Here is a 60948-nt window from a genome sequence, read left to right on the forward strand (position 1 = left end):
TAACTTAGATACTTCCAATTCAGCAGTTAAGTCAACAATTTTTTATTTGGAATCTAAATGGTGACAACATTTTATGCTAAAATTCTATTGAAGTTTAGAAAAATCCCTTTTCTGTGTTTCAATTTTATCTTTGAAAGCTTACTCAGTTTTCTTAAGAGTGAAGTTTTTAGATTTTATTCCTTCCATTTCTCTAAGCAAGTTACTATTGTGGGATTTGTATAAATCTAATTTATTAATACAAGTTTGTGAACATAATTCGGAACTTACCTCGGATGGACTGGAAGGGGTGAAGGCTATGAAAGCGAATTAAAGTTCCTTCACTTTTTCCTCAGCAACATTCTCTTATTCGTCAACTTCAATTTGGGCAAAGTTTGCAATCTGATTGTTGATGCTAAGAGTTGCATATGATCATTCCAAGAGAATTGTTGAGCAACTAAACCTCGCTGACCTTCACATGCACTTGCTGCATTCTCTTCTCTTGCATTTCCCACTGGAACCAGTGCCTTTTCCCCGTTTCCTTCCTTAGCTGGGTTAGTGCATTCATGAGCAAAATGGCCCGGCTTGTGACAATTGTAGCACCTCAGAGTGTCTTTGTTGAATCCCACCTTCTGATTAGCTGGCACATTCCAGTTGTTTCTGCCCGTTCTCTTTGTAAATTTCTTTGCGCGAAACACTGTCATGGCGATTTTCCAAGAGATATCCATTTCCTCCACATCATCAGGATGGATTTTATCCAACTCAGCAGCTACGACTGGTTGAACCAGATCTCCAGCAAGAAAGACGTTGTAGCAATTCACGAATCCTGCCATTAAAGCGATGCTTTCTTGAGTCTCCTTTGAGATAGAGGGAATTTGATTGGGAGACTGACTGGAAGGTGTAGCAGATGGTTGGGGCTTAGCAGCAGTAGCAGATTGTTGAACAGGTTGAGGAAAGAACACGGGAGTTGGTTGTGGGGTGCCTGAGTGAATTGACCCTGAGCAGACTTAAACATTTTAAAGTTATTCTAAGACTGATGCGGCAGAGTGTACTGCCCCGGAGAAGACTTAAACATTGAGAAGTTGTCTTGCGAGATAAGAGCATAGTTAGAGGCAACATTGTAGCCGGCTGCACCGTAGGAGTTTGCATGATTTATGGCACACTACTTTTCATCCATGTCACAAGCTTTGATGATAGACATTACTTCTGACAGAGTTAACCTGTTGAGATCCTTCGTGTTTTTAATCACAGCAACATTCATATCCCAACTCTGTGGCAGGGAGTTAAGCAGTTTATTATTTGTCTCAGCAGCGGTCAAGTTCATGTTTGCAGATCTCATCTCAGTCACTAGAGAAATAAATCTCTGCAGTTGTGTTTCCAACGACTCTCCCATAACATGATTGAACTTATTGAACTTTTGTCGTAAGAGATCTTGTCGGCTTCTTCTCATGTCCTTATTACCCTCATACACATCAATAAGGGCTTCCCACAATGTCTTTGCAGACTATAATTCTCTAAATCCCAAGGCAATTTCGGGTGAAAGTGCCATGGTCAAAGTAGCAAGAGCCTTGTCGTCCTCTTCAATCTTATCAAAATCTGCATCGTCATACAATTCAACAGGCTTCACAGCCACTTCTTTAGAGTTTTCACGTTGATTAGTGATAGCTTGAGGACCTCGAACATTGATTCTCCAAATCTTGGCATCTTTCATGTTCACATACTTTTCAAATCTATACTTCCACTCGGCAAACCCCTCATGAGATAGCAAACGGGGTACACGAGTAGCAGTTCCCATGATGAAGTCCAGTTCTTGATGCAGTGCAACATTTGATGGATTATTAGTTACTTGGTCCATCTTGGATAACTAGTTAGTGATTTGGTCCTATATATAAGTCCAAATAATATTTCAGCTTTCCTAAGGCCTAATAATGCCCAGATGCACAGTCACAGCCGAGAACTTGGAAAGTCAACAGAGAACACTCTTAGTTGACCAAGAACTCCTAAAAGTCAATAGAGAACACTAGTAATTGATCGAAATCTCCCAAAAGTCAACAGAGAACACTCGTAATTGACCGAAAACAATCAAAATCCACCGAGAACACTTGGGTTTTGGCCGAGAACTAACAGATTTGGCCAAGAACTAACATAATTCACCGAGAACGACCGAGTGATGGTCGAAAAAGGTGTAAATTGCCCGAGAACTTCTAAGAAACCCAAGGAAGCTTTGACCAGATAATTTTGGTAACACATTAAATCCCGAAATCTCTGGGATTTGAATTTTAACCAAAATTAAATCAATCTTCAACCCAAAAGAACCTCTTTCCTTCTCCGATGAAAAAGTCACCAAAAATTCAAATACCCCGGCCACCAAACCGATAAAAAAATCACAATACTTGAATATGTGATATCACAACCGAGCCTAGAATATGTCGATAGGCTTTGATATCAATTGTAAGTCCGGTGAACGGATCTTTCAATGTGATATCACCTAATCTCGTGATTATGCGAAAACTAACACGAGATGATTCAATATAATGCAAACAAACACAATGAGAACACGATGAATATGCTTCAAAACACACATATATTAAAAGTCTAGTGCTTAAGCACAACGAGTTACACAAAACCACCGATATCTCTCTCGTCTCTCTCTATCACGTCTCACACGTCTAACCCAATAGTAAACCTAGTTTCATGGTTTATATAGAGACTACATACAAACACAATACTTACCCAAAAGCCCACAGAGATCCATGTGATCTTGGTTTACAATATAAGCCCAATATAAGTATAAACTACATTAATACTAACCCAACAATAAACATAGAGAAAACAACTAAAACACCACTACCTTGTAATCCGTATAATAAAGAAAAAATGACATAATTACATATATGGTCCTTTATGTTTGTATCCGATTTCACTCGTTGTCCTTTATCTTCAAAATTAACTTGTTTTGTACTTTACGTTTCCAAATGTTGCAATGTTTTTCCTTCTGTGTTAGCATATGACAAGAAGCACAACATTTGTGCGTTTGTGTAGGATAATTTTGATGATTAAGATGTCTTTGGAAACATTATTACATTCTTACGCCGATCCCGGATCTACTACGCTATAACCGCTAATGTCACTATGTCGCAAATGACACTGTGAGTCTTTATGCGGCTTAATCATATGGGTATTCATAAGCATGAATATTTCCACTCGCTTTTAGAGCAAACACAAAGTCATTAAACTTGATCACCGCTGTACTTCGTACAATCTAAATTACTGACTTGATAAAAATCCGTTGTTATTCATACATCTGTTCCTCCCTTGCGCGCCTCTCAATACCACTAAGAAACGGACCCCAGGGGATACATTGTATGTAAGCCGACAGATAGACTCGTGCATACTCACTCACAGTAAAGGAAACTTGACGCATTGCTCAAAAGTTCTAAAATTTTCAAAATTTTGATCAACACTATAATGGTTTAAGTCAAGTTGGGGTGATTTGGCAAAAATCAAATTAAGCTTGAACCGAAATTAGAGGCTGATAGTTTCTGATATTCTGTGCGCTAATTGAACCATTAATCATATCAAAAAAATGCTCGAAAGTTTGTTATAAGATTTAGGTGGACAACAATATCAATGACCGACTTAACGCCAGTCATAATGTCGCTGAAATATAAAACTGAGATGGAAGGGCAATTCAGTCAATATGATTCTCCGCTCAAACTGAACAAAAATCTAAAAATATGTACTACTTTTGAAAAACCATACAAAAACACAAAAATATTTTCTATTCTATATTTTTCTTTTTCGGATATTTCATTTGTAAATATTTTACGTAAATAGTTCAAAATATCAAAAAGATTTTCCTTACTTTTTACATATTATTTAAAAATTTTTTAAGTTATGTGGTTCAAAAACGTGAAACACTTTAAGGTATATAATCATCGAGATATGGGTTCTCGGTGATTCATTTAAGTTAAATTGGTTTAAATATTTATTTTTTTTTATTTATTCAATTTATTTATTTGAATTAATTCATTTATTTAATTTTACATTACATAAAAGTAATTCGTTAATTATGAATAATGAATTAGGTCATTTTTTAACGAATTACATTCTAATTCGTTACTCTAATTCGCTTCCGCCACTCTGTAATTAATTTTTATTTAATTCGTTATACATTTTTAACAAACCAGACACGAATTAAGGCTAATTCGTTAATGTGTTAAATTAAGTTAATGAATCGGGTCTAATTCGTTATGCCATATGTTAAATTAAGGTAACGAATCATCTGATTCGCTATAACAAATTTTTAACGAATCAGGTGATTCGTTACATTGGAATTCGTACTGTGTCAGTCTATATAGGGACGCGTGAAATGATTCGTATTCACTATTCACTATCTTCTTCTCCATATTGTATTGTTACTCTGCTCAAATTTTTAAGAATTTTTGACCTTTGAATTTTAGTGTTTTGTTTATATATTTGTGATTCTAAGGTATAGACGATTATACCTTTGTATTTTTTGTCAAATTTGATCATGATTTGATGGGTTAATTATGCGATTTCGTCACCGGGTTTTTGAGGTTTTTATAAACCTTAGGTTACTTGCTTTATACCATGTTTGTAAACCTTCATACTGATGTCATTGTAATCGCAATACGATTCCGAGATCCTTAGTGATCATTGATTTGGCTTGTATTGTTGATTATATGTGTATTGATGTCCGATTCCACGTTTGAATTTTTCGGTTCTTGGTAATTTTGACCTTGACCAATTGATTCAAATACTAAGTTTAATTGACTATTCGTTATGCTTAACGAATTGGAACTAATTCGTGTTCAATTCATTATGCAACTCAAACAAATCAGGACAGCGAAGCAATATTTATAACGAATCAGATTTGTATTCGTTAATTATAACGAACTAGATGGTAGTTCGTTAGTTTTTCATAGTAATTCGCTAGTCCTCATTCGTTATCTATTTACTTGATAGTGAAGCAGATGATTCGTTATAACAACTCAACATCCAATGTAACGAATCAGTTTGCTTAACGAATGACATCTAAATTAAATAATTTTTAATTTTCAAATTTATTTATGATTTACAAATTTATATATATAAATATTGATTATCACTGATTTTCGATGTTGTTTATTTAGAACTATGGCCGATAACATGGAACAAGATCCCCCGGTTGCTAATCAACAACAACATCAACAACAACATCAACAACAACAACAACAATAGCAACAACAACAAGAGTTACCAATGCTTCCGTACGACACAAAGCATAATGTTTGTGCTTTTGTCAGTACAAATTTTGCCGATGAAGTTGTATTTGGGGATTTACTAACGTTCAGTTCGGCTATACATTTTTCTGTGACTGCTCGGCTAAAAGTTTATCTAAGCATTATTAATCAATTTTGGAATACGGCCAAGTATGTTGAAGTTGATAACCATATTGAAGCTACAATCAACCAAACGCCAATTATTGCTGATACTGATGCGATCCGACGAGTACTTCGATTTGGAGATAACAATGACAATTCTTGTGAATTTGATAAGCGTTTGATCAAGGGTTTATTTCGTCGTGTATTCTATGGTGGTAACCATGATGATTCTATGTACAACAAGAATGGATTGTGCCCAACCTACAAGTATTTATTGCATGTGTTGATCCATTGCTTGGGAGGCCGTAGAGGTGGTTTTGATGAATGCCGGATTATGTTACAGTCAGCATTTGTCGCATTGACACTAAACAAGTCGTTTAACTTTTCAGAGATGATCTTCTATCATCTTAAGGAACTGTGTCTTCAAACAGTTCAATGAAAGAAATTTCTAATGTATCCTCGGTTCCTCCAATTAATTATTCAAAATTCGATCCCTAATCTAGTGATTGATCAAACATTGGTGGACGATGTGTTACCACTAGATTACATGACTGCTGATACTGTACGACGTATGAAAATTTATAGGAAGGATCCTCCTCAAACCAAAAGTTTGACTGGTAATCTGGTGAATTCAGCCTATGTATGTCCTGACAATGATCGTTGGATACACGATGATTCAGATTTCGAGTGTGAGGAAGGAGCAGGTGGAAACGACGGAAATGTTGATGATAATAATGATGGTAATGGTGGTAATGGTGGTGCTGGCAATGTTCCTGTGTTACAACCCGCTGAGGTTGAAGCTGCTTTAGCTGGTGCTATCGCAGCTCATCATAAACATAAATGGAAAGGATTAGCTCGTGAAGGATTGTCTAAGCGACGAGTGTCGGCTGGTGCTGGCATCTCAATTGGAGTTCCACCTCCAAGGCCATCTATTTCTCAACGTCCGGTGGTGCCGCTTACTACTAGCAACCCAGAATTCACTTTGACGACCATGCTTACTTCAGATCCTAGGCTTGGTATGATTCCACAATCAGTCTTATCTATAATACCAAGGCCTTCTACTGCAACCTCGGTGGTTTCTCCAACACCGATGACGATGCCTCAGCCGCCAATGGATGTATCATTCCTAAGGTTGAGTCAACCACAGGGTCCTGTACAGCCAGTGCCTACCTCGTTTTTATCAATGCCTCATGATAATCAAATGAATATGCTCTTGTGTCTGCTCCATCTGAATGACAATCAAATGTCAGCTGATCGCTTGAATCAAGAAAGGTTGATGGAGAATCAGAAGAAACTTTTAAGTTGTGTCTCTTATTGTCAGAAAGAAACAAAAGATCTTCGTGAGATTGTTAAGTCTCAGGGGGTGAAGATCAAAGAGCAAGAGGATCTCATATTGAAGTTAACGTGCAAGGATGATGCACTTAAGAAGCTCAAGAACGATGACGAAGATCCAGATGCTTTGGCTGCTGGAGTTAGTGAGCCTAAACAAACTCATGGCTCATCCTCCGGTGTAGGTACAAGTGCTGCTGATGATTCTGGCAAGAAGATTATTGAGTATCATGACTATACAGCCGCCAAACCCATCGAAATGATTGAAACTGACACCGTCATATTTGTTGATGGATCGGGGGTGGTTAGAAGTGTTGTGAATAGGGATGAGATTGAGGAGGGACAGTTTGTAGAAAGGTCTCTAACACGAGAGCAGATTTCATTACTGCTTGGCCTAAATGATGATGAATTGACCGTATTAAAAGCTGAGCCTGATGTGGAAGTCGAGAATGATGAAGAGATCTTAAATGATCCGACTATTCAGATGAATACGACTTTTATTTATGAAGACGAGGAGATAGAGATTGAAGATATGACAGCTGAGGAATACCCTGATCTGTTTCAACACACCAATGTTGATCAGGGTGCTCCGATATTTACTGAGGAAACATTCAAAGCAGCTGAGGATCATTTGGATAATGTATCAAAGGGTAAACGTGTGGTTGATACGAGATTTGATTCGATTGAAAACCCGACTGATGCTGATATTCATAGATGGTTTGGGTATCGAAGTAAGAAAGCTCGAAAGATCATTGAAGCGTATCGTTACGTGGATGAAGAGCAGAAGACTGAAGCTGTCGCTCGTGCTCAAGTCAATCAGATGACGTCCTTCAAGAACGTATCTAAAGTGCGAGGTGACATTATTTCATGGCTTTATGATTTTGAGTTGAAAGTATGTATTGTCAAATGGGAGAACGATATCCAATATTATGAAAGGATCAGTGATGTTCTCTCATTACTGCGTTTGGATGTTCGGACCCTCGCATGTCGGCAGTTTATAAACCGTCGGGGTGATCGAATAGCAGATTGGTTTCATCAACATCTGCTATTCGAGGTCAACCAAGGGTTTAAATTTCTTAAGCCACAGGTTCCTACTCGTAAGCATATCAATGAGATTGATCCATGGACGGGTTGGAGAAAGTTGGCTCTTAAAGTAAAACCGCCAAAGACCATGAAGCGTGTGCCGGTGAAGACGTTGAACCAACACATGTTTTTATCCTTCAACTGTTGGTAATATGACAACCGAACTGGCGAGGCCGTCATTGTCTTGGTAAAAGGATTAAAGACCGAGCTGATAAAGATCATCGATCTGATGTGGCTCGTGAATTAGACAGAGACCGACAACGACGTACTTTTCAAGAATAAGATTTTATTTGAGCGCCGTGTAGACTATGACCGAGGAATGCAGTTTCAGCGTGTTGTTCTTGTGTGTCATGAGCATGGTATTCATAGCCGCAGAGACTGGCAGACCAAGCACTTCAATTAAATTAAAGACAAAGAGCTCAAGACGAGGGGGTGTCTGTTAGTACATGGTTTTGCGTCTCGAGTCTTTGTATTTATCGTTAATGTATTTATCGTTTTATTTATGTAATAATTATTAAAGACATTAACGTAGTTCGTTATAATTAACATCTAGTTCGTTAAGGAAGTTTAACGAACTAGACTTAAGTTATGTTCCCTCCTGATTCGTTAAGGATGTTTAACGAATCAGGGGGTGATTCATTAAGTTTATTATGTTTATTGTATGTGACGAAGTGAGTGGCTAGTTCGTTACGGAATGTGTAATGAACCAGACTCATCTTCTATATATAGTGGACTTATTCCACTGTTTATTTAAGTTTTGAGTTAAGATTATCGAACCCCTGCCGAAGTGTTCACTCAATCTTCATCTAATAATTATACATACACATATATACAATCCATACTAATACATATAACATGAATACATAATCGTATAAGCGCATCATGAACTAGATCCGTTTTAGTTATAATAATCTATCAGATCTGAGATCTGATTAAGGTATTCACATCACCGTACATTTTAGCGTAATCCGTCCTCTCTGGAATTCAGCTAAGTATGTGGAGTCCGAGAACCACATCGTTGCTTAGATCAACAAGACGACTATCATGATTGCTCCCTGGTGTGATACGTTGGGTGTCGAGGTTTGCTGATTACATGGATCTTCCATGTGAATTTGATAAGGCGCTGATACGTGGATTATTTTAGAGGTTGTTATATACTAGAGACCTTGATCGTCCTCAATATAACAAGGCGTATTTGTGTGATCCATACAAGTACTTATTACACGTCTTGATTCATTGTCTTGGGGGACGAGAAGGTGGGTAAGACGAATGTCGGATAATGCTCCAATCCGCTTTCGTTGCTCTAATATTGAACAAACCGTTCAATTTCTCCGAGCTTATCTTCTGCCATCTAAAGGAGAATTGTTTGGTTAAGAATCGTCAGAACAAGTTTCTTATATATCCATGATTCCTGCAGTTATTTATTCAGGACTTGATTTCTGATTTGGTGATTGATCAGTCGTTATAGAATGATGTGTTGAAATTAGAACACATGACAGCTGATACAATGAAGAGAATGAAGACATATCGCAATCAAGCACCTGAAGATCGTCTAAGGACCAAACGACTAATTGGTCATTTGGCGAATCCGGATTATGTATGTCCTTACGATGATTATTGAATCCATGAAGACTCAGATTTTGAACGTGAAGAGGGACCAGGTGGGAACGATGGTGGTAATGATGAGGGTGGAGAAGACGGAAATGGGGGTGATGGACAACGAGCCGAAGTTGAGGCGGCCAGTTCATATGCTGTTCAACGTAAACGCAAGGGCAAGAAAATGCTTTAAGATCAACTGCCCAAACGTCGGATTAGGCACAGTTCGGGTGTAGAGATAGGTCCATAAGTGCCTAGGTCGTTTGTGCAACAAAGGCCAGTGGTGTTGCATAGTGTTAGCACCACGGCAATTATTCTTACGATGACTGCATCATCCGACCCGAGGTTTGGCTCGATTCCTCAATCTATACTGTCTTCTATGCCTACACCTCCTGTGACATCAACAGTGTCTTCTCCTACTACTACAATGATGTCGTCCACAAGGTTCAGTGCAGCCTGTACCATCTTTATTTCATACCTTGCCATCTACACAGCAGATGGATATGCTCCTTAGTCTGATTCATTTATACGGGAATAGAATCAGATGGCAGCTGATCGTCAACAACAGGACCAGATGTTGATGAATCAACGAAAACCGATGAGTTATATTTCTTACTGCCAGAAGGAGACAAAGGAACTCCATGAGATTGTTACGTCTCATGGGGAGAAATAAAGGAACACTAGGATATCGTTATTCAGTTTACAGGTAAAGACGACGCATTGAAGAAGATGAAGAATGATTATACTAATAAGGATCCTAATGTTGTTGGTGCAGGTGGTAGTGAGCCGAAACAAGCTCATGGCTCATCCGCTGAAGGTACTAATGGTGGAGGTGGTGAAGGCAATGATCAACATATAGTAGTTTATCAAGACACTACTATTGTCAAGCCTATCGAGTCGATCAAAGCCAACACCATATTATTTAAGGATTATAAAAAAGGTGTGGTGATGAGTACTACGAATGCGGGTGAGATCGTGGAGGGTGAGTTCGTTGACCATGCCCTGACTCGTGATCAAATATCTTTGTTGTTGGGTTTAAATGATGAAGAGTTGGATGCATTGGAGGCTGAGGAAGATATTGAGTTGGTTAATGACGAGGAAGTCCTGCTTGATGCGAGTGTTTATTTATGAGGACGAGGAGATCAATATTAAAGATATGACGGCAGAGGAGTAACATGATCTGTATACATGGTCAAATGTTGATCAGGGTGTTCCATCATTTACTGAAGAACCCCTCAAAGCTGTCGAAGATCATCTCGAGAAAACAACCAAGAAAAAGGCTAAAGTATCAGCTAAGGGGTCAAGTTCGTTGGATCCTGACACTAAGGGTTGGTTCGGGAATCACAAAAAATCCCTGACTTCGAAGATTATTGAAGCTTATCAATATGTTGATCAAGAACACAAGCTGGATGTCAGTGCACGCGCTAAAGCAAATTAGAAGACTACATTCAAAGCCGAGCAAACTGTCAAAGGTGACATCGTATCTTGGTTATATGATTCAGAGTTAAGGGTATGTATTATTAAGTGGGAGAACAACGTTCAGTACTTTCAATATATTACTGACGTCCTCTCATTGCCGAGGTGGGACGTGCGGACGCAAGCCAATCAGCCATTCATTAACCATGGTAGAAATCAATTAGCATGATGGTTTCATCAACATCTGCTCATTGAGGTCAACCACGGGTTTAAATTCTTTAAAACGTAGGTACCAACCAGGAAATACATTAATGAGATTGATCCTTGTACTGGTAGGAGGAAACTCGTACTTAAAGTAAACCCACCAAAGACTATGAAGCAAGTGCCGGTGAAGACCTTTCCGCAAGATCTTCATCTATCATTTAATCGGTGGTACTATGATGACAAAATGGGCGAGGCGGTCATTGTGTTGGGCAAAGGGCTGAAGACTAAGGTGCTTTTTGTTTTTTCAGATGTAAAATGTCTGCAGTCTGGGGACCACATCTGCAGGCATTTGAAGCAGAAGAGGTGGACCAAACCTCTGCAGTCTGCAAGAAGAAGACTGTTTGTTTTTTAACGCCTGTAGACTGCTAAAGTAAACTGGAATTTTTTAATAAGCTGAAATTTAATTAAAAAAGTCTTTCAAAGCACAAATCAAACCTACACATAAACAATTTTACAAGACACAAATCAAACCGATCTTTGCCAATATCATCCTAATCATTAACTCTGTTTATTTTTAACGTTAAATCAGGGTTATTTAGGTCTTTTTCATTCACTTGTTTATCATTATTATTATTATTATTATTATTATTATTATTATTATTATTATATTATTATTATTACTATTATTATTAAAACCCTCTTATTTTTATTCATCTTTTACAATAAAACTGGGATTTTGCAAAGAACTTGAACCACCACCATCACACCATGGAACCACCACCGTGATTAGCACCCCACCACCATCACACCATGGAATCACCATCGTGACTCTCACACTACCAGCTCCGGCCACCATCGGCACAAATCTACTTACATCGCTACCGTCGCCGGGCAAGATCTGGCTGGAAATACGATTGTGACCAACGTTCTTGTAACAATTTTACTCTATCTCTCTCTCTCCTCTTCTTGTTTCTGGCTGCCGCCCCTTGTTCTATAAAACGACATCAAGACTGGACATCGGAGATGGTGGTTCGGGTCAATGACCATTAAACTTACATTTCGCTACAAACATTAGTTAGATTTGTTTAATTTCTACTCCATCTATTTCCGTGTTGGATTTGCAAATCTCTGATCAGAATCCTTGAAAATCAATCGACTGAGTGTGATTGGATCAAGGGTGACAGGAAGAGGGTAGGAGATACAGGGGCTAGGGTTTGTGGAGATGAATGTTTGATGTCGTTGTGAATAGGTGAAAGAGTTTAAAAGAGGTGAGAAGTGAGTGGTCCAAGTCTGCGCCAAGATGAGGGCACGCAGACCTTTTCTAATGAATTGTTTTCCAGAAAACAAACAGTCTGCAAGCCTCAATGTCTGCGCGTGGTCTGCATAGCGCAGACAAAAGAGGCCATGAAGCTCTTTTGGGAAAAAACAAACACCCCCTAATTTTATACGAATCATAGACCCAATGTGGCTTGTTAATTTATTAGCGACCGACAAAGATTTTTTGTTCGAGAACAAGATTTTGTTTGCAAGACGTGAAGACTATGATCGAGCTATGCAATTCCAACATGTTGTTCATGTATTTCAAGCATTCGGGATTCATAGTTGTCGTGATTTGAAGACTAAGAGGTTCAAGTAATTTAAAGACAAAGAGCATGAGACGAGGGGGTAGTAATTTAAAGACAAAGATCATGAGATGAGGGGGTATTTGTTAGTGCACGGTTTTGGTCGTCTTGAGTCTTTGTAATGTCTTTAATTTATTATTATTTTAATGTATGGGTAATTTAGTAATTATAAGCCCATTCATTAAGATTTATGTAGTTATTCGTTAATCATGTTTAACGATAGGTAGTTACTATATTATTCGTGTCAATTCGTTAAGGATGTTTAACGAATGAACTTAATCGTTATTGATATGTACCATTCGTCATGAAATGTTGACGAATGGGGTATAGAAAATGAGTCATTCCCTATACCATTTTGTTACTTAATGTAATGAAAACGAATGGAGGCCATTCGTTACGGAATGTGTAATGAATGGCATTCGTCTTCTATATATAGGCTGATCCAGCCTGCATAATTTAAGTGTTGTTCAAGTATTCTCTCTCTAAGGCGTTACTCTGTCTGCCTACTAACTCACACACTTCATTCATTAACGTATTAATCATATACACATATCAGATAACTAGATCCGTAAGTTAATTGATATGAATTGATCAATTGACTGTAGCTCAAGTTTTATCTAATAGTGTTACGAGGTTATGAGTAATCTGTGCGTTACACCCAAGCGTATTCTACTTAAATACGGGGTGTTATAAAATATTTAGACTTGTGTATTGCATGCGCACGAGATTAGGCACGGGCTCATGCTATAGACGCAATGTGGCGCACTTTGCACTTCGCACACTCACATCAATAAGAACCGTTTAAGAGCCGCCTTAGTATTTTTGAAAGTAGAGGGACTAAAATTGTAACTCTTATATTTTGTGTCTATTGCTCTAAGAGGTGGACAAGGGTCAAGCTCGTCGCGCTACGTAACGGAACTTGGAGAAAACTGAGAAAAAAAGGACGGTGTCGTGATATGCGACGAACCACCCCTCTATTCGCCGCCCTACTCGACGTGGCCATTACGGCCAAATTAAACGTGGCTCCATGTGTCAGGCCATGTGGAAAACTTAGGGTTGACGATGCAACCCTAACGGGCGGTGTCGCACTACGCAACGACTAGCACCCACATCCATCGTGCTATGCAACGGATTAATATAATTAGAAGTGGTTAAGACCCTCTTCGTGCTATGCGATGACCAAACTTAGTTTCTATTGTGCTACGCGAAGGAGCAGAATTTCAGCCCTAATCACACCAAAACACCCTCACTCATATACTTACCTTGGGAAGCGTGCCGAGTCTCGTAGTGCTTACTAGGCTATGAGGTTGCGCGGTTTAAGCCCTAGTACATGATTTAGAATAAAAGTGTTGCCCGATCAGTCTTAGTAGTCTAACACCAAATACTCATGTAAGGTAGTGTCACACCCCAACTTAGGACCTATGAGTGTGACCAGTAGTCGGTACCTGTTTTGTAAATATATCAAAGTTGTGGGGATTGTAGTTATTATAAAATATTAATATATTTGAAAACTTCTCAGATAGTAAATATCCAAGTGTTCAATTTACAAACCTTGTTTGAAATATTTTAGTAATTAAAAACTAAGCCATCTCCATATAGCGAACATCTAACTCCGTGAGTGACTCTAATTCCTAGCTACCTGTGCTAATCTGTTTCCCTAAAATGTGGGGGGAAATACGTCAGCGATATGCTGGTGAATCGTTCACTCTAAAAACATTTAATAAATATTTATTTGGCAGGATAGTTTTCTTGAACAAACTTAGCAGAAACGCCTTTTATTTCTGGAATTTGTATCACTTTCCATACACACACAATTATGGTTCTCCAGAAATTGATGCCCATTGGAAAACTTGGTTATGACTGGTAGCCTGCGGCCACGTAGCCTTGCATGATAGGCTAGACATATATTTTTGGATCTAGACACATAACTCGGTCTAAGTTGCATTTATTTTCTACCTTGTAATTTAGGAATCATGTAATCCCTTAAATATTTATAAGTTAGAGATCACGTAATTATATATAAACATTTAACTAACTTTTTAAGATAAACAACCCGTTTATCTTAATGACTGATTTCAAAAGGTTTAATATATTCACATGTGATTATCTGTTCTGAATGATTTGGTGATCTCGTTGAAAACCTTTGTGATTGAATGGTGCTTATCTTATAATAAAATAGGTTTACATAAATAATTGAATCGTATCTTGATCCGGCTACAGACCTTTATTCTGGTTTTGATAGCTTTAAACCTTGATCGATCATTGTTTGAATAAAATATTTATACATGTAATCTTTTTACTTAGTTGCCAATCATGTACTGAGTTTTTTTATCTTGAAGAAACATCTATGATAGGTTTCTTCATCAAGAGAAATGTAAATTGACTATACCTTGTGTATGTAAAAATCTTAGGTTTCTTAATCATGAATGTAACATCCCGAAATTTCAAGATAATATTAATTATATTACTTAATAATAGAAGGAAAGTTTACTCGGGTTATCAGAAAATAAATAAAAGAATAGGAGTTGGTATGGGTCGGGCTAGTGTCGGGTAATGGATGTGGGTTATGGACTTGGATTAATAGAGATGGGTTAAATGAGAATGGGCCTTAGGTCCATGGGATTTCAGGGATATAAATATCCCCTAAACCCAAAATATCTTTCATTTTTCACCAAACTCCCTAACACACACACCACACACTAACTTCGCCGGAACCGGGCCGAGCCAAGGGAAGAATCGGGCAGGTCCAAGAGAAAGAGATTAGAGTGCTAGCAGGTTAACGAGATCCAACAAGCTCAAAGGTATGATTCTTGATCTTTGAAGTTTAAAGATCCAAGCTTTTTAGTGTATAAGCGACCGAAAATGGTCGGGAAGCGTAGTGGGTGAGATTGAACCATAGCAAGGGTGTTAAAATCGCTCAAAATGCTGGAAAGAAACCGAACAGCGGCTGTCTGGGCAACTTCGCCTTCATCTGGGCAACTTCGCCTTCAACGCGACGAACTTCGCCTGCAAGCTAATTTCGCCTGATGAACTTCGCCTGCAAGCTAAGTTCGCCTGATGGCAACTTCGCTGTAAAGTTAAGTTCGCCTGATGATAACTTCGCCTGAATCCAAGTTCGCCTAAGGTTTAACTTCGCCTGAAGCCAAGTTCGCCTAAGGTTTAACTTCGCCTGAAGCCAAGTTTGCCTAAGGTTTAACTTCGCCTGAAGCTAAGTTCGCCTGAGGTTTAACTTCGCCTAAAGCCAAGTTCGCCTGAGGTTTAACTTCGCCTAAAGCTAAGTTCGCCTAAGGTTTAACTTCGCCTAAAGTTAAGTTCGCTTAGAAAATAAATTAAAAACCTAATGGAAAATGTGTTAAGACAGTTAATGTAAATAAAATTTTTCCAAGCTGACCTGGCAGCTCGACCCCAGCCAGGGGCTCTGCCCCTTGGACCCTGCTAGGGGCTGCCGCCCCTAGACCCCGCTGCCAGGGGCGCTGCCTCCGGACCCCCGTTCGTAGTGGGTAGTAGTTAAGACCGGAAGGATGATATGAGTAGTGATAGTTGTTTGATACGTGTATTTGTTATACAGTCAGCCGTGCACAGCTGAAGAAAGGGATTACGATTAACGGTGAACGTAACCGTGTTCAGGTGAGTTTCTAGCCCCATTCCTTGTTATGTTTTCGGGGCTGTGTGCATACTCGATGTGTTGTTAATACATTTATCCTAAGTGATAAGTGTATGTCATATGTGATATGTGTGATAGATATGAATGATTGTTTGTCGGTACGCGAACGATCTTCGGATATTGCGCGTACTGTCAGGTTAAAAATAAAGGTACGAATATTATATATCGAAGATGTATGAATATTTCAAATGAATACTTTTCGGGGCGTGAACGATCTTCGGATATTGCATGTAACGACAAGGGGTATGGTTGTTAAATGAATGAGGTAAGGAATGCCTAGAGTGTTCTTATGTTATAATGTAAGTATGTGTATATAGGTACACGAATGGCATGTGAGTTCTACGTTCGACATAGTAAGTTAGGATGGCAAATCCCTCTAGCTTCTGTCGGACATAGACTCGGCTGGTGATGGCGTAGTTAAGGACTGCGAGCCTTATACGTGAAGTAGATGATATATGTAAACGTAGATAAGGACCGCGAACCTTATACGTAATGTAGATAGGCGTCAGCATAGGAAAGGACTGTGAACCTTATACGTGCTGTATTTGTAGCATAGGGGAGGACTGCGAACCTCGTACGTGCTATGAATTAGGTTGCAGCATAGGAAAGGACTGTGAACCTTATACGTGCTGTATTTGTAGCATAGGGGAGGACTGCGAACCTCGTACGTGCTATGAATTAGGTTGCAGCATAGGAAAGGAATGTGAACCTTATACGTGCTGTATTTGTAGCATAGGGGAGGACTGCGAACCTCGTACGTGCTATGAACTAGGTTGCAACATAGGGAAGGACTGCGAACCTTGTACGTGTTGTGGATGTATTTCAGCATAGGAAAGGACTGTGAACCTTATACGTGCTGATTTTGTAGCATAGGGGAGGACTGCGAACCTCGTACGTGCTATGAATTAGGTTGCAACATAGGGAAGGACTGCGAACCTTGTACGTGTTGTGGATGTATTTCAGCATAGGAAAGGACTGTGAACCTTATACGTGCTGATTTTGTAGCATAGGGGAGGACTGCGAACCTCGTACGTGCTATGAATTAGGTTGCAACATAGGGAAGGACTGCGAACCTTGTACGTGTTGTGGATGTACTATGGTATAGGGAAGAACCGCGATCCTTATACGTACCATAAATGGTGAACATAGGTAAGGACTGCGAACCTTGTACGTGTTCACGACCTTGAGTACAGGTATAGACGGTGAACTATGAACGTACTCTCGGTAGACGGAGGTTAGTGATTGTAGATATGTATGTATGTATGGTAGCAAGTATGTATGTAGAACAGAAGGGTAACTAGTGAAGTATGGATATGTATCTACGGATATGTGTGTATGTGTATGCATTGTATGGCGTTCGATTAACTAGAACTCACTCAGCGTAGCTGACTTTTAGTATGCACGCAGGTGAGCTGATTATAAAGTTAGCATGAGGATGACACAAGGCATGGATTGAACGGCTGGCATCTGAAGAAAGAAGTAAAGATGTTTTAAGTATAAAGTTTTGTGTTATGGTATCAAAGAAAAGATTTAATGTTTTGTAACAAATGATTGATGTTTTATATTCCGCGAAAAGTTTTGATAAACTCTGATTTGAAGAACTGTGTTTATGAGTAAATCCGACGCTAAAGTAGGGTCACCGGGTTCGGGGCCTTACAATGAAGAAAACATATTTTGACTTTACCCTTTGCATATATAACTTTATGCTTCTTAATCGTGCAGAACCTATATTTTGGACTATATCCCACTGTATAAAAATTTCTATGAAGAAACATTATTTTTACTATAACTTTTGTATGCAAAACTTTAGGTCTCTTAATAATAAAGAAACGTCTATTTTTGTAAACCTTTATATATAAAAACCTTAAATATATTTATAAACTTTCCAAGGTTTAGACTATACCCTTTACTAGGATCTAAGCCATGAGTTGAAATATCTTAAACATAACTCTTACCTTAAAATTGATATAACGCTTAAGGACGAGCGAACAATACTTCGACTACACGCAAGGTTTCGGGGTATGAAACGTCAAAACTACGGAGTGGCGACGGGACTCCCACTCCGAGGTACGAACTTGGAGAAAGCGAAAGATATTTGGTGTTTTTGAATGCCCCAATGAGGAGCTCATGTTCACTATTTATAGCCAATATTGGTCAGTCCGTCACTCATCACCATGCAGCATGTGTCATTCTTGATAATGAGTCGTGCCATAAGGTGTTGACATATGCCATTCATATTAATTAGTCATTAGCCACATGTCACTTTGTAATGGTATAAGTTGTTATGTGTTGACATGTGTCCTTTTGTGTTGCCACCATGCGACATGTGTCTTCTCATAGTGATGAGTCATAGGACACGTGTCGCTTCCATATATCTTTAGCTACATGACTAACTAGTCACTTAACTTCCTAAATTGATAAAATTGGTATGGATATTTTTGGAATGTTAAAGGTAGGGGTGCCACTTAAGTATTGTTTTATTATTATTATAATGGATTAGATCATAGTCGGGGGTGTAGTCCGAACCTTGAATACACTTAAGCATAATATAACTTTTTGTAAAGAGAGGTTATTGTCAAAATAATATTTCTTTATAATTAAGAAACCTTGAATTTTATATACAAATGGTATAGTTAAATTAATATTTCGTCTTGAAGAAGAAACCCAACATAGATGTTTCTTCGTGAAGAAGAAATGTAGCATATAACTGGTAAATAAACAAAGGGACTAAACGTCCAAAATGTTTTATATAAAAAAATGATTTATCTCGGTCTAAAGCTATACAAACAAACTAAAGGTCTTAAGCTAGATTTTTATGCAAGGATTGTTCTCGTACTATAGGTCCAAGGTAACAATGTCACACCCCAATCTAAGACGGAAATAACGGGGCGCAAACTGATTGTTCACAGATCTCAAGGTACTATCATGCAATAAATTAAAGTGAAAATATCTATTATTTTAAATTAAATATCCAGATAAATCGAAACAACAAAGTACATAAATTAAAAATAAAGGCAACAAGATAATTCAAAATTCCAAATTTAAAACTAAGACTTGATTTATTCTTCTAATAGTATTCTTCACCATTCTTGATATCAATTTAAATGATAACCAGCATATGTGTATAAAATAAAATAGTTTCGTCAACACAAGGTTAAGTGAGTAAAACACCATATAATATAATATAATATATAATATAATATAATATAATATAATATAATATAATATAATATAATATAATATAATATAATATAATATAATATAATATAATATAATATAATATAATATAATATAATATAATATAATATAATGCCCTTAATGCAGTATACAATTAAGCCATAGCATGTAAACAATTTTAACAGATAATAAAGTGTGGGCTAAACCGTTGCCATGCGAATCGGGTGTTGGTTACCATGAGTTAGTTGTCTGTGAAATCATTATCATTCAATCGGACGTTGGCCACTATGATAGTCATATGATCATACTAAATGCGAATATTATGGACCTCTCCAAATGCGATAAAATAAACAAATAAACATGTAACAAGTTATGAACATAATTGATAGTACACAAGGTTAATAGTTGCTAGTGCGAATATTAATAACAAGTAAATAATGTAAGTACGCATATGTCCCCAAAAGTTTGGAAAACAGTAAAAGAGGGGAGTGATTACTCACCTATCAATAAGCGAATGTGGTATAAACGTCACACTCGTCGAGATGTAACAACGGAAAGTCATTTGTAATAATAATAATCAGAGAATACTACAAGTTAATAAATGGACTAATAAAGATTTGAGATATGACCGAGTATTTGAGAGTTTAATATAAATTATTAGATTTTTATCATTATTAATAAAGATTACTTTTAAAATAAGAAATAATAATATTTATAAAAATATCATCGTTTATAAAATACTTGACCAATATTTATTTTTTAACTTGTAAAATAATAAGATATAATTTAATCATGTATTTTAATTTAAAACCTTGTTAAAACTTTTATTGTTTAAAACCTATAAAAAAATTTAATATAAAATATATTCATATACATATTTATACATATCAATAAATATATGGTTTTAACAAAGTTCGGAAAATGGCTAGTTGATATGTCGGTTATGACAAAATATTTACTAATTATTGTATTTATAATATATATATAATATAATTAAATTGATTAAAAGAATCTAGGATAATACAATAATAGGTTTACCAAAAATAACAGCCAAGAACAGGTATGGAGGGGCTCGAACCCGCGCCCTCCAGCCTAAACCTTTGAAACAGACACTCGAGCCATGCGCGCTGGTGTGTCCTTTGATTTAAACTTAAAACTGACTAAATATATACTCGCAGCTAAACACCGAGTTCATACATTAACCCTAACAAAATCAATCGGCCAAAACGTTAATCGTTTGGCCGATCAATCTTAGGGATTTTGTAATTTACATTAAGACGAACTTAAGCACATAATCAATTACCTTAAAGATGATAAATTGATAATTAAAATGGATGAATAGCCGACGACTGTAACTAGATAATGAATTGGTATGAGCAACCAACCATAATGAAATTAACTATAGATGTTTTGTAGGCGACGTATATATGAATGAATCTGCGAGTTTAATTAGATTAACATGATCTCTATATGTATAATACCATTTATGCCTAATGAAGGTTTAGGTTAAAAAGCTAATATGAATAAAAACGGTCTTATTCTACAATTAAGGTACTGGTAAGGCTGAATATGGCAAGGGGCACAATAAACATAGATCAATTCCAAATTTGCAACGAGAATTAAGTCTCGAGACAACTAAACGGGTCATGGGTTGTGAATTGGATACGGGTCTAAGGGTTTGGGTAAATGGGTTACGGGGTAATTTGATATAATATAATATCTTTTGCAGAAATTGCATAGTGGTCCCTCATGTATAGAGATGGAAACAAAAATGGGTTAAAGTATTGTTTAGGGTTAGAATTGTATATATGAACGTTATTTAAATATATTAAATGAATATAATAACAAATAATAATAAAATAGTAATTACTCGATAAACGCGATATTTTATTGATAAATATCCCGAACATCGAAACGGGTCGGTAACGGATATATGAAAAGTCCGAGTTGGTACTGTATCCCCTACTTTTTGGAATTTTGTCCCGAAATTAAAGAATACCATAACAAAACCATTAAATTTGAGGAAAGGAAAATTTTACAAAATAATTTAAAACTAATCATAATGCAGAACTTTGAATAGTCGAAACAACGCTCCAAATGAAAATCTGATAAGGTCACCTATATATAGGATGTACCAGCGACATATCCACCATGTCCTTATCATCTTTACATTTGTACCGTCATCCCAACTACTTTTGATTCTATATTATGACACACAACTGTTCGTATTATGATTCCCGTGCAAGGACTTGGGTAATTACGTGTAGACCAGTAATTACTTAGATCGTCGGATGGTCCACATAACTTGTCCCATCGTATGAGTTACAAAACATTTGAAAGACATGATTTTAAGAGAACAAAAAGTTTTAACTATAAAATTAGAAAATCACTAATGTATAAAATATTTCAAAAATTGTAGTAGACTTAATCTAAAACATCGTTTAACGTAAAAGTATAAGTCATGATAATCTTAAAGGAATAACTCACTAAAAGATTGCATTATAAAAATGGATTTATGAAGAATTAGAATAAGAAAATAAGATAGGGGTATGCTATAATAGCAATTCAGTTAATAAAATAAGCTTTATTCATAAGATAAGATATGCATAGGATAAATAATTCAAACTGAAAATAATTCAATGTCCTAAAGAGTCGTTACAATCTATAATTGAGAAAAGACAATAAATTAAGATAGGATGAGGAAATCAGCAAAAGTCTCCAAAGTCCTTGGGTCGCTTAGTTGGTGTGACTTGTGTTGAACACAGATTAGAGCATCAATTAATATGAATTCGCCATATTAATTAGATCTAGGATCTAGTTATGTGATATACGTTATGTGATAGGTAATGATCGATAAAGTTAATTGAAGTATTGAGAGGATAAATTGGCAGCGTAACAGTATACGTTACTCAACAACTTAAATTAAGTAAGGCATGAACAACCTTATATAGAAGATGAGATGTTATTCGTTACACCTCCTGTAACAAATTACCTACATTTGTCTTCCTTTACATACGTTATTTTATGGTATAGAGAATGACTCATTCGCTATACCCCATTCGTCAAAATTCCATGATGAATGGATCTAATACTTAATGACTAAGGTCCATTCGTTAAACATCCTTAATGAGTGGACATCTACATATAACGATTAAGGTTCATTCGTTAAAAATCCTTAACGAATGAACTATAATTAGCAACGAATGAGCTCATTCGTTAAACATCCTTAACGAATGAGCCTTACATAGCGAATGGGTCATAATTACTTAAATGCCCTTTAATATTAAATAATAATAAATTACAAACGATTATTACAAAGACTTAAGACGACAAAACTGTGCACTAACAAACACCCCCTCGTCTTGAATTCTTTGTCTTTAAATTACTTGAATCTCTTTGTCTTCCAATCTCGAAAACTATGAATTCCGAACGCATGACACACGCACAACGCATTGGAATTCCATAGCTCGATCATAGTCTTCTTGCCGTTCAAATAAAATCTTGTTCTCGAATAATACGTCGTTGTCGGTCTCTGATAAAATTAACGAGCCACATCGGATCGATGACTCGTATGAAGCTGGTCTTCAAGCCATTTTCCAGCACAATGACCGCCTCGCCCGTCCGATTATCCTAGTACCATCGATTGAACGATAGGTGAAGACTCTACGGAAAAGTCTTCACCGGTACATGTTTCATGGTCTTAGGCGGTTTAACTTTAAGGACAAGTTTCCTCCAACCCGTACGAGGATCAATTTCATCAATATACTTATGGGTTGAGACTTGTGTCTTAAAGAATTTAAATCCATGGTTGACCTCGAAAAGCATATGTTGGTGAAACCATTCTGCTAGTCGATCTCCACCACGATTAATAAATGGCCGATTGGCGAGTGTCCATACATCCCACCTCGGCAGTGAGAGAACATCAGTGATATATTCAAAATACTGAACCGTTCTCCCACTTAATTATACACACCTTCAACTCAGACTCGTACAACCAAGAGACAATATCACCTTAAACTGTTTGCACGACTTTAAATTTAGTTTCTGATTTGCTTTAGCTCGTGCAGCAGCATCCAGTTGTTGTTCTCGATCGACGTACCTGTAGGCTTCAATAATCTTTCGAGCTCATGTGTTGCGTTTCTTGAACCAGCCTAAGATGTTAGATTCAGATGGATCAAACTCCCGTTCAGGCATCTTTTCTTTCTTCTTAGTAGTCTTCTCTAGATGATCTTCAACAGCTTTAACATAATCTTTAGTAAATGTGGGAACACCATGATCAACGTTTGAGCGATGATACAGATCAGGGTATACCTCTGTTGTGACATCTTCCATTTCGATCTCCTCGTCTTCATAGATAAACGACGTATTCTCGTGTGGAATACTCGCATCAAGCAACACTTCATCATCATTAATAACTTCCACATCTTCCTCAGCCTCCAACGCGTCTAACTTTTCATCATTCAACCCTAATAAAAAGGAGATTTGTTCGCGAGTTAGGCATGATCAATGAATTGACCTTCTTCGATCTCATCCGTATTGGTAGTGCTCATCACCACCCCCCTTTACATAATCCATAAAAATACGGTGTTGGCTTTGATTGTCTCCATAGGTTGAACATTTCTCGAGTCTTGATAAACAACTAACTTTCAATCATTGCCTTCACCACTACCACTCGTACCAGTAGTAGACGAGCCCTGAGCTTGTTTTGGCTCACTTCCACCAGCACCCGGAGCATCAGGATCTTTGTCATCGTCATCATTCTTCAGCTTCTTTAAAGCATCATCCTTACATGTTAACTGAAGAATAAGATCTTCCTGCTCCTTGATCTTCACCCCCTGAGCCAACACAATCTCACGCAGCTCGTTAGTCACTTTTTGACAATGCGAGATGTACCCCATCAGACGATGTTGGTTTGTCATCATCTGCTCCTGAACTTGACGATCAGCCACCATTTGATTCTAGTATAAGTGAATCAAGCTCAAGAGCATATCCATCTGATGGGTAGGGGCAAAGCATGAAAAGATGCTGGAACAGGATGCACTAGGCCCTGTCAAGTTGATTCTCATAAATGAGACATCTAAGGGTTGTGTAGTCATCATCGTCGGTGTAGGAGGAACCATCGTTGAAGTAGCAGCAGGCCTTGGCATTTGAGATAAAACAGAATGCGGATTTAAGACAAGCCTTGGATATGAAGTAATGGTTGTCGTCAATGTAAGTGTCGGGGTGCTAGTAGTAAGCGACACCACCGGCGTTTGTAGTGCAGACGGCCTCGGAACTTGTGGACCAATTTCCACACCAGAACCATGCACCACATGACGTTTGGGCGGTTGATCATGAGCTATCGCCTTGCTCTTTCGCTTTCGTTTAACTTGCTGCCTCAACGTTAGCATGTTGTCCATCACCGTCGGCATCACCATCATCATGACCACCATCGTTCCCACCCAGTCCTACTTCACGTTCAGAATTTGAATCGTCGTGAATCCAACTATCATCAGAAGGACATTCATATGTTGGATTCACCAAGTAACCAATTAGACGTTTGGTTCATGGACGATCATTTGGTTCTTTACTCTTGTAGTTCTTCATCCTCTTCATTGTATCAGAATTCATGTGTTCCAACTTCAACACGTCATCCTTTAATGTCTGATCAATCACCAAGCCATGAATTAAATCCTGAATAATCAGCTGGATAAAGCGTGGATACATCAAAAGTTTACTGTGACGATTCTTGATCAAGCAGTTCTCCTAGAGATGATAGAATATAAGCTCTGAGAAATTGAGCGGCTTGTTCAAAATAAGAGCTACCAATGCATATTGTAGCATAATCCGGCACTCGTCGTATCAACCTGTGCGTCCCCCAAGGCAATGTATAAGAACGTGTAATTAGTACTTGTACGACACGCACAAGTACGCCTTGTTGTACTGGGAACGATCAAGGTCTCCTGAGTAAAATAATCTCTGAAATAATCCACGGATCAACGTCTTCTCAAACTCACATGGACAGTCCATGTTGTCATTAAATATTAACACACGACGAATCACCCCGGGAGTAATCATGACCGTCTGCTTGTTGATTTCAGAAACTATACGATTCTCCAATTCCACATATCTTATCGAGTTTCCGAAAGGACGAACAATGCTGAAGTGGATCGATACGTTAGCAGTAATGGCATAGCGTATCCTGGAACGACGTAGAAATGTGATAGCATCTCCAAAAATGTATTGATCCACAAAATTATCTTGCACAAAGGCACAAATATTATGCTTCTTGTCAAACGGTAATAAAGGAGCAGCAGGATCTTTTTGTTGCTGGACTTGCTGTGGATCAGCAACTGGAACCTCTTGTACTATATCATCTGCCATTTCTAAAAATACATAAACCCGAGAATTAACAAAAAAGAACATTACTGATTAAATTATTTAAGAATTAGAAGTTTAATTTTGAAAATAACTTATAAGTGTCATTCATTATTCATCATGTGCCAGTTCATTCGTTATGACGAATGATGTCATTTGTTATAACGAATGGCACGATTCGTTATGGCCATGTTACCATAACGAATGAGTGGCTGACGAATAAGACAAGTTGAATGGTCATTCGTTATCAAATCATATGAATGGACTGATTCGTTAATAATTCACACGAATTGATTGATTCGTTAACTTTCAGTCAAGAATGAGCAAACGAATTGATTGTCCATTCGTTATCTGTAACTAATGGCATCAATAATTATCAACTTTGACCCCTATTTGTCAAAGTCAAAATTCAATATGAACAATGACGGTCAAAATGCAATCAAAGAATCAATTGGACCATGTACGACAATGAATCCATGTAATCTTAATCGCATGATACTAGGATTATCAATGATATACATAATCAATCAAAACTGAGGGTTGAAATACATCCTTAATTTAATTTTCATTCAATACCAAAACCTGACTACAAAATTGACTAATTATCTTATCCATCCTTCATGATTTTTGACGAAATTCATAGCATTTTGATCATCTTACCTTATAAATCCGTAAAACTGATCAAAAATGGATTTGGTTAAGGTCGAGAATCTGAAAAAATTTTGCAACAGGTTGCCTGTGTTTTGTGAATATCAAGATGAACGAATGAGTGCTTCGTCCATCTCATGTTCATTAAATAATAGACTTGCACACTTCCCAAGATAACGAATAAGCCCATTCGTTAATTCAAAATTAACGAATGAACCATATTCGTTTATTTATCTGTTATTCCCGTTAGCGAATGAACAATAAATTAACCAAATATCGAATCAACTCAGATTCGTTCTTCATTCGTTATAAAAAAATGATGACGAATGGGGTGATACATTATTAGTGTGGCGGAAGTGAATGAGGATAACGAATGGACTTATTCGTTATTCAAATTTAAAAATAATTGGCCCTCATTCGTTATCAGATGGGGTAACGAATGGACCTTATTCGTTATGATTGATCATAACGAATAGGTATTAAACATGAAAAATGTCATTTTAAATCACACGAAATAAATAATGCATCGAAACCCGTGTCCCAATGAACTTTACCTTAAAACTCTTACCCGTCGGAATAAGATGCATCACTTTAACGTGCTTTGCGTTCAAAACACTTAAGTTAAAAGAATTAACTTAAAACAAATAATTTAAATCATTTAAATAAAAGAATTAAATAAAAATGAGAAAAAAAAATTTGGTATTTTCTTTTCAAATATTTACCCTTTTAGCTCGTAAATCGAAAATAAAGCAGAAAACTAAAATCAATAAATCAATCATACCCAGTGGAGTCCCACCAACAGCAAGCTATAAGTAGGGTCTGGGGAGGGTGGGATGTAGGCACACCGTACCTCTATCCAAAGGAATAAAGAGGTGGCTTTCGGAGAGACCCTCAGCTCTAGAATACATACGTATGTGGCAATATAAGGAAATCAAAGTTTAACAGTAAAAAATAAAATAATAATAATAATAGTAATAATAATAATAATAATAATAATAATAATAATACTATAAGTATGGAAAGAAAGTACCATTATTGTTTGTGACCAAAATAAGGTAAATAAACGCCCTAAAGTATTCATTTATCCCTAAAAATCCTTAACTTTAATTCTACTTCTCCAAGAATTCCTATCATCAACCATGTCCTCTGAGAGGTTTAGGTTTATCAGATCATGCCTAATCCTCTCATCCCAAGTTAATTTAGGTCGTCCTCTACCCCTCCTCCCCTCTATAGTAATGTATGACTAAGAGCGGATTTTGATCAAGTCAGTAATTAGATTGTACAATGTACAGTAGTGATCAAGTTTAATGACTTTGGGTTTGATCTAAAAGCTTTTGAAGTATTCATGTTTATGAAGACCCAGATGATTAAGCCGCATAAAGACTCACAGTATCCGGAAACTGGATGCATTTTATTTTGAATTTTTATTTTTGGTGATCAGACAAACATAAGGCTTGAGTATGACAGGCTATTACATTTCTGCCATCATTACCAAGACTTTTGGAAGAGACTAACACCTCTTTCAATTTGGCAGTTCTTTATGTTTATATCACATACTATACCTTAACAGCTTGTTTAAGACCTATCAATTCACCAACGCAATTAAGCACACCTCCTTTTAAACTTATTTCTTCATGGATATGGGACCAGATGATCAATGTACTATCATTTTCTCTTTTACTTCAAAACTCATTTTTGAGGAGCATATAAATTCAGTCGCCCAGTCACTTTCAGTTTATAAGTAAATGGCTATCTTATAAATCTATAAGTAGATAACAGGACCAAACATGCAAGCATGTTCCACAAACCTTAAATAACCGACATAATTTTCAGCGAGAGAATTAAATAAAAACACACAAAAATCGCCCCAAGTACTTTCCGTTTCAGGTAAATGGCTATCCCGAATATCTACAAGTAAATTTCAGACCAAACATATACAAGTATATGTCCTTTAAATCTGAGTAATTGGCATGATTTTAAATGAGAGAGTGCAAAAATATTTTTGTCATTTTTGAAATATTTGAATGTTTTTGGGTTTTCTCTATGCATATAGAAATCCCAATATTTTTGACTTTTCAAATTTTAAATATTTTTGGATTTTCTCTAAACATACAAAAATCACAATATTTTTGACTTTTCAAATTTTTAAATGTTTTTGGATTTTCTATAAACATACAAAAATCACAATATTTTTGACTTTTCAAATTTTTAAATGTTTTTGGATTTTCTCCATACATACGAAAATCACAATATTTTTTGTATTTTTTCCATTTTCTCCCCCAAAACCCAAAATCATAAAATACACAAATTAAAATAAACAAAACAAAAATAAAGATGATTATCCGAGCTTAAGGATATCATCAAGAGTTTTCAATCCGTTTAAATTAAGCAAAAAATGAAAAAGTGTTTTGTCAAAGGCTTTGGTAAACAGATCAACTTTCTGAAATCCGTGTGTACCTTTTCAAGATCAATCAATTTCTTTTCAGAGCAATCATGGATAAAATGATATCGAATTTCGATACGCTTTGTCTCAGAGTGGTGCACGGGGTTTTTGGTGATACTAATAGCAGCAGAGTTATCAATAAAAATGGGAGTAGTAAGAAACTTCAAGCCGTAATCCCGCAATTGTTGCTGGATACAAAGAACCTATGAGCAGCAACTCGAAACAAGCCGACTTCCAAAGAACCTACTTATGCGGTTGAAGTGGAGACCGTTGTCTGCTTCTTACAATGCAAGGAAACAAGCCAGCTTCCTAGAAATTGACAACCCGTTGTAGTAGATTTGAAATTGATCTTGCATCCTCCATAATCAGAATCGGAAAACGCAATGAGTTCAAAGATATCATCCTTGGAATACCATAACTCGGTGTCAGGATTACCCTCAGATAGTGAACTATACGTTTAACCGTTGCTAGATGAGTCACTCGAGGACTCGATTGATACCTGGCACACAAACAAACATCAAACATTATATCAGGACGAAAAGCAGTTAAATACATTAAAGAACCAATCATTGCTCGGTAAAGAGTTGGATCAACAGTATCTTTCAATTCGTCCGGTGACAAATTGTGACCCACGGTAACATTTCGGGTTTTCATTTTCATATTCTTGTATTTATACCCGACCCGTTTAAGGGCTCGGGTCACTCTTTTAATAAAACCGACACATTTATTGAGTATTTTTATTGTCTTAGTTTTATTATTTAATAGTTTAAGTATTCAAACTAACAAGAACTTGACAATTTCCACTCAAACTCTAACTTTAATTCATTCTCGTTTCCATCTATAAACCCCAGGGACCAAACCGCAAAATATTATTCAAAATTTCTTTCTCCTTCTTCCTCCATCTCTTCGACCGACGCCATACCCTTCCCCCTTTCTTGGACCTCAATTTTCGGAAAAATCGCGTAATTGGTGTTACCATATCATTTAGCCTACCTTAAACGCGTTTAACAGACACACTAAACATGGAAAACGCTAACCAATTGACAGCTAACTTACCAAAAAAACGAATCGCGGCTGGTCTTGTCCCTAAAACACTATATAAACGTCACCATATCTCAATTAATCGTACATACACGTTCCTCAAACCATCGCTAATCAAAACCCTAACCTAATTACAACACACCAGTTCGTTAATACCAGATTTGAGATCAACTTCGAGCCGCAAGCCCTAGTTCATTGTTATCCCTTAATCCATCATCATATACGGTAATAAAACATCCCTTAGTATTCGTTTTAATCTATAAACGAAACCCCTAACTCAATTTGAATCAACTTTGAACGAATCAAACGAACTCAGATTCTAGGGTTTGTATATGGATTTGGGGATTTTCTTTTGAGTGTATATTTAAATATAATGCAGATTGAATCTTTCACAACCAAAAGCACCAGCCTGATGGCTGGTGCGTGTCCGTTTAAAACTCTGAAACGGTCCAGGGCGCGGGTTCGAACCACTTGGACCCGTTTTTGTTTTTTTTTATATATTAACTTTTTCTTGATTTTTGTTTATTATTATTACTTAATAAATTTTATAAATATAACTTTGGCAAGACCGAACCTTCGAGTCCCCTAGAACCCGGTTTGTATTTCATTACTTATAAATATTAAGTAATAAATGTTATTTTTATTGACAAAACCAAATCTCTAAGCCTCATGAAACCCGGTTTTTATAGTGTTATCTTTTTTTAAAACCTTTTTAATCAAAATTCTACAAACCGAACCATTTTAGATCGTTCATGATAAAATTTTCTTTTCTAACTCTTTATAAAACATCTATTAACGCAAACATGGATAATACTAGTAATAATAAAAAAAATCATAATAATAATAGTAACAATATTAATGACCACAATAATAACCCTTATAATTATCAAAACTTTTACTATCAATATTTTTAACCACACCGAAACCCACCATAAACCTTAGTATTTTGTTACAACTATGTTTAACTCACTTTACCATTAACAACTAGGGTTATTTGTCGGTGAACCTCGAGGAGCTTGACCGCTTTCATTCTAGTTCCTTTATTATCTCATCCTCACTTAATCCACTCATTAAAGGTAAGTAAATTCACATCCCCTTTGTTTACCGTTTTAAGTTTTTGGGGCGTTATGCTTTCACAATCAAACGTATTATAGATTTTCACTATGGTTCCAATATATTCGATTATTGAAATTGCTCGATTAGTTTATACGTGTAAATGTGACTAAGTGTTTACTTTTGTTGTGGTGGTTGGTATCTCATCCTCATCCTCATCCTCATTAGTATGATCATACGCCGTCGAAGTAAACCGTTATCATTACGATTTGGTTGAAAATAACTTTTATTTTTAAGTTATTTATGTTTTGAATATTTAATTGTAACAGTATTTCATTTGAAACGATGTTTGTGCTTTTGAACTTGATATATGAATGAATAATTTAGATATTGACACGTGTATTTCACTTAGTGTCTTCTGAGCTATGATACAATCAATGTCGCGCCCCGGCATGTTCCGCCGTAGGTTGGGGTGTGACAGGGATTTTTCTGGTAGTTATCTTTAATCGGCTCAAGACAACGTTCACATATTTCGTCTGATGAATAAAAATTCCGGCGTCAGACTGATGAACCTGCAACCCTAAGAAGAAATTCATCTCCCCCATAGAGCTCATTTCAAACTTTTTCTGCATCGACTTCTCAAAATCATTACATAGCTTATCGTTTGTAGAACCAAATATGATGTTATCGACATATATTTGGACAAGGAGCAAATCATCACCAACATTTTTGTAAAAGAGAGTACAATACAGTTCCTCGTTTGAAGCCATTATCGGTAAGATGGTCAGCAAGTATTTGAATAATATGCATTTTTAACCCAAAAATTTAAACGTTTAACCCTAGTGCTTCCATCCCTAATCTTGAGGGACCAAAGTGCAACATTTGATTTTCTTATTATATTATTATCTTAATCCAAACCCTTAAACACGTATTCTATGATCAAACCCGGTAATCTGCATACCCGTTGGATTATCTTGGACCACAATTCTCGTCCTAATCAAGGAATTTATCTATAAAATATCTTTATCAACCAATCGCGACCACACCGACATTGTGAATTAGGAAACTATAATCGTTTTGGTTCGTATTACCAACTTGGACCTAGCCGACTATATTACGAATCTGTTACACAAGCAAACAATGATAATAATCAAATTCATCTTACAGCCACCTCCTCCTAGCCCTAGCGATCTTTAACCCTAAAGTTAATTTCATTGTATCAGTCCATGGGTGTCGTTATTCATCCACGTAGAGAAGGCAGTTCCTTCTCGTCGTCTGCCGTCAATCAGTCCTTGTTATATGTAATAACGGTATGCAATAAACTCATTTTTAATCCAGAAACATAAGCCCTAACGTTAATTAAACCTAAAATGAACGGATAAATTGATTTAGGAATTAGGGTTTATATTTGAATTGGGGGTTAATCTGGGAGTTTATATTTAATATTTTTTTCCTATACTTTAACCAACTGATCACTTGGATCAGCTGGTTGGTTGTGCGTCTGTTAAACACTTGTGAGCCGGCCAGGCGCGGGTTCGAGCCCTAGCCAACACATTTTGTTTTGTTTTTTTGTTAATTATTATTTAATTACCATATTAACTCATTAATTATTTTTATTATATAATTTATAAAATAATTAATCGTTATTTTGTCTAAACCGACACAAACTATTCGTTTTTCTTCTAGACGTTAGTTAAACCATATATATATATATATATATATATATATATATATATATATATATATATATATATATGTATGTATATATGCATAATAGATATTTTTAATTTGATAAAGGTTAAAGGATTAAAAGGTTTTATTTATTTAAAATACAATAATTAATATATATATATATATATATATACACACATATATAGTTATTAAGATTTTCATAAGTTTTTTTAATCTAAAATATGTATATTTAATATGGTCTTTTTAATTGACATATTTAAAATATAGTACAAGTTTTATAAAAGTTTATAATTTTATATAAATATTATTGTTATTATTTATATTTACGATTTTTATTTAAAAAGAAGTATTTATTAATAATAAGAATATACATAAATACATAAATTGTATTTTTGGATTTAAAATACTCACTAAACAATCTCTTTATATAATTTATCCAACAATTTTATAAATACTTATTCGGGTATTTTTTATGTATTTTATATAATTAAATCATGTTTATTACGGTAAAACTTAATAATGAAATTTATAATAAAATAATGAAACAAATAGCTTTTGTAAGATTTCCCTCGATCATCAAATCCCGAATCCTCTATCTATTTTTAGCCTCGTTATTCAATCTAAATTTAATTTCCGAAATTATTGTTAATTAGGATTTATCGTTGGTAATTCCCGAAGAGCATGGTTTACCACTTCCTTATCTAATCATTTCCCGCTTTGCTTATTTTACCAGGTGAGTAATCACTCCTCTTTTTACTTATTTTTAAACTTTTTGGGGACATGTGCGTATCTATATATTTAACTATTATCTAGTATTCAAAACCGCAACTGTTAATCCTTGTGTGTATATCGGTTTATGCTTAACTTGCTTTTTGCTTACTTGTTTTATTTGAATGCTATTTGCTTACTTCGGAAACCGATGTCCATTTTTATGGCAACGGTTTAGTCCTTGCTTGGTAACCAATGTCCATTTATATGGAATTGGTTGAGCCCTTTCTTTATGGCTTGATTGATTGTTTATGTGATATGACTTAACTGTTTATTCCCACAAGAACAGTTTGCATCTTTCTTTATTTATTATATATTATTATTGTTGTGTCTTAAGCTGGTGTTTTACTCACACAATATGTGTTGTTGACAAAATTCTATTTTATACGCATATGCAGGTTATCGTTGAAATTTAATGCAGGTTGGTGAAAGACTTAGTGAAGAATTTAAGTTAGAAAATTATTAATCAAGATCATTTGTGATATAAGTTGTATTGTTTTATGTATTATGTACTTGTTTGTATTTGATTTATTTGAAAACTTAATTTAATTAATAGATATTGTCATTTAAATATTGTATGATAGTACCTTGAGAGCTGTGGCAATCAGTTCATGCCCTGACATTTCGGCCGTAGGTTAGGGTGTGACATCGAGCAACTGGAGCATATACTTCCTTGTAATCTATGCCTTCTTGCTGATGAAAACCTTGCATAACCAAACGTGCTTTATTTCTGACAATGACCCCACAATCATCTTTCTTGCACTTAAATACCCATTTTGCTGGAATTGGCTTTTTAACTCTAACAGGCTTGTCAATGAGATCCCAATCACCCAGTCGATTAAACTATTGCAATTCTTCTTCCATTGCCTCTACCCATGAGGAGTCTTCAAGCGCCTTACGAAAACACGTTGGTTCCATTTGAGACAAAAAATAGTGTATTTTGCGAGATTCATGATTCCCGATTAGTGCATATCGGCATACGCACACAATACATTAACATCACTCGAAGTAGAAATCTGATGATGTATTTGTACACCAGCATCAAGATCACCAATGATGTTGTCCTAAGGATGATAAGTATGAATCCGAAGAGTTGGATTCTCAGGCACAACAACATTATCAGTTAAATTAGTCAGATTCTCTTCAGCATCATGAGATAATTCACCAATCTCATGACTTTCAGGAAATGGAGCCGAAGAAGAATCAACAATATGACCATCATCTGAAGAGATAGAAATAACATAAGATGTATCAGGAAGATCATCTCGTGGTACATTATCATAATTAAAACTAGAAGGCCTTGGAGGTAGAAATTGATCTTCTAGGTAAGCACGTACCAAATCTTCATCTAGTTGATCAACTATTTGAGTAAATGAGTTAAATAGGCTATCATAGGCGAACATTCAATCAGGCCCTTTGCCAGTGGGAGGTGTGGTGTATCGTTGACAATCGACATGGTACCATTCTTCAACACAACCAGAAGTAAAATTAAATACTCGTTTCTTAGGTGATGCATAACCCAAGAAATAACCTTCAGTTGCTTTTTCTTTGATTTTTCCCGCATCTTTCTTCAACATAGTACAAGGACACCCAAATAGTTCCAAATACTTTAAATTAGGCTTTCGTTGTCCAGAAGCTAATAACTTGTCTTTTGCAACTTCTTCACAGTTAAAACACAATTAAGCGTGCAATAAGCAGTATTCACATCCTAAATTCCAGAATTGCACAGGAAGCATAGAATCTGCTTGCATTGTTCGTGCAGCTTCAATCAATGTTCGATTATTTCTTTCAGCAACACCATTCTGTTGAGGTACATATGGAGCATTTTATTCTCGATGAATTCCTTTCTGAATGCAATAGAAATCCAATACATTGTTTTTGAACTCCGTACCATTATCACTTCGAATACGTCGCACTTTGTGTTTATACAGTGATTCAATCTTTGTGATTAAATTTTGAACAAGAATGGTGTCTGGTCTTTGGAACTCATAAATAACACCCATGAATATCTTGAATAGTCATTAGTGACAACTAAACAATACCAATCTCCACCAATACTCGGACAATTCACAGGACCAAACAAGTTCATATGAAGCCTTTCTAGAGGAGTATCAATGGAATTAATTAACGTAGATGGTGAGACTTCTTCTTCTGTTTGCCCTTTTCGCATGCAACACAGTGATTGGTCAGTTTGAAGTGTTTCAAGGAAACCCCATCAACCAAATCATTAGCCATAAGATAATTCATCTTCTTGACATGAATGTGACCCATACGTCTGTGCCACAGAATCGAGTCTTTCTCGGTTGCTTTTGACACAAAACACGTTTCAACATAAGTGGTTACCTTAGAAGTCATGTTTAGAACATAAATATCATTTGATCGAGTAGATCGCATAACAACCATGTCTTCTTGAATGGAATATCCTGGTTTAAGTATTATGCACTCCTTATCATTAAATAATATGGTATACTTCATATCACAAATTTGTGACATGCTCAACAAATTGTGATCCACTTTATCACAATAAATAACTTTTTCAAATGTGATATGACCATTTGAAACATCTCCTTCTTTCGTAATCATTCCCCCCGAATTACCCGCAAAAGCTACATACCCTCCTTGAATATTCTTTACATTTGATAAGAGGTTAATATCGCTGGTAATATGACGAGAGCATCCACTATCCATAATCCATTTTTCACCATATATAGTCTTGGATGAACTCTGCACACAGAGAAAAAATGATTAGTTCAAAAAGGCAGCCCAGGCCTCAGTCTTGGGCACCTCTTTAATTTCACTTGAAGAGTTAATATTGATTGAACCCAATGCGGTTTAGCTGCTTGTGAATAAGTCACAGGCCTTTTCGACTTTCATCTCAAATATGTAGCTAGAACCACATTTGTGTTCACATTCTTGCAAATTGGTTCCATATGAACAATCTTGGGTTTTAAATTACTCGAGTTCTCACTAACATGAATCACCTTATGTGGATTCACATCTGATACCATGATGTGAGTCTCATCATCACAAGATATGGGTCTTTTCAGAATTTTTTTAATCACAGGAACGGGATTGGCTTGTTCCTTGATAAACGGATAAAAATTCTGTGATTTCTTCATTCCACAAATTCTCACAACATGACCTTGTACACCACATAGAAAACATGTTCTCATGTCAACACACTCATGTTGTGGTTTAGGAGAAATTGGTGCAATAGAAGATTGATGAAACATACCACGAATAGGTCCTTTGTTCAAATCATCAAACGTAACAGATTTCTTTATCATGTAAAAATCAAGATTTGAACAGTTAGAAAAACTCTGTAAAGTGTCAGTTCTAGTTGAATTAACAAATTAAACTTTCTTAGCAGATTTTAACAATTGTTTAGCTTTGACCAAAGGATCTATTATGTTTGAAGGTTGGGAGTTAACAAATGCATATTCAAGATCTTGTATCTTGGAAGTTTCATTTTGAAAGACACTTTCTATTTCGGGATTGATAAGATCAAGCGGAATGTCTTTCTCAGTGAATACTTTGCTAATACCTTTCAATTTAAAACACTAACAGTGGTTGGCTTAGGAGATACATGATTGATGAAACGCATCAAATCCTTATCAGAAATCTTTGGTTTTTCTGATTTCTTAGCCTTAACCTTAACAGATTTTTCCAATTTCACTTTCGATGCATTTGTACCATACGCAGCCTCCTCAAATTCATGAGGTTCACATAAAATGTGATTTGAACGTGGAATGTTCTGGTTTTTGTGCACAATTTCAGGTTCAATTACATCCTCAACGATCACATTATCAACATTTTCAACAAAGACCTTGTTACTTTGAATATGAGGTTTTTGAGTTGAAGATTGAACATCAATATTTTCATTTTTAACCAACTTAGGTTTTTCCTCAACAATGACTGATTCAATAACAATTTCTCCCTTTACCGCAAACAGATTTGGAGTATAATCATTATGAACAGGTGGAGGAACTTCAACAAAACCCAAACCATTCTTTGAACCTTTTTGTTTACCAGACACCTCAATAATTTCATTTAAAAAAAAAGAAGAATTTCAAAACTTGTTTAATTTGCTTTTCAAATCAAGAACCTCATTTTCAAGTTTAGTTATCTTAGTTCTATGTTTAAGTATCTCTTGAAATTGTTGATCATTAATGGTCATTTTCACTGAAAATTCTGCTTTCAAATCATGGTTACTTATAGACAAAGCTTTTGTTTTCTCCCTAGATCTCATTTGTGAATCTAGTGATTATCTATATGTATCCTTGATTGATGCAATTTCTTTCACAGTGAATCATTATGATCTTTAAGTGAACCAATTCTAGACTTAACCAATTCACATTCAGAACAAGATACATTTTCAGATAATTTAATAGAAGAAGAACTAACCTCGTGAATCTTAGCCATGCATGCAAAAGAAGTTGGTTGCATATGACAAGAGTCATCAGAATCCAACTATGTCTCATTGTCAGAAGATAATTCGTTCCCACTAGCATCTTGAAAACTTTTGGTCAGCTCAAACATTGCCAGATTTGCTTGATTATCATTACACAACAATCTTTGAGTCCAGTCAGTTTCTTTAGCAGAGTGAAGTGCTTGTGATCCCGAAGCTTTAGAAGAACTACCTCGAGAATTCTTTTCAGGAGAATCATTGACCTTCTTACTAGAATTTCTGTCCTGATTTCGAGGTCCACTATACTCCATCTTTGGCTTATCACGTTCTTTGGCAAAATGGTCAAACTCTTGACAATTATAACATTTAACCTTTAATTTATCAAAACCAACTCGTTTGTTCAGAGATGGTAAGTCTTTTCCAGTTTGTTACATAAACTTCTTCACCTTTCTAACAATCATGGCCATATTCCATTTGAGATCCATTAGCTCCAAATCATCTGGATCAATTTGATCATAGTCCTCATCAGTCAGCTCACTTGTAGCAATCTTGCTACCCACCGAGTTTTCATAAGATGTCATAAAAGCACAAAGAAAAACAAAATTTTGTTCAGCTTCCTTCATGTTGACATTCGATGGTGTGGTGAAGCTATTAGTAGTAGTTGATCTCCTAGAATTATCATTACCCCCAGAAGCCATGAAGCATACATTAGATTCACTATAAGAAACTGATCCCTCTTGTGAAGTTTAAGTAAGAAATGCAGTGATTGGTGTTGTAGTACTACTCAAAGGCAAGCAACCTCCATACAATGTCGGATCTTGAGTTTCTTTTGATGATTTTTGACATTTTAAATCATACTCTCTATCTTCAATCTTTTGCACAAACTCCATTTCAATAGATCATCATTCTTGAAGTAGTTGTTTTCTTTAAGCACTATGAGAAATGTTGAATATGAACCAGGTAAAGCATTCTTCACAATATCAATCTTATCAGATACACTAGGTTCCATATTCAACTTGTTCATCTCAGTAATCAAATGATTAAACCGAGTGAGCATTTCTTCAACGGTCTCACCTTTTAATAAATTAAAGTTTCTAAATTGAAACTTCAACATCACTTTCTTGCTTTCTTCAGTATTTCCCATACTTCTTGAAAATTGAAACTGTGAATTGATGAAAAAGACCTTGACTAAGAGGTTCTTGAGGGACTTTTGAAATTAAAGCAAGATGAAGATGCAGAAAGGGCTCTTATTGTAGTTGTTGAGAAGTTTCAAGCTGAAAAGGAGAAGATTGTAGAATAGACTGTTGAAGCACCACCAATTGATGAACCAATAACTGAAGAAAATCTGGACAGACAATTGGTTGTTGATTATGATGGTAAGAAGATACAAGAAGAAATGGCCAAAGCTTTATCTGCAAAAGTAATATCTGAATTGTTGGAAACCATTAGATCTGAAGAGAGAGAATGGCCTGTTGAATTGGTCAAATATACAAGAAAAAGGAAAAGATATGGAACAATTATTCCAAATTTTAAAGAAACTTTCATGAAGAAGAAAATGCAAAAGGAGAAGATGAATGTGGAGAAAAAGGAAGAGAAAACAACTGAAGAACCCATTCATTCAATACCTTTGCCAATAGTGAAACCTAAAGATTATAAGCATAATGACACTATGGATCTCAATGAATCTCAAATTGAGGAATTGAAGAATCTATCTGATCTTGAGGAGGATTAAGAAGGAGATGGGGAGAAAGAAGAAGAGGTTGAACATGGTTCACCTTAAATTGTTTTGACTGGTGTACATATTGAAATATTGTAGCAAGAATGAAAGAATTAAGAAGAAAAGATCCAATGATTGTTGGTTTATTAAGGCATGGTATGGATTACGAAGTAATCAAGAATTTTTCTGATGAAGATCTTAATCATTGTGTCACACCCCAACCTAAGGCGGAAATGTTGGGTCGCGAAGTGATTGTTCACAGCTCTCAAGGTACTATCATGCAATAATTTGGAAATCGAAATATCTATTAAATTATATTAAATATTCAACTAATCCAAACAAATTCAAATGAAAAAGTACAAATCCTTAAAACATAAACAAATAAGTTTAAAATTAAATATTGATAAATTGGTGTCTTGATAAGTTTCTTCTAACTTAAAGCAACATTTAAATCTATTCCAAAGCTTGCAATCAATTCAATATAAAACCTGCATATGCGTATAAAATAGATATATTTTATCAACACTAGGTTGAGTGAGTAAAGCACCAGTTAATTCAATAGAATATAATATGAGAATAATAAGCAAACTTTCCTTATGAGATATACATTCAAGCCATATGAGCAAATAAATGAGTGTCGGTAAACCATCGCCATGCGAAGTGGGCTTTGGCTACTACGACGGTCGTATGATCATACTATAATGTGATTGTGATGGACCTCTCCGAATGTGTTCAAATAAACAAGTAACAAATAGCAATTAAGGCACAAAATTTGCCTTTCAAACTTCAAATGTGTTTGGATATGGGCCAAAAACCTGATGGGCCGAGAACTAAAACACTTTATAACCATTTGGGCCAGCTAAACCAAGTCTCATTGGCCAAAGAACCCAACTGATCAAACCAATTCACCATGGTCCGAGAACCCAAATCAATGTTTGATAAGAAAACGATTCCTTAACGCATTTGTTTTGACAAGAGTAAACATGAGGTAAAATTAAAGACGTAAAGAAAATAAATAAAAAATTAAATGATAAAATCAAAACAAAAACAATTTTACCACCCGGCCTTCAGTAATTCTAACATATTTCGAGATCAAATTTCAGTTTGACATGGTAAACTTGGTAAGTAAATTAAATCCCGAGAATGAAGGGATTTAAAATTTAAACCAAAGATCATGTCAAATATATCCCAATACTATCTCAACTAACCCCGATGAACACGAAGAACACCAGATGAACACGTAAATCACTCTGAGCTTTATTTCTATAAAATTTACAAAGATCATCGACCAAGAACACAATACTGAATCAATGATATCACCAAGTCCGAGCCTAGAATAGGTCTATAGGCTCTGATACCAATTGTAAGTCCCAATGAAGGATCTTTGAATGTGATATCACGTAAACCCGTTGTTAGGCGGAAACTAACAACGAGTTGATTCAATATAATACTAGCAAACACAATAAACACACACAGGATGGCTTCAAAACAAACGTTATATTCAACGTCGGGTGCTTAACCCCTTAATAGTGATTACAATATCAATGATAAACAACTCGCTCGTCTCTCACTGTTCTATGAACAACCAACAATCATAATGACCTAGTTACATCATACATATAGCACAACAACAACCCTAAGCCCAAGCCCGTACAATAAGCCCACCAAAATTCGAGATTTTGGTGTTACAATACAGCCCAAAACCAAACCAACAAAGATTAAGTGTGAACCATTAAGTGTATCCCAACAACTCTAGATGTTTAGTTGAAATGAGTAAAGGGACCAAAGGGTCAAAAGTTCAAATATTATCTACAAATTACAGGTAACCAAAATTGATTATTTCAAGATGCTTTGCTATACTAAGGTGCATTGGACTTAGATAATAACTCAAGAAGACAAGCTTTTTATCTTCATTTGTAGTTTGCAAAATATTGTTTTCATGTGTGACATTTATTCAATATGGTTTCAATCAATATATCGTTGCAACTTTTAATAGTACCATGCGTTATGAACAATCGCTCATACCCCGACGTATAACTCACTGCCAATTGGGGTGTGACAATTTGAAAGAGAGATAAGTCATATGAAAGATGTAATTAACACTGAGAAATCAATAGATGGTTATACACCGAGTATCAAAACACTTCTAGGGGTGGGGTTAAGTTAACCAAATTGTTGATCAAGGTTATGACTATCACATAGACATTACAACTAGAATTGGTTCGTAATTTAGGAATCAAGCTTTCACTGCTTTCGATGTTTCTCAAACTATTTATGATAATCTATCCTTCTTAATGGAAGATTTACATTTAGACCCTACAAATATTGAGGAAATGGAAATTTTAAATCAACTTGCTCTTTTGACTGTCAAAACCAATAAATTTTACAAGAAAACTGAAAGAAAATTTCCTGGCATAAACAATATAACTAAATTGGTTTAAACAAGTCAAAGTTGAATTGCTACAAGTGTTATAGATTGGGTTATTTTGCTAGAGAATACAGAAGTCAAACTCAACTCACACCTAAGTCAAATCAAGGAGAAATCATAATTTATCCAACTTTGAGACCTCAATCATCCAACCATTATCAAACCTTAATACTCAATTAACTGCTCTTCAGCCCGTAGCATTCTAACTAGATAAATGATACAAGTTACTATTCCACAAATATAGTATGTTCAAACCACTCCTCAAGTCCAGTATATCTAAACGTCTATCCATATACCAATTATAGTTATTTCCACTCAAAACAATGTTGCTTTATATAAAAACCCTCCTAAGAAACAAAGCCTCTTTACACAAGGATTTGTGGATTGGAGTAGTCTACCTAATGAAATAAATGTTGAAAACTTTGTTTTGATGGCTGTTGAAGCTAATGTTGTAAACAAACGATTTTTCAGTTGAAATGAAAGAAGAAATCAAGGTTGAAGCTGCAGTTGAAAAATAAGAGTTGCAAGTACTAATGATGCAACAACTAACCAAGCAAAAGAGAAGTTTGAATCAAAAGCCCTGTGACATTTCGTAAAGCATGTCATTATTTTCCATACATTCTCTAATTATGGTTCTGTTACGTTAATTGCAGCACTATTAAATATTTATAAGTTTAATCACAACGAGTCTAGTATAATCCCGAACATGCATGATAAATTGTATATTAGCAATTTTTTTATTTAAGTTACTTGAACGTTCGGACTTATCAATGGATTCGAATGTTGGTGATATTTTAAACAATTCAAACACATATTTGAACGAACCAGGAGGTTGAAACTCTAAGTTACGTGATTTATATAATGTAATTATTGTTAACAAATTTGTCTTGAAATTTTTTTTCAAAGTAGCGCCTCAACAAAAGAAACTGAAATATGACATAAGAGATTAGCCCATGTTAATTTAGATACTTAACAATCTTGCTAAATAAAATGTGGTATGGGTTTACCTATGAAAGAATTTCTTTGTGATGAAAGTTGTGTTTCATGCTTAAGAGGAAAACAAAATAAAGTTTTCAACAAATCAATTGAAAAATCTAAGTCATGCATGTTATAATTTTTACAAATGAACCATTTTAGACTAGTAAGAATACCGACTCTAGCAAAAAAGAGATATTGTCTTTTTATTGCAAATAATTACTCAAGATTTGTATATAGCTTCTTTCTACACACAAAGGATGATAAAACTTCAAAGTGCAAGTTAAAAAACAATTTGATCTTCCAGTCAAGATTCTAAGGAGTGACAACGAAACTGAATTCAGAAATCAAATGCTCGATTCATTCTATGTCTTAAAAGGATTCATGAGATAGTTCACTATTCAGTGACAACCACAACAAAAGTTGTGGAGAGGAAAATATAGAACTATCATTGAAGCTGTGAATCAATGCTTGTTGATTTAGGGTTATCCTTGTATTTTTTAACAGAAGCAGTCAATACTACCGGATATAACGAAAATAGGGTTTTAATAAACAAGAGACATGAAAAGACGAGACATGAAAAGACTGCTAATGGAATTCTTTATTAAATAAAACCCATAATCACATTTTTAAAGCTTTTTGTTTAACCTGACAAAGAACTGATGGTCAATAATCAAACAACTGATGCCCAAAAACATCAGTTGTTCTCCATTAAGGTGTTTTGATATCTATTGCTCTAAACTACTGATGATACAAATTGCTGACATAAAAGAACTGAAGACTCAACAGATGTTTTATATAATTGAAGATTCAAACTGTTGAACACAAACAACTGATGACTCAAACATCAGGTGTTAAAACAAAGATTAGTAGTTAGCATAAGATTCTCTATTGACATTTGTTTGTATTTAGTTTAGCAGTAATTTGTAACCGTTTTTGTTAGCTGTCACTATCACCTTTAGCGTATCAGTAGTTTTATACATGTATTAACACTTTTTCACGTCACAATACATACCTGAATCGTGTACTTTCGTACTAGAAAATTCAGTGTGAATGATAAGCTAAATTTGATGGGGAGCAATAGATTGTACGTAATCATTCGATTATACTTAGGGGGTGTTTGGGTAAGCTTTTTCTTTTTGCTTTTTTGCTTTTGGAGGGATAAAATGTTCAAAATGCCTCTCCAAAAAGCAAAAAAGCTTTAATTTGGTGCTTTTGGAGGGGTATTTTGGACATTTTACCCCTCAAAAAAACAAAAAAAGCAAAAAGAAAAAGCTTAGCCAAACGCCCCTTTAATGCATAGCTGTTCTCCCATATAAAACCTATTATTTCACACTTCTATCGGTTCTACTTGTCAACGCACGGCTTACAGATACCATCACGGCCAGGCGCAACGCTTATTGTGAAAACCTAATAGAAACCGAGCTTGCGGGTAGGAAGTGACAAAAACAAAACTAGAAGGGTTACAATCACTATTTGTTTTTACTAAAGAAAGCGACGCTGCTATTTAATGTTGACATTTGAGATCGCTAGGGTTTTGTTCTTCCGCGCCGCCGCCATGGTTCTGAAGTATGTTATTCTTTTCCCTTACCAAGTGTTCATGTTCTGTTGGATACATAATTACTCATCATTTTCCCCATTATGTATAACTCAAATGTTTAAATAACATTATCCCCAAGGGCAATTTACGGGCTCAATTGCATTGATATCATATTGTTTGGGTTTGGGATTATATATTTTTTGTGATTAATGAATTTATGGTGTTTATAGGACCGAGCTCTGTCGTTTCAGTGGGCAGAAGATATATCCTGGAAGGGGTATTAGATTCATTAGATCAGACTCTCAGGTATATAATGTGATTACATAGTTTAGGTTGTAGTTATATCACTTTTATGAATTAAATAATTGTTTTTGGTTCAATGTAGGTTTTCTTGTTTGCAAATTCCAAATGCAAAAGGTACTTCCACAATAAGTTGAAACCCTCAAAGCTCACATGGACCGCCATGTACCGGAAGCAACACAAGAAGGTCAGTTAGGTTTTACATATTTGGTTTATTTACATGTTGATTTGTCTTTTAAGTATTTAATGAATTAAATGAGTTTAGCTAAGTTAGGGGTGTGCATGAAACCAAAAATGAAACTGTTATAGGTTCAAATTCTTGTGGTATTTAGTTGTAAAAAAATTGCGGTTAAAAAAACTGAAACAAAAAATGTTGACCCGTGATTGGAAAAACCGAAATAACTGACCCAAAGTACTTGAACCCAAACTAAAAGGATGGTTTAGTTTGAGTTTTGTATAAATTGAGTTTTGGTTCGGTTTGGATTTGCATGTAACTAAAACCGAACCGGACCGTATGTTTTTTTAATTGTATTTTGAATGTGAAGTAATTTGTTAAAATCCAAAAATATATTGTAGCTCAAATGTATGATAACTAATAATTGATTATTAATCAAAAATCAACAAAAAGATTTAGGCCGGAATTCTTATTATTGGGCCAATATTTTTTGGCTTTAAAAGTTGAAGCCCAATTGATTAAACTGAGAAAACCCAAACCGAAAAAAACTGAAAACCAAATGGTTTTTTGGTTATTTGGTTTGGTTTAAGGCTTTAAGCCCAAAACAAATCTCAACTGACCTTATGCACATTCTTAAGCTAAACAGTTTGAATTAAAATGATACGGGTCGGATTATTTGGTTTTGAAGTTATTCAATGATAATGCAACTTTTATAAAACATGTCTTAGTGAAGTTATTCATTGAATTAAGTTGGGTAATTTTGGTGGTAATATAGTCTTAGTATTCATATTGTTCTATTTTCTTTGTTTGACATCTGTAACTCATTATAAAACATGTGTTTTTGGTATCTCAACCTGGCCAAATCTGTTTTATTCACACTTAAAAAACTATATTGATTCAAACCAGGCTTGAAATCACGGGCTATTGTGGGGGGGCACATTGTTCATTACTGTTGAGATAATATGACCAAATATTTTCTTTCAAATTTTACAGGACAATGCTCAAGAAGCTGTGAGGAAGAGACGCCGTGCAACCAAAAAGCCGTATTCTCGGGCAATTGTGGGAGCCACCTTGGAAGTTATCCAGAAGAAACGAAGTGAGAAGCCTGAAGTTCGTGATGCTGCTAGGGAGGCTGCCCTTCGGTAACTTATTTCATTTCATTAAAATTTTACATGATGGTCTAAAATATTGAAACTGATTACTTATATATACATATACCAAATTTCAGTGAAATCAAGGAAAGAATCAAGAAAACTAAGGATGAGAAGAAAGCAAAGAAAGCCGAGGTGGTATCAAAACAAAAGACCCAAACTAAGGGCGGAAATGTTCCTAAAGGAAAGGGTCCTAAGCTCGGGGGCGGTGGTGGCAAACGTTAAAGTATCATCGTCATTTTTTTTGTTTATTGTTATTTATGTCAAATCCTTGGAGAGAAACCTGGCTATTAGACTGTCTCTTGCTACAAATATTGTTTTGAAATCAATTATTTAGTTAATATCTGAGTCATGGGTAGGTTATTGAAAGCGTATAAAGCACCAAGAAGCCCCATTTGGCACTCTGTGTAACAATTGCGCATGAAGTAAAAAAATACACAACGTATATAAATAATTACGCACAATAGGTAAAATGTCGGTGCAAAATTGAACGATCATGCAACGTATGTAACTGATTTGACACTATAATTACTATGCTGAAACTAGTTTGTTAACCTTTGACCATTTTTAAAAGTCAAACATTGAGCAACAAGCCTCATTGTGGTGTGCAGTTGGTGTGGCTCATGCAACCTGAATGCTTTTAGTGCACACGTTTGTTATTGCAAACCCACCACATATCATCATCGTCATCTAAGCACCCGCATATAAGCACCCGAAACACAAACACTTCTTCATTCACAAGAACTCCAAATATGGGTGGATTGAAGGCGGTGACTGCTGGTTGGTTACTGGCGGTGACGGTGTTTTGGGTGGTGTCAAGGTCAAGAACCTCAGCTACTGTAGACTGTGTTACGGTGACCACACTAATATCAACATGCTCATCGTTTGTAACATATGGGTCCCCTGACCCATACCCCGGGTCCCCTTGTTGTGATGCGGTTTCTAGTCTTAATAATCTTGGTGACTCGGAGGAAAACAAACGGTCGTTATGTATGTGCATGATGGGTGTTATTACTACTTATAACCCAAATGCAACCGCCATTGCTACTTTACCCGGGTTCTGTGGTGTTTCACTCGGGTTTACTATTGACCCGAACACCGATTGCAACTAGTAAGAACAAAGTCACTATTTTTACTAGAATTTGGTGAAAAGTGGTTTGATGTTTTTGTGACCTGATTTGTTTTTTTTTTTTTTGGGTGCAGTGTATGAGCCAGATGACCAGATCAGGTGGTCAAGAAAATAAGACAATTGCTGTAAAAGGGAAACAAAAAAAGGAGAAATAAATAGTATTTGACCCGTGACCCGTAGTGGAGTGTTACTTTAGAGATTTCATCTTTTATGGTTGATTGCATCTAAAATGTTTCAAATGCAATTAATATTACTTTCTTTTGAACCTTTTGGAAAAAGTGACTATAAAGTATCCATAACATATAGTAATAATAATCATGAGTTATTTCAAAAAAAATTGGTTGATTCCATAAATTTTAGTTTGTTTAATAGGTTTATAGTTATACAATAAATTAAACTGATCATATTTGTAAAACTTGTTAAGTTAGAACCCATTTTGATCGATACCCACCTTATTGCGTATGGGTGTAAACGAGCTGAGCCGCTCGTGAGTAACTGAAACTGGCTCCTAAAAATTCTAGTTGAGCCAAGCTTATATGAGCCCGAGCCCGAGCCCAATCTCAAGCTCATATTGAGACGCATTTAATAAACAATCTCAAGTCCAAGGTTCACATATTAAGTTTGGCTAAATAATAAACTATGTGAGGTCAAGGCAAACTCAAGCTTAAAAGACTACTCATGAGCCAAGTAGCAGGGCTTCAAGTTTAAGGCTACCTTCGAGCAGATTTTGAGTTTTATAAGTAGAGCTAAAGCTCGATCACTCATAGGTTAGTCGAGCCAAACTCAACTTAAGTGAGTTCGAACTCCTTAGACCCCTTACAATGCTTGACTCCAACTCACTAAACATGATATAATGTTATTATTAACCTTCTAATATTTCAAAACACCTGATGAACTATACAAATTTTGTAATCATGACACCATAAAAGAGTAACAGATCACTGGTAACTAGAACATGATGTACCTTAGTTTCTTTTTCTTTAACATCATAACATGTTTACACTTTACTATATAGTTTTTCCATCAAACATTACCAAATGTCAAAACTGCAAAAACAGAACAAATAAAAATATACACTTTCAAATAACATTATGTAACAACACAATTAAGTTTTTAATTTATCAAGGTTAACACATCACCATGACCATATATCATAAACACTTGAATCAACAACCTAAAAACAAAACAAACTTCAGTTTCGCAAACCAATGACTAGAAGATCAAATCTAGCTTTGAAATCCTCTCTCCGAGAGGGTATCCGAATAGTCCCAAAGCAATCTAGTGGAACCCGATTTCTCAAACTGAACCCTTTGTCTCGGCGCACTATGGGACCGCAGTTTAGCCCGTGACGATTCCGTGTTAGCCATATAATTAGGATAACTCGTGTAATCACCATACACGCTTCGCGAGTATTCACTAAACGGGCTTCGTTTATGGCTACTTCCGGGCCTGGAAGCATGAGACCGTGCCCGAGGAGTATTATCAGCAGTTGCAACTGTTTTTTCCGCTTCTCCGAGGATCATTGAACCCAATGGCAACACTTCACGTGACCCATGTCTCGAGCTCGGGTTCCACGGTTTTGTTGATGTGGAATGTGAATCGTGGGTTGACTTGCTACTCGGGCTTGGGATATGACGTGGCTTCCAAGTATCCACTTCAAGAATCTTGTCACTTCTTTCATCATCGGACCGAAATTGTTTACTGGTCAACGATGTATCCTCCATCCAGTTTTCTAACCAGTTTAGCCCTTTTACCCGCTCATGGACGAAAAGGCCCTTCGGGTTTTTAGATTTCTGCATTCATAAGATAAAAAAAATTTGTGTTATTTTTACAAAAAATAAGTATCTGTGGTGGTCGAAATGGATATGGGAACTTACAAGGTGCATGTGTGTGTGAGAGTTTGTGGACCTCGTGCTTGATTGTGTCAAGCCCGATAAAGAAGCACGGCTAGCACAGGCTTGGGCCTGAACACGGGCCATGGCTTGCATTCGCCTAAGCATGTCTGCACTTTGTTTTCTCACAACACGGCCCCTTACGAGTGCTTGAAGCTTTACTAATCCTTTAAGTGCCCTTAGTGCTCTTCTTGCCTACATATGCAACAAAATTAGTAAAATATATTATTATAAAATAATTGGATACCATATAAACCGCTTTTTAGCCGTGATTTTGTTTAACAAAAAGAACCTACCAGAAGCTGTGTCTCCATCATCTTCTTTACATATAAACTTACATTTAACAAGTAAACTATTCATAACTTCTCTATTCTTTTGTTGCTTACTTGTTTTTACATTTGATATCAAACTCCTACATACACTCTAATTTTAAAAAAATTGAATATCGGATTTCCTCGAGCTGACACAGTGAATCGAACTGACCGAGATATTAGTATAATAAAATAATTCCTTCACTTTTCAAAAATTTAGTAAAATATAAAAATAAAACCACTTTTTTTTCACATTATAATAATCAAAACAATATAGGCACAAGTATTTCAAATTATAATACATACATTAAGTTTTTTTTCACCTTTTTTTTCCCTCTTGATATTTTAAAGCTATATTTTCAGTGTAAATCTAACAAACTGGTCACTTTTCTTATCCATGTTACCATCAAAAGCTAAAAAATATATTTAGTTTCTAATCATTCATCCTAAAAATGGAAAAATAAAAAAATAAAGAAAAACAATTGAGTCCACAAATCCCAAAACCAAAGGACCCATGTGCAAATGTTGGAAAAAACCAAAAAACACTTGTGACCAAAAACCAAATTTAGATATGTTTCAAATTTTAATCAACCAACCAACCACCACCACCTCCCATTAAATACACCACCCACCGACGTAAATTCGTAAGTCCCACAGGGGCACATAAGTAAATTACCAGATACGCCCGGAACGCCGACTGTATCTTCACCGCCGCCGCCGTCCTCCGCCGCTCCACGTCATAACACGCCCTGCCCCCACCGCCGCCGGCAGTCAGCCTCACAACCTCCGCCGCCGCATGCGCCGCTGCCAGTGCCGCCTCCGCCACCGCAGCCGTCGCCGCCGCTACCGCAATTGCGTGCTTGTTGGCATCCAATGAAGTTTCCGATAAACTGAATGTCTCATTGGGTTTATGTGAAGTCGACCCGGTGGAGGATGAATTGGGTTTTTTAGAGCGGAAGAGCGAGCGAATCCATCTGGTTGCTTTACCCATCTACTACTACTACCATTGCCGGTGAATGAAGAATTGAAGAAGATTGGAGTGTGAGTGTGTGTGTGTGTGTGTGTGAAATCAAGAGGAGATATTGTGGCGGTAGTTTTGGGTTTGGACCCACGGTGGTTTAAGAGGAATGGAATTTGGACAGATAGACGGTGGGTGCCTCAATGTCGTCTATTTTATTGATGTTGTAAAGATAAAACATTTTGTGTGCATTATATAATCTTTATTTATTTTCAAAAATATAAATGTATAATCTACATTTTTTTTACAAAAATTATATATTTTTTGAGTGGATAAAAATTGCAACGAAATGAAACTTTAGTGACGGAAATAAGATATTTTAAACTTTGATATGTAATAGTAAAATTAAATAAACCGTAGAGACGAAAATCGCAGTCCATCAATAGTTATCGATCAATATTAATCTTTACTAATAATTTAAAATTGTATTGATTTGTATTAATCTCAACTATTATTTATTGACCACTCCCGGTCCCAATTAACAAGTTAGTTGTAGATGGTCCCAACTTTTAACATATTTGTTTCCAACGGTCCGCGACTAACAGAATCCAAACGTCGTTCATTGCAGGTTGCCGGAAAAACGATTTTGAACGAAAAAGTCACATTTTGTCGGAAAACTCAATCTAAACTCCACCTTAACACCACCACCAACTGACTCACCACCAACCAACCACCACCATTTGAGCACCACCAACCGATTCCGACGATGGTTCCAGGGTTCCGACGACCTCAATATTTGGCGGCTTTTACGTACTAGAAAAAGGTTCTTGCATGTCTGATCTAAGGTTACAAAGATGGTTAGGATAAAAATGTTGAGTATTCCTAGAAAAAATGTGAGTTTTTGGCAAAAAAATATTTTTCCAGTAACCTGCAACTAACGGCGTTGGAATTTTGTTAGTCACGGTCCGCTAGAAACAAATATGATAAAAGGTGGGATCACTATCAGGCAAATCGTTAGTTGGGATCATCAACGACCAAAAGATATTTAAATTTATATAAACCAATACACCTAATCTAAATAATGGCAATCCAGACTTTGAATTTTGTTACTGGAATAATGATATCATACTAACGAATCATTAACTCTGTTTGTTTATGATGATGTGACATATGATGTAGCAACTACTCCCTCCATCTCGATCAAAATGTCTTAGTTTGAAAAACAAAGAGTTTTACGTAGATTAAATTATTGTTTTTTTTTGTTTACCAAATGATAATAATGTCGTTTGAAATTGGGTAAACAAATATTGTTTATTAATGTTAGTTCTGTATGTTTAAAGGTAAACATGAAAATTAGCTAATAAATTTTGAAAGTGAACATTTGTAATGAAATAAATAAAAAAGAAATGTAAACACTTTTAATGGGATAGAAGAAGTACATGAAAATGACTTAGAGCACTCCCAGTTTGTCCATCTTATTTATCTCTATAATCTCACAAAAAAACATTACATCTTTCTCTAAATAATATTTTTTATACATTTATCATTACAGTTTTCTCTCTTCTCTACTCATAACCAATTCAACAAATATTAAAAAAATAAATAGCTGCAAACGAAGTTTCCTCAAATTTACAAAATTCACTACATTTCCTCTCAACCATATAATTTGCACTCACAACCCTACCTTATAATTTACAAAATCAACTCATGTAATTTTAAGGAATGGGTTGAGAATGCTCTTAGCCCTTTTAAATTAATTTATAATATTACATTTTCGGGGACTCTTTGCATCACGAGTTGTAACTTACGCTTTAGTTATATGTACATGGCTGATGTTATCCAGCCTATCTGTTATTTTGACACTTATCCCACCTTCTATACACATGTTACTCTCTGCGGCCCACTCTAGATTTCTTAGTTTCCATCCTCTCTCTCTCCTTGACAATGATAGATTCGAGGTTTTCATGGACGCGATTTCTACCTGCTTCTTTCCTCCATCGTAATCGTTGTCGTCGCCTGCTGTTGTTGGGTTTGATTTCGAAACCCTATGTGGCGGTGGCGGTGGTGGTGGTGATGACAATTGTCTGTTATGGTTGCCTATTGTCAATTGATTGTGAGTCAGTGTTTTGTCGGCGGCTTCATGGCCGGCTTTGGGCCTGCTTGATTTATAAGGGCAATGATGATCACGTATCTGAGCCATGATTTTGTTCGCTATGGTTTCGGGCTTTTGGCTATGATGAGTGGCTTCGGATCATCTGAGATGCAATATACTACACTATGGTTTGGGCTAATATGAAATGCCTCAGCTCATATGAGCCGCGTCTTTATTGCCTATGACTTTAGCTATGATGATGGGCCTCGGCTCATCTGAGCGACAATTTTACTCACTGTGTCTTCAATGGTAATTAACCCGGATCTGACTTTTCTAAACCTGCAGTTCGACCAAAATGCCCTTGGTGCCATATTTGACCCCAATATCATGTAATTCATGTTTGCTTTTGTTCCTAAGTTCCAATAGAATTGCCAACCGTGAATTTTGAAGGTCAATTGTATCTTTTAATATCATGAAGTCAAACATTCATAAATCCATGTACCTCAAGTCTTCACCTATCTATTATTTCTTTATGCAGATTGTCGTCAGCTCGGTTCAACCTCTTCATTTGCAACTGTTGTATATGTGAACCATATATCAAAGAGACTGAAGTTCTGAAAAAGAGGTAAATGTTTCGCGCCTAACATGTTATCAATTGGGAGTTGTGAATTTCTTTTTTAAACTGTACTTAAAACACTAGTGAGTTTAAGTAATTAACATGATGTTAAAAACAATTTATTACAGTCAAATAATATGGGTGTGTCGGTTGCTAAGAAAATTAACGATCAAGAAGAGTTTACGCACATATAAATGATGGTAATCAATTTTTTGGATTTAATTATATGACCTGCAGTTTTTATCAGTTTAATATCAATGAAAGGCTAAGACATGTCTATGGCTGTTATCTAAAATCAATGCTTTTAAACTCTGAAAGTAGATACTTCTTATTTCTAAAAAGATTTCTGATAGTCAGGTAGTTTTATGTTTTAAAATAATATAGGATTTATGTTACCTAGGTTTAAATTTTTTGGTCAATAAATCAAAATAGTAGTAAGACAATTTATATTGTAGTTCATGAAGTGTATGTGGAACTAATGTTTTGGTTTCGTGATGTGGGACTAATGTTTTGGTTATGCGATTACTTTGATCGCAGATATCATGAAGGATAGTTTTTCTTCGATGATGCTTACTTCCAAGTTAACGAGATACCAAATGTTGCTCTATCAAAGCTTGATCAAGTGAACAGGACGGAGATGTAATATCCTCGATGAGGACTAATATATGATGTTGTCATAGGCAGGCTGTTTAAAGTGATTGATCCAGGTGTGTCATCATGGGAGCTTGAATAATATTTTGTGATTGGTTTTTGCAAAAATAATGCACGACATAAACGTATGACGCATCGTAATCATCATCAAAACCCTGCCAAAACGCGGAGGGACAACCCACTAGTTTGGATCTAATTTTAGTAGTAAAGTACATGGATGGTCCATGTGATATGTGCGTATCTCATTTTTGGTCACTAACTTTGAGAAAACTATATAACTGATCCAAACTTTTACACAAACTCAAATGGTTACTTACACGAGGGTTAGGTAAAAATACAAAGTAAAAAAAATGAGAAGTGTGAGAAGTAATTTAGTCCATTGATCTTTAATTTGAATGGTTGTGATTAATTTGAGAATAAAAAAATGATAGAATAGACATATATAGAATAGTCCATATTTGTTGACTTTCTTTCTCCACATATCAATTTCCCATTAATTTTAAAACGTTAATAACTTTATCATATACCAATTTTTTTAAGAACAATTTCAGCATAATAATAAGCGTTTTTTATCATAATTGAGTAACATATTGTTGTAAAAATAAAAATAAAAATAAAAAAATAGTTGGTTTTATACATTGTGTTATTGGTTTGTCATTGTGTTTTTTTAATTAAGTTTGTGTTTTATAATCGTTACACATGTTAAAGATTAAATTTAAAATAAAAAGTAAGTCATTATTTCTTTATGCTCATTATTTTGTCTATTGTTCGTTATTGTGTCTTTATACTCATCTTTGTGTTTTAGTCGTTGTGTATTACGTTCATTTTGCATTTTGTTAAGGTCATTGTGTAGTATTTACCATTGTGTTTACGTTTAAGATCACTGTGTATTTACCATTGTGTTTTACGTTTTATGTTATTGTGTAAAACGAATATTGATTTTTGACTCAACCAATAATGGTTTGTTATTTTATAAAATATTGTAACAACAGAAAGTGAGTTAATTTGATAATAATTATGGAATAACAAAATGCTTAAGATACAGAAATTCAAGAAGTCAATTGATGCTATTTTTAGGCATATGCATCTTGACATTTAGACATAATTATAAAATTGTCAAATAAAAAAATGTAAACTTTTCTAAGATTGGGAAATATCAAAATCTTTTAAATGTCAATGAGAATTGGTCAAATAATGTTTTTTGAGTTTGAGATACGACTACAAATAGATTATTGCTAGAATTTGACAAATTTTAATTGTAGTTTTGTGTAAGGCCCCGTTCCCGGTAGCCCTACTTCAGCGTCGGATTTACTCATAAACATAGTTCTACAAATTAGAGTTTATTAAAACTTTGCGCGGAATATAAAATATCAATCATTTATTACAAAACATTCAATCTTTCCTTCAAATCCATAACATAAAACCTCATATTTAAAACATCATTTCTTCTATCTTCAGATGCCAGCCGTTCAATCCATGCCACGTGCCCTCCTCATGCTAGCTCATAAACATATTCACCTCGTGCATACTAAAAGTCAGCTACGCTGAGTGAGTTCTAGTTAATCAGGAGACATACAATACATACACATATCATCCATACGTACATATCCGAATATACATATCCATACTTAACTTGTTACCCTTCTATCATACATACATACATACATACATACATACTATCAATTACCTCAGTACACCGAGAGTATGTTCATAGTCCACCGTCTATACCTATACTCAAGGTCGTGAACACGTAAAAGGTCCGCAGTCCTTACCTATGTTCACCGATCAAGGTATGTGCAAGGTCCGCAGTCCTTCCCTATACCATCCTACATTAACAACACGTACAAGGTCCACCGTCCTTCCCTATGTTGCAACCTAATTCATAGCACGTACGAGGTCCACAGTCCTCCCCTATGCTACCACAACACAACACGTATAAGGTCCTCAGTCCTTTCCTATGTTGGCTCTTAACTGAAGTACGTATAAGGTCCGCATTCCTTAACTACGTTCTCGTCTATCATCTATAACACGTATAAGGCTCGCAGTCCTTAACTACGCCACCACATGCCAAGTCCATGTCCAACGGAAGTTAGAGGGATTTGCCATCCTAACTTACTATGTCAGATGTAGAACTCATTCACCATTCCTGTACCTGCATACACTTACTTTGCATATACAATAATTGCATCGTAACATAAGAACACACTGGGCGTTCTTCACATCATTCATTTAACAATCATACTCATTGTCGTTACGTGCAATAACCGAAGATCGTTCACACCCCGACAAGCATTCATTTATAACGATCATATATCATCCATATATAACATTCATATCTTTATTTACAACCTGACAGTACGCGCAATATCCGAAGATCATTCGCGTACCGACAATCAATCATTCATATCTATCACATATATCATATATGACATACACTTACCACTTGAGGTAAGTATATTAACTAATCACATCGAGTATGCACACAGCCCCGAAAGACATAACAAGGAGTGGGGCTAGAAACTCACCTGAATGCGGTAACGTTCATTGTTAACGGTTGTCCTTCTCTTTAGCTGTGCGCGACTAACTATATAACAATTGTACGTATCAATTAACTATCACTACCCATAACGCGTTCCTGGTCTAATTATAACCCTCAACGAACGGGGGTCCGGGGGCAGCGCCCCTGGCAGCGGGGTTCTAGGGGCGGCAGCCTCTAGCGGGGTCCAAGGGGCAGAGCCCCTGGCTGGGGTTAAGCTATCTGATTCGTTACCGAACTTTAACTTAAGTGATCTTAGCTACTGGCAAAGTTAACATCAGCGAACTTAGCTACTGGAGAAGTTAACATCAGCGAACTTAGTTAGTAGCGAACTTAACATCAGCGAACTTAGCTAGTAGCGAACTTATCAACAGCGAACTTATAGCAGCGAAGTTAACCATAGGCGAACTTGTCTCCAGCGAGGTTAACCATAGGCGAACTTATGTCCAGCGAAGTTAGCTGCAGGCGAAGTTGCCCAGCAGCAACTACAGCTCATCCAAAACTCCCATAATCATCTTCGTTTTAACGTGAAATCTTTGGGTATGATATCTAACCAACCCACGATCCATCCTATGGTCGTTTTTGGATAAGATTTGGCCCGAAAACGCATAAAGTTTGGACCTTTAAGCTCCAAACGTTCAATACTAGTTTTAAGGGTTCATTTAATCGAGCCGCACAAGTTTATGGGTTCATTAGTCTCGTTTTAGCATCAAGTTTACAACTTTACGTTTCGTTTATACCCGATGTATTCTCGTTCTAAGTTTCAAGGCTAAACGTTTATAAAAACGTAAACTTTAAAGGTCAAGAACATACCTTTTGTGTTCGTTTGGATCTCTTTTAGCTTGTCTATGAACTCTAGATCTTGTATAAGCTTGTACAATAAAGATCTACAAGAACTAGCATCCGCTTGATCTCGGATTCCTCTCAACTCTCTCGGCTGCAAGTGTGTAGGTGTATGTGTGTGTTTGTTGAGTGTGTAGGCAATATGGAAGGGTTGGAATGAGAGTTAGGGTTTTAGGATGGTTTAAGGGGGTATTTAGAACCCTTAAAGCCCATGGACCTAAGCACATTACCCTTTAATCCACCTTAATTAATCCAAGTCCATGATTTTTTCCTTATTATATGCTAGTTAATATTAATTAGCACACGACAACTTAACACAACTTTCTTTATTTAATATTATAATATTTGGGATGTTACATTTTGTCAATAAGATTTGGAATGAAGAAAAAACACATGCTTTGTATATAAATAAAAACATATAATTATATAAAAACTATAATCAATAAATATACAAATTGTTATAAAAGAATTTTTATTTTAACTTTTGTATCAGAAATATTCAATAAATTTTTTTGTTATATCTATTAAATCAAATGCTAAAGTTCACTTTATGAATAAAAAAAATTATTAGTAAACTTCAAAAAAATAATTAGTACCGTTGTATTGTAATAAATAAACTTTAAAAAAATGATTTTTTTTTATTTTTGTATTATTAAAATGGGTTTTATTTTATACATGACATTCAATTTGTAAAAGTTTGTTTTTAATTTCTAATTTCGTATTTGATTGGTTATAGAAAATATGGCGGTTTTACTATAGGTATGAATCTTGAAATTTAGACATAATTAAAAAAGGGTCAAATATACAAAATAATTATAAGTGTTTAAATATGTTATGAATATTAACCATAAATTAAATGTATTATATAAAAACCGAATTAAATAAATATACATTTAATATATATTTATTTTTGATATTTAGGAATAAATATATTAATAGATTTAATTGAATCTGACATTAAAACTTGAAATATTTTGAAATGGTTGTTAAAAATAATTTTTTTTTATTTAAGGTATTAATATTGAAAATTTATTAAATGGTCAAATTCATTAAATTTTGGTTTTTGAATAGTTGGTGAAAGTCAAACTATATAACACATTTGTTGGTGCAATTTATGACCGTCGCTATGCAATTCTGACCAGCCGGGGAGAAGTTGTGGACGGAGCCAACTTCACCATAGGTGAAGTTAGGAACAACTACACCTGTTGGTGAAGTTAGGAACAACTTCAACTTTTAGTGAAGTTAGAACAACTTCACTGTAACATTGTGAAAATTTCGAGTTCAAAAAGTCAACTTTCCAAAGTCAAGGGGCTAAAAATGCCAAATTTCAAACTTTAGGGTTTAAAGTGAAAATTATGTTTTCTTGTCCTATCGCGATACGCGACAACACAAAAGACAAGCCCATCGCGTACCGCGATGGAGCTTGGTCAAAACTTCTGGAAGGGTCAACAGCAATACGCGATCGCTGTTGAACCAACGTCATCGCGTATCGCGATGATGTGGTCTGACACATTGTGACACGTGTGCCACGTGGCACACGGTGGCATCATCTGCTGCCAGGTGTCACCACGTGGCAACACTGCCGCCACGTGGCGCAACGTCTGCCACAAGGCAGGTCTAGTGTGTGACTGGCCAGGGCTACGTCGCGGTACGCGACGGGTGCCCAGAAGGTCATCGCGTACCGCGATGTGTTCCTAGATTTTTCCTATAAATATCAAGTCCGGGATCTCATTCAAGGCACACCAAAACTCACACATATCTCTCTCTCTCTAACATCTCTCTAGCCATATTATCATACCTCGAAGTTCGTGCCATAATACCTCGATAAGTCTGCCCGATTTCCTTGATTTCCGTGCCAACGTTTCCTCAAAGTATATGCCACCCTCCACCCACATACAACCAAGGAGGTGTTGGTTCTCGAAAGGTGTGTCGTCAATTGTCGAAGAGTGGTGATCGTTTGTGACACTCGTCAATTTCAGGTTAACTCCGTTAATCCGAACTCCGTTAATTCAAACTTAAGATCACACGAACTGTAACGCATATCTCATTACATTTAAACTAGGGTTTAGATGACGCATGACAATCACTACACAAGTAGTCTTTCGGAATTTCACCGAAACACACATGAGTCAACTCAAACCGTTGGTGAACGAACAATAAATATCATGAACAAGTATTTTATAACTATGTGTTAAGTTATGTGTTACTTGATATTTACGTGTATGAAATTAATTATGAATGGTATTAACTAAGTTGTGCTAGAAATCGAGTAACTAGAAGTGCAAGGGGTAAAGTGTAACATGTATTATATTTAATAAACATATAAACAACATATTATTACATAACCCTAATCCATCTATCCCTCCTTGTACGATCGGCCTCCCTCTTCCCCCTCCCTCTTGTCGACCGTGAACACACACCACACACACATTCAAGGATTTTCAAGTTTTTTTGAATGATCCAAGGTGCAAGATAGGTAATTAACATCTTCTATAGTCATTCTATGTGTTTAATTATGCTATTGAATGAGTTAATCAAAACCCTAAATCTTGAAAGTGATGATTTAACATGAGTTAGGGTTTAATTATGTGTTTGTTGATGATTACTAGTGAATTGATAACTAGTTGTGTTGTTATTGAATGTTAATTGCATGTTTCTTGAAATTGAACTTTGAAGTAAAACCCTAATTGTGTATGCAAAGTGATTTTTAGATGCATGGTGGGTGGATTATGCATCTAAGGGGTTGTATGTATGAGTTATAATGCAAAGGTTATTAGTTTGTTGAGTTTTAATGAAAACTGTTGTTGGACAGATTCTTGAATTCATTCTTAAATGGTTGTAACTCAATGTTAATGTTATGTTTTGATGTGATTGTTGATTCTATAATATACTAGGTCGAGTCTAGTTTCTGAAAAGTCTGAGTTTGTAATTTTTGGACGTATAAAAGTTAGTTTTTTATTACTTGCGTTCGACACCGAAGCTGACTGTTTATCAATTGCCTTGCCACCATGTCTACCACGACCATGGTAATGTGTTAGCCAAGATTACACCCACTCGACCTACAGTCGAGCTTAGAGTTGGGCGGGGTTTGTCAAACCCAGTAGTACTACTCAACAGTGACTCGCTATTATCCAAATATTAACCGGTTCGATGTTATGAAGGACTTTAATTGGTTTGTTTGCCACTTAGCCTTACAAGTGATATATAAAAACTAACAAAATCTACAGCGTTTGAGTATGTTATCTCCCCTAAATAAAAGCCTTTAAAAAGAGTAAAAAAGGGTCGTGAAACTCACTGTTTGCGAAGAAAATCAAAAAGAATCCGAGAGAGGTCTGCGTCACAGAAAATCCTCACTAGTGCTCTAAAACAAAAATGAGATTTTCTAAGTATTGAACTACGAGTGAGTCCCTAGACTCGACACATACAACTTATGCATGAGATGCGTTTCGTGTTTCGTTTGTGAAATAAGTGCGACTCGACAAACACGTTGGTGATACGTTACATGTGTGAACAACTACTTAAGTGTCAAGTATTAACATTGTACATTACTAGCAATTATCCCCCACAAGGGCAATTTGGTCAAAACATAGCAAGCATCGATTAGTTATGCACTTTTCATGATAGTTCAAGTAATTCAGCAGCTAAACTATCCAGGCAGATTTTCACTCAACAAGATTACTCTATTTAATAAGTTCTAATATGTCAAATAAATCACCAAAAATCATCACAGAAGCACACGTGAGTTAGGTTTATAAAAATATTTTTCTTAT

The 60948-nt window shown here is 35.7% G+C and overlaps 3 protein-coding genes across 3 annotated transcripts; 2 read left to right on the forward strand and 1 right to left on the reverse strand.

Annotated features, from left to right (window-relative positions):
• The first annotated feature begins 44509 nt into the window (after positions 1-44509).
• LOC143574295 (large ribosomal subunit protein eL24-like) lies at positions 44510-46491 on the forward strand. The gene is made up of 5 exons (XM_077058950.1): positions 44510-44553; positions 44755-44830; positions 44910-45011; positions 45993-46141; positions 46228-46491. The coding sequence occupies exons 1-5, from the start codon at positions 44543-44545 to the stop codon at positions 46373-46375; spliced, it is 486 nt and encodes a 161-aa protein (XP_076915065.1). The 5' UTR covers positions 44510-44542; the 3' UTR covers positions 46376-46491.
• A 411-nt stretch (positions 46492-46902) lies between these two features.
• LOC143574291 (putative non-specific lipid-transfer protein 14) lies at positions 46903-47262 on the forward strand. The gene has a single exon (XM_077058946.1). The coding sequence runs from the start codon at positions 46903-46905 to the stop codon at positions 47260-47262; it is 360 nt and encodes a 119-aa protein (XP_076915061.1).
• A 1069-nt stretch (positions 47263-48331) lies between these two features.
• On the reverse strand, positions 48332-50642 carry LOC143574292 (protein IQ-DOMAIN 24-like). The gene is made up of 3 exons (XM_077058947.1): positions 50159-50642; positions 49157-49366; positions 48332-49072 (listed from the first exon to the last, which is right to left on the reverse strand). Exons 1-3 carry the CDS (start codon positions 50471-50473, stop codon positions 48506-48508), a joined length of 1092 nt encoding a protein of 363 aa, XP_076915062.1. The 5' UTR covers positions 50474-50642; the 3' UTR covers positions 48332-48505.
• Between the last annotated feature and the right edge of the window lie 10306 nt (positions 50643-60948).

The sequence above is a fragment of the Bidens hawaiensis genome, unplaced genomic scaffold (assembly GCF_021521415.1).
Source record: "Bidens hawaiensis isolate Kalapana, Puna unplaced genomic scaffold, B.hawaiensis_p1.1 tig00026891_1, whole genome shotgun sequence".
Taxonomy (NCBI): Eukaryota; Viridiplantae; Streptophyta; class Magnoliopsida; order Asterales; family Asteraceae; genus Bidens; species Bidens hawaiensis.

Excerpts from the sequence above, each read along its gene's own strand:
- LOC143574295 (XM_077058950.1), top strand. Across the intron at positions 45,012-45,992 it reads ACCGGAAGCAACACAAGAAG|GACAATGCTCAAGAAGCTGT; the intron begins GTCAGTTAGGTT and ends CAAATTTTACAG. Across the intron at positions 46,142-46,227 it reads GCTAGGGAGGCTGCCCTTCG|TGAAATCAAGGAAAGAATCA; the intron begins GTAACTTATTTC and ends ACCAAATTTCAG.
- LOC143574291 (XM_077058946.1), top strand. The coding sequence starts at position 46,903 with ATGGGTGGATTGAAGGCGGTGACTGCTGGTTGGTTACTGGCGGTGACG.
- LOC143574292 (XM_077058947.1), bottom strand. The coding sequence starts at position 50,473 with ATGGGTAAAGCAACCAGATGGATTCGCTCGCTCTTCCGCTCTAAAAAA. Across the intron at positions 49,367-50,158 it reads CGGCGTTCCGGGCGTATCTG|GCAAGAAGAGCACTAAGGGC; the intron begins GTAATTTACTTA and ends TTGCATATGTAG. Across the intron at positions 49,073-49,156 it reads CTCACACACACATGCACCTT|AAATCTAAAAACCCGAAGGG; the intron begins GTAAGTTCCCAT and ends TTATGAATGCAG.